The sequence below is a fragment of the Cladophialophora psammophila genome (genome assembly GCF_000585535.1).
Source record: "Cladophialophora psammophila CBS 110553 chromosome Unknown aczJe-supercont1.51, whole genome shotgun sequence".
Taxonomy (NCBI): domain Eukaryota; kingdom Fungi; phylum Ascomycota; class Eurotiomycetes; order Chaetothyriales; family Herpotrichiellaceae; genus Cladophialophora; species Cladophialophora psammophila.
In genome coordinates, this window is record NW_006912972.1 from 1 (window position 1) to 61,221 (window position 61,221).

Here is a 61,221-nt window from a genome sequence, read left to right on the forward strand (position 1 = left end):
ATATATAATGCTCGTGCTCTGCGCGCTCTGTGCGCTCTGTGCGCTCTGCTGGCAGAGCCCACAGGGCCGACAGAGCCAACAGGGCATATCACGTGGTTCAGCCTTGTTCCCTTGTGGATCCTTCCATCTGTCCAATGAATGTCCTGAGCCGCGCCTTCGCAGCCCGCGACCGGTCTCTTCCAAGGCTGTGTCTAACATAATTCTTCGGAAGAGAAAATTAAAGAGACTATAATTACGACTACTCGAACGTTTAATAAGAGTAAAGCGCGAGAGTCTAAAGCTAAATATAGTATAATAAGCTATAAGACCATTCTAAAACGATTAGAGAAAGAAAAGGACTATCCGATCACGAAGTAAGCTCGATTAGAATAATATATAGAAGAGATTCTTAAAGTTACTAATTAAGCTACGGAATAACCGAGGAAAAATTCGATAAGACGAATACGTTTTATAGAACTAAAAATTATCTACGATAGCGTTATCTAAGAAGTTTCGAAAAGTTAAGACACGATAATAAGAGATACGGAACCGAGTTCGGTTACATAACGTCAAAAAAGAAGAACGTATATATAGGAATAAGAGTAGCTCGTACCCCGTGAAAAGCTTTAGAAGATACTTAGGCGAATGTCCACGGAAGAAACGATAAGCTTAGTCAATAAGATTTTAAAATAGGAAATGGTCGGAACTACTATTTAGGATATATTGGCTAGGTCGAAAGAAGTACGACAGAAGCTATTCTTAAGAAAAATCTAGAAGTATAACGAAGATCGTTAAAAGCTTCTACACCGTAAGGCGCGAGTCTCTAAGGTACGGCTAAATAGTGAGAGTAGTTATTCTTAGACCATTAAGTTAACTCTTACTAAATATCCGTTTCTAGATATTAAGCTTCGCTATAAATATAAACGAGCATTAGTTAATAGCGAAGCGGAGATAAATTTAATCTCGAAGAATCTTATAATGGAAATCGAAATAGAAAATACGATTCGATCTACTTAAAGCGTTACTAGCCCCATTAGCTACGATGAAAGACGTAGACAGCGGTTCATTAGGTTAATTAATTCGTTAACGTTAACTATTACCGGTATGAATATTAAGACTTCTATTTATGTTGCACGGGTTATAGATCCTAATTATCGATTAATATTAAGGACCTCATTTCAGATTATAGCGCGAATACAGATGATACGAGACAACGATGAGAATTGCGTAATTACTCTCCGTTTATAGACGAATAGAGGTATCGTTTAGATTAAGGTAAGAAAAGAGAAAGTCGATAGAAATAAGAAAACCGCGGAAATAGTGAAATTATTATATAGCGGGTTAAACTAGTTAGCGGATAGAAATATAAAAGGTCTCTATTCGCCTCCTTAAAAGGTCTAATCTCTATAACGATAAGAAAAAGAGAGCTCTACTAGGAGGACGAAAATAAAGACTAGGAGAACGAAGGCGAAGACTAGAAGAACGAAGGCGAAGATAAAAGTTCGATATTAGTAGAAAGGAATATAATAGATAGAGATCTATTAGATTATATATTAAATCTAATTTATTAGTACGACGGAGAAGGTCTAGTGAACGAGACTACGGCTAGAGTTCGTCGAGTTATTATCTCGCCGGAACTTCGAGATAAGAAGAATAGCCGATAGCTAATTAGACTCTCGAGGCGGAGAGATTTCATTAGCTTAATTAATAACATAAGGAATAAGATAAGATATAGAAAAATTAAAGTAGTCTAAGGCTTAAGAGCTCGCGTAAATATACTCTATAAGCGTAAGATTAATAAAGTTCTTCCGGTAAATATATCTTAAACGGACGGAAGTACGCTAGATAAGTTAATCGACTAGAGAAAGAGAATAATAGCCAGGGAAAGAGCTATAAGGCTCTATTCGATGCCGTACCGCTATAGTTAGTGAATTATACCGCGGTTTATAACCTTTTAAAGAGAATTACGCTTAACGCTAACGCGACTAGAGTAGCTTTTAATCGGAGACGTTCTTTAGAAATTAGAAAAAGATATATTAGTGAAAGTATTATTTAATAGAGAAGAAGCACTTTCCTAGAAGTTCTTAGAGATTAGGAAAATCATTTAGAAAGTAGCACTATCTTAGATCATTCGAACTATTTTATATAAAGTATGGTAAGCTAAGAGTTTTTATATTCCTAAGGCTCTGGAGAAGAAGATAATTACGTTGGTAAAAGATCGAATTTAAAAAGGGATCTTTAAGCCGTATTATAGTCTCTATCGAAATCCTTTCTTTCTCGTGACTAAAAAAAAGGCTAGGGAGTATAGAATTATAAATATAGCTATAAACATTAATAGAGTAACCATTCGAGATACGAATCTACCGTCTTCGTCGAACGATTTCTCTAAAGAATTTACTAGAATGTATATTCTATCACTAATAGATTAGTTCTTTAGTTATAATTAAATAGAATTAACTATCGAATGTAGAGATATAACTACTTTTTAGACTTTATTAAGGTTAATACGATAGACTATCTTACCGCAAGAGACCACGAATTTAGTGGCCTAGTTTATAAGAATATTAAATAAGATTTTGGCGGCGTAAATCCCGGAGGCGGCGAGATCTTTTATTAACGACATCGCGATAAAAGAACTAAAGACGGACTATAGAGCTAAATAAGTAGTACTTAGGTTAAGAAAGTTTATATTGGAATACATCTAGAACCTCGATTAAATTTTATACGACGTTAAGAGGGTAGAAGTAACGGTTTTAGAAGAAAAGTTATAATTTTATATAGTAGGCATTAAAGTAGTTAGATATATCTACGATCGCGAAGAAAGATATCTTAATACTGCGAAGATCGAAAAGATTATAAAATAGTTAGTACCACGAAATACTACGGAGTTAAAGAGATTTTTAGATATTTATATCTACTATCGAATCTAAATTAAAGATTTTATATATAAGGTTACTATTTTTTATCGTTTATTAAAGAAAAGTACTAAATAACAATAAACATAAGTAGAAGATAATACTATGAACGTATTAAAGATTACGCTAACTATCGCGCCTACACTAGTAAATATTAATTATAAGGATAACGTAAGATTAATTATTCTTACTTTCGATACTAGTTTACTAGGTTAAGGAGCAGTGCTGATGCAGTGTGAACGTAGTTCTCGAAAACGTAGATATTCTATACGTTATGAGAGTAGTTTATGAATAAAAGTAGAGACTAAATATAACGCGGGAAAAAGAGAATACCGTGCTTTACTAAAGACATTAAAGAAGTTTAAGTCCTAGCTATACGGTGTGACCTTTTTAGTTGAAACTAATATAGTAACTCTCGCTACTTAATTGAACCGCTCGGTAACCGATTTACCTAGTGCCTTAGTAACGTAGTGACTTACTTAGATTCGGCTATTTAATTTCGAAGTTAGATATATCTCTAGGATTAAGAATATAATAGTAGACGCTCTGTTTAGACGGCCGGAAACTATAAGTGAGGCTGCTAAAGTAGAAAGAGAAGAAGACATCGATAAATAGATAACCGCGTAACTCTCTACGGTACGAGTTAGCCCGATAGTTCTAGATAAAACCTAAGGCTTATTTCTATACGGAAAACACCGGATTTTAAGACTAATAATAGGCTCTATCATTAAGATATAATATATACGGATCTACTCTATTCGATTAGAACTCGGAATATCTTAGTAAAGCACTATCGAAGAGAAGAAATAGTAGATATTATTACGAAAGAAAGAATATTCTAAGAAATTATAGTAAATTACGTACTATCTTTAAATCTTTCGACGACCTACCGGGATGAATAACGATAACTTTAAAAGAATAAAGCGAGAAGTACTAAAATACTTTATACGAAACGGTCACTTATTCCGAAGACCTAACACTATAAGATCTACGCGGCGAGTAGTGAATAAAAAAGAAATAAAGTAACGGATTTTAAAAGAACTATATAATGGAAGTGGATATAAAGAAGTTAAGACTACTTATCGACGTATTACGGATCGATACCATTAGAATAGTATATATACGATGGTGAAAGAATATAAAAAGACGTGTATAGAATATTAGTTCCGAGACTCACGGAGAATTAAAGAAGAGATGAAGCCTACTTACGTTAATAAAAGATAGAAGACTATTTATATAGATATAACGCCGATACTAAAATCACGGGGAAAAGCTTATCTAGTGAAGACTAGAAGTGCCTTCTCCGAATAAATAGAAGCGCGCGGGCTAGCTAAGAATAATAATATATTAGTGATAAAATTCCTCTAGGAAGATTTAATCTATCGTCATAGAATATTTAAAAAGCTAGTCGTTAATAGAGGGCCTAAAAATAAGAACTTAATAATTACTTTAATAAATAAATATAATATTAAAAGAGTAGTTACTTCTACGTATTATTCTTAGATAAATAGCTAAGTAGAAGTAAGTTATTAAGCTACTACGGACGCTCTTACGAAGACGTATAAGAGGCCGGACCGTAAAGACTAAATAGACTATTTATATACTGTATTATAGGCGGATCGGATAACTATTAAAGCTAGTACGGACTTTACTCTATATGAATTAGAGTATCTCGATCGACCGAAACTACCTATTGAACTGGATATTATCACTTAGAAACTAATGCTATAGAAAGAGGCCTATACCACTAAAGAACTTATGGAAATACGAGCGCGCGTACTTAAGAGACGTAAAGAGAATCTAAAAGAGGCGCGAGAACGTTTAAGACGGTAACGTAAGCGAGATAAGAAATATTTCGATAAACGTTATCGAATTCGAATAAAGAAGTTAAAAGAAGGAATACTAGTTCTAGTTTATAATATATTTAGTTTAATGAATATATTAAGCTCTAAGAAGCTCTCCTTCCGATGAATGAGCCCGTATCGAGTTTTATAGATAAATCCGACCTATAATAACTATATCTTATATAAATTAGATGGTGCGAAGCTTTATAGAATCTTTACTACTAATTAGCTAAAGCGTTTCTATCCGCGTAACTCGGATCGATTCGAATTAGTAAAGTTAAGTAATACGGTAATAAGAGTAGTAATCATCGAAGAAAATAATAGTAGCGATTCTATAAACGAGATTAAAGAAGAGCGAAGTGAATATATCGATAATCGAAATAGTTTCGGAGAATTAAGTAGTAAAGTCGTTAAAACTCGGACTAAGCGTCTATCTCGAAGAGCTCCGACTACTTATATAACTCCGCTAGTCTAGGTATTAGGCGGAGCTAGAGGGAATAATTAAGAACGGCTCCGAACTAACTTTATTATCGAGCTTTCTCTTTCTCCTAGAAGAATTAGTAGAGAAAGAGATTTCCGAGGGTCCCGCGGACTAAGACGTAGACGAAGAGAATAATCTAAAAAGAACTCACTAAGTAAATAGAGGCGGCTTTACTTATATGAGATAAGAAGGGAGGCGAGCTCTCTATAGCTATTCTTATATTCGCTTATCTTTCATTAAGTTTATTACTAGAGTTTTAGTTAATTAAGTTATTATTTAGAGTAGATTTAATATTTACGATTAGTGCTACTATAATAGAGAGAACGGTATAGTAACATCGGTAACTCTATTATAGTTTCTCTTATATTTTAATTTATTTAGTTTAATTTCTATAGAGTGAGTATTATTAACTGTCTACGCTCGCCTATTTACTTCTAGAATAGCTCTTGAGATATATAGGTAGGTAGTGAATAGAATGAAGATAAGAATTATAGAGAAAATAGCTTATGGTGTTTTAGTAATCTTTAGTATAGATTGGTTTATCTAGTTATATATTAAACCTAAAAATAGTTTCGCTAAGAGGCTAATAAGCTAGTGTAAACTTAAAAAGATATTTAGTGATAGCCTTACGATCCGTACGTTACGGCGAAGTATAGATATTGCGGCGCGTAAATCGAAATTCATAGTATAAATGAATACGATGATAGAATATAGTAATAGTAGCGATATAGAGTAATTTATTTACGGGAACTATAGATAAGCGAGCTAATTAATTAATTAAAGAGAAGAAAGTACCACCTAGACTATAAATAATACTAAAGGCGAGTGAGGAGTCGAGCGAATAAATACTAAGACGCCGCCACCGCGACTACCGAAGTATTTCTCACTTAGTTTATAGATAATACTTTATAAGTAAAAGAATAGATAAGAAGAAACTAAAACCGACGTAAATATATAGTAATGACGTTAGTATATAACGGAGTTCGTCACTTAACGAGTAGTAAGATTAATAGGCGGCTAAGTTAGCTCTCGACTATTTTTACTACCTCTTCTCTCTTGTCTTTACTCTATTTCGTTAAGTAATCACTTAATTCTCTCCGTTCCTAACGAATATTTAAAGAATATCTTTATTAACCTCGAAAAATAACGCTGTATCATTTTTATAGCTTCATTTAGTGTATTTTTCATTAAGAAAACCGAGCTTTAATTATTTATAAATAGTTTTAAGTAATATAAGTAATTAAGATACTCCGCGAAGATCTCGTCGCGTATAAGGGCTTACGCCTAATTCTACACCAATAACACCGTAATAATAAGTTCCGTAAACGCCTTAGCATATTACTTCGTTGCTAGATCCGTTCACACCAACGCCCTTAAATTAGCAGCAGTAAGTGACGATTCGGAGATAAGGCATCATTGAGGTTAGTCCGTGAGCAACCTAAGCTCCCTTATAAAGACCCAATGTAATGGTCGGAACGTAACTTATTCATAGTTTTAGAGACATTACTCTTAGTACGGCTATAGTATTAAATATTTAGATGTCGCATCCTCGTTATTTCTCGATTTAAAAACCACTACGGAAAATACTAGTATTATACCGTAAAGAAGGAATCGACGTAACCGAATAGATTAGATAAGTCATCTAAATAGTCGAAAGAATACAACAGTCAAATAAAAAGTTCGTGCTAAAAATCGCTAATTATATTAAAGGCGATTTAGAATTAGAGATAGTATTTAAAAATAAAGTAGTTAAGAATAAGAAGACTAAAAGATTTTAAGTATTAATTAAAGAAGCGATTAATAATCGAAATAAGTATAACGAAATTAAGAGAAGATTTATTAAAGGTGTTAATTATATTAGAAGCTAGAATATAGCTCTATTTCTAAAGGATACGAGCGGTAGAGATACGATTAGCCGAAAGTTTAGGTAATAAATAACCGAAGAATTTTAAGAAGGTATCGTGATATAGTGATTAAGTAATACAGCGTATACACTGAAGAAGCTCTAGTGTATAAGAATAGCGCCTAAGCTACGGGACGAGATACTCATAAATATATTACGTCGAATTAATCATTAAATGATGAAATGGCTGGCCGGTCTCACGGGTATAAAGTTTTCTTAGCTAGTATCGTAACGAATCGATATCTTTACGGTATAATTGAACCTAGACGATTTTAAAAACGTCATAAATAATTATGGATATTCATAAGTTATAGCTACGCGTTTAGAATATTATCTTTAATTAAAGAATGAGTTACACTAGCTAAATAGTGTAGAGCCACTAAATATATATAATTTAATTCTCACCGAGGGTCTCCTAGGAGTACCGATTAGCTAAATTAGTTAGGTCGAATAGAATCTCATTATAAGAAAGAAATTAACTATAAAACCGTCTACTAAGAAATTTATAAAGAAGAGGTCTAATAAGATACTAACGAAAGGCGAGACCGAGGATTAGTTAAAGAACTCTTAAGAATAAGCGATAAAATCTTCGTCTTTACCGACCGTACTTAAGAAATGGCCGGAAGAAGAGTAGAGATATTAGAAGCGAAATATCTTAGATTACTTTAAGAATAAGTCTATAATAGAAAAGCTTACTAAAATTAAAGAAAGAGAAGTCGCAATTAAGGAAGCGACTAAAAAGTAATTAAAAATTCGAAACGAATACATTAAAATAGTGATTTAGTCTAGAAAGAGACCGCGGTTAATACCGTTAGTTCTAAGAATATCTTCAAAGATAGAAGTGAGAGCTTCTAAGCGAATACACTTCTCGTCCACCGAATAAGCGTTCACGGAAGCTAAAGAAACTATTACTAATAGTAAATATCTCCGTGGAGAGTTTTAAGAGTTATCTTCGCTCTTCAATACGAGACTATATAAATAAAATCTATTAAGGAATTTTTTCAATGTGGAAAGACTAGTATAGAAGATTATTATAGACTAATCTAAGAGAGTTAGGTACAATACCGATAAAGGCACTTTAACGAAGCGATAAGTAGATAAAGTGGTTCAGTACGGATTTAAAGCTATTACACGAGTATTCTAAAGATTAATCGAAGCATTACCGACTAATATTAGTTCGAGGTAATCTCTTTAGTGTTACGCTACCCTCGAAGTAATTCGAATTATAGAAAGAGTAAAGACTAAAAAAGATACGTTAGAAATTTAGCGAATTCGAGACGCTTTAAAGAAATTTAAAGAGTATAGTCGCGAAGTAAAGAAATCTCTTCGCGATGAGAATTACTACTCGGGAGAATATATAATTAATAAGAAAAAATTAGAATATCTTTTACTTAGTGCGGATTATAACGATTAGTTATCTATAAATTACGTTATTAAAGGTATCGCGATCTATCGAAAGCACTAAGTGGAAGACGAATGGAATATAATCTACCTATATAACGTTCGAGAAACATTTACGTTTATAACTTAGCCGCGATCGTGGCGATAAGATAAGTTTACATGGAAGAAGCTAATTCCCTATCGAGAGATTAACCATTAGTGGTTAGTATACGTCGATTCCGATTCTCAAATCGTTTACGCCATGAATTCGATTAGGAAGCGCACGGTAAAAGACTCAATGATTTCGATCATTTTAGAGTATCTTAACTCTTAAGTTCGAGTAAAGCTCGAAGACGATAAATAGTTTATATTTCAGAATGTTAATGTCAATAAACAACTAAATGGCTATAATTACGGAATATTTATTATCTTTTAGACTAGAGCTCTTATAAAAAACGGTATTAAAGCTATTAAAGAAGTTAAAATCGACACTTCTCATTAAGTTCAACTTATTTAGGATATTCATTAAGCTATTATTAGGGATGAAAAGATACCATTATTATAACCGTCTCGCGCAGAAACTAGTGGGTGGTAGCCATTAAAGCCTATTGTAATGGCTACTCTAGATAAAAGTATTATTAATCTCATTAACTAAGAGAATACAAACCAAATATTATAGACTTATATCGACCTATATAGCGAAGAGAGAATAGATTTAGAATATAATAGTAATAACTCTTAAGATAGAATCTTAACGCTAAGAGTGAACCCTCTCTTTCCTCGCGTTGCTTAGTTAGTTGAGGGAGGATTCTAAGAGCGAACCCTAGAGTCACCGAGCAACATTGGTATAGAAATAGACTCGACTCTAAGATAGAGTGATTATTAAAGCGGAATATTAAGAGCGTCTTCGGTGTCCTTATATAGATCGAGTAGGTCTATTATACCTATTAGTGATGTTCCAGTTCGTGTTCTAGACCTAATAAGAGAGGAGAATCTATCCCCGTTGCGAGCTTCTTCTTATAGTGCTGCGGACCCGCCCCCTAGGTAATAATAGAATTAGATAATTCTTAAGTGTGCTATGTACTGTCGAACGAGGTCGTTCTATAGATGGGAGAGAAAGAAATGTAATAAGATAAGGTAGCTATATTGTGATAAGCTATACTGAGCTGATAAAGCGGTAGTAAGGTGAAAAAGTTATTTAGTTATATGTTAAACCTAAATGGGCTGGTAGAGAGAAGGTACGGAATAGTTTACAGTGCTGGTAGTGTGCTATTCATTTTTTATAGATTGAGCAGAGTATTATGAATTCCATGGCTTTTAGTGCCGTCTACCTAAATCCTAAGAGTGTTTTATCAGTCCTGTCCTGTTCCTCGATGCTGCCGCTGTGCTAGGTGTTCGTAGCCCTAGCCGCTACCTCTCTGGGTGGTGTTGGTGGTGTTGTTGTCAGTATCAACCAGAAACGCGTTCCCGATTCCCGATCTGCTGGATAGGCCTCTGTGCGTTGTTGCACGTGCACGCCAAACCCTGAAGTGCTCTGTTACAATACTAAATTTTTAGTGTATTCGAAGTTAATTAGAATACTAACTTCTTAGTCTTCTAATATATCTCTAAGAAATATAAATTTAGCGTTAGATCTTATAGCTATATTTAACTCGAAGTATCGGTTTCTTCTTTCTTCTTTAGTTCTAATTAGTCGTACGCTATCTTTATTAGTTTTTTAATATTAGCGTCTTTTAAAAGCGTACTTTCGATAATATAGATATCTCGGGTTCTTTTATCGTTCTAGTTTTTTAGTTAGTGAAGATAATTTATTTTTCTATTCTTTAGGTCGGATATCTCGTAGTCGTACGCTATATATCTTTTTATCGACTCTTTATAAGCTTATTATACTTTTACGATAGTTATATTTAGCTTTTCCGACTATAAGTAGTTAAGATACTATATATATAGATAAAGAATTAACCGTAAGAGATAAGTATAAACTATTCTATAGAGAAATAATCTCTAGATACTAATATTTAGTAAGGTTTCTATAAGTCGAGATACTCGAACCTCTTATTCTCTATAGATTCTTATAATCGCTTAAACTTTTATCTCTACTTTAGCTAAGATTTAATTTATTATAAGTTATACTTATATTTTCTCTTTAAGTAACTAAGCGATTATAGTAATCTCTTTAATATCGTCTTCCGTAAGGACTCGTAAGCGAATTTCTTTTACTAAAGTTATTTCTACTTCTCTTATTAGTTTCTACGTTTATTAAGTTCTTACTTTACTTCTCTTTATTACTTTCTAAAGAATCTATTCGAGATTCTTCTCTATAAGAGACTTTAATTCTTCGATGTACTAGACTTTTAATTCTTTATTAAAATTCGAATCTAAATTATTCTATAAGTTAGCTATATTATATTCTCTTAGTGTTTTTAAATCTACTTCCGAGATATAAACGTTCGAGATATTCGGATCGCCTTCTTAATGAGTATAAATTAAGTTCGAATAACTTCTCTTCTACGGGTATTCTTCATTTTAATAGATCCTTATACTAAAGATTATCTCGATCTGGGAAGAAGGGTTTCTTAGTTCGTATATCGTGTGACTATACTTTAGTAATGATAAGATATAATAGAGATCTAAATATATTCTTCTTACTTAGTATTTTATTTAAATATATATACGTATAAATATAATTATCGTTAATATCGCTTTCTCACTATTAATACTTTCTTCGATCGCTACTATTTCGTCTTTCGTTATATAGCTTCGGAAGTAATGAGATCGTTTAGTTTTCGGTAATTCACTATCTCTTTAATTTTAGATTTCTTTTTAGTAACTATAACTTATTTTTTCTTACTCTTATAGTCTTTTATATAATAATTTAGTTTATCGTAACTATAGTAAGTAAATTTTTTTCTTTTCTTAAAGTCGATTTTTTCTTTTTTATTTTCTTTTTTATTACGTCTTTTTTATACTTAGTCTAGATTTATAGATTATAGTTTATAATAGAGTTTATATCTTTTTTAAATATTAGCCCGCTAAGCTCTTACCGTATAAATTTTTTAAGTAATATTAAGATATTTATATTGTCGGTATTCTTTAGTATCGTTATCTTCTTTAATAGCCGTAGCTATTTATTTTTCTAGTAGCTTTTTCTCTAAATATCGAAGTTTTTATTTAATTTTCGATTTTAATTTTCTCGAAAGATAGAGATAGTAATATTATCTTATTAACTAAGCTCCGTATTTAGCGTTCTAAACTTAATTATATATTTCTAAACGAACTTAGTTTATTAGAGGCTCACTATCTTCTTTTAAGCTTTCTTTTCTTCGTTCTTTACTTTAAATATTAGTCTTACTATTTCCTTAAATTCCGTAAATATAGCGAAGAGAGCGATAGTTTTATTCTCTTTATTATCCGCTATATTCTTAATATAATCTTTAACGAAGAGTCTAAGTTAAGTCTTAGTATCTTCTTTAAAGTAGCTTTCTATAAAAAGTATTTTCTATAGGTTATTCTAGAAGTTAGTGAAGTTTATTAGAATATATAAATCTATATAGTGAATAAAAGATATAAGTTTAGATTCTACGTTATTAAAGGGCTTAGATGAATTACTAATCTTTTTCTTACTAATATTGATGTAGTAATGGTTATTATTCTTAAGGTACTTAATATTAGCCTCGGGGTGCTAGCGATAATAGATATAGTGTCGTTAATAAATAGTCGTACCGTTCGTTAAGTTAGTTCGTCGATGAGCGAAGTAGATCGATTCGGTCTTCCTTAACTACTTATATAGGTCGTTCTCTATAATAAGGGTGGTAGCTAAAGTATTAAGGTTCCTACTGGGGCCTAACTAGGTTAGGGTTCCTAGTAATAATCCTAATAGTATGAACTAGTTGTGAATTACGTAAGGTATAAGCAGTATTTATTATTAAAGAATAGAGTCTAATAGTTAATATGAATTAGCTACGAAAGGAGTGTAAGCTATTTAGGGGTAATGAGGGTATTTATATAATATCTATGCTCTGTGCGCTCTGTGCGCTCTATCAACAGGGCCGACAGAGCTAGCAGAGCATATCACGTGACTTAGCCTTGTTCTTCTGTGGATTCTTCTATCTGTCCAATGAGCGTGGTGAGCCGCGCCTTTGCAGCTCGTGACCGGTCTCTCCTAAGGCTGTGTCTAATACAGTTCTATCCTATTCCCCGATGCTGCCGCTGTACTAGGTATTCGTAGCTCTAGCCGCTACCCCTCTAAGTGGTGTTGGTGTGTTGTCTTGTCAGTATTAACCAGAAATGCGTTCTCGATTCCCGATCTACTGGACAGATCTCTGTGCGTTGTTACACGTGCACGCCGAACTCTGAAGTGCTCTGTTACAATATATATAATAATTATTAAAAATATAAAAAAAAATCTAAATAAGTATATCTATAAAGAATTAAATTTAGAGTAATTTATATATAGAAAGTTTTATATTTTAACTCATCGTTCGATAGTTATTTAAAGAACGGAGTGAATGTTAATCTAATATATAGACTATTCGGTTATTTTACGAAGATCACGAACGCTTTTCTACTCTAAAGCCACCTATTAGAGCTTAGACTCTTCTCGCGAAGGTGTTTTACGGAGTAAAACAGTAGGCCCTGCTCACTTAAGATAACTGAGTCGATGGGTCTGAGAACCAAGATAAAGAACTTATGTACGCATTTTTTAAGATGTCGGAAAACCTACCTTAGTTTTGGACTTTTACACTCCACTGTACTAGGCTAAGCCCGTATGCCCCTTTAGGTGGAAGTCTATCTGTTACCTGTCGATAAGCGACAACGTCTCGACTCCCATCGTCTCACTCTCAGTCTTGTGTTTTCCACTTCAACTAAATCTTGGCGAGCTGTTCGATCCGTCAATTCAACGACGCCTGCTAGGTGTGTACTGTCGGTCGCCGTTAGGATTAGCTGGCTCCATGACTATGCAAGGCCATAGAACTCGCAATACCAAGGTATGCATGCAATGTCACGCGCGCAAGGTAAGAGCTCCTCTCCCCAGACCAGGTGACAGAGATTACTGACTCGACTGGATCAGGTTAAATGCGACTTACAAGATCACACCGATGGGACATGTCAGAATTGCCAAAGGGCTAACGTCATGTGCAGGTAGGTTTGATTCTATGTGCGTGAAATGAGCGCGGCCATTCTGAGCAGAATGAACAATCAATAGACCTCGCGTGGGAGTTCGGCAACGCAACATGCGGTCCCACCGGGCCAGTGCCACGAGCACACAATCGGCAGAGCGCTCAGAACTACCACCGTCTGCATCGCCGGGGTCTGTGGGCTATCTAGGAGAGGAGAGCATGATGCTTCAGAACCCCAGCGCGCTCCAGTTCGACGACGAGACCGAGGCAGAGACGGCCGAATTCTACGCAAAGACGCTGCTGTCCACCGGCGCAGTAGCCTTACCCTCACAGATGCTGGTCGCTGCATTGACCGACGCTTACTTTGAACACATTCATGTCCACCAGCCCCTTGTTGACCGCACAGACTTTGAGCGTTTTCAGTCGCCTCTGCTGGTGCACAGTGTCTGCATGCTTGCAAGTGCTTATGGCCACCGACGAGGAGGAATAAGCCAGCTGAGTGCGGCCAAGAAGTACTACCTGAAAGCAAAATTGCTCTTGGCTACGGAGCATGAACGAAATAAATTAGTGGTTCTCAAGGCGCTCTGTCTGATGACATGTCGAAGCATGACCGAGCCGACCGTGATTTGCCTAGACAGCCTCTGGCATTGGCTGGGGGCAGCATCGCGCTATGCAATCCACATGGGTCTTCACAAAGAAGCAACCTACAACGGCAACCAAGATGCTGGAATCCGTCGAAGGATGTGGTGGCATCTCTTCGTAAGGATGAGCCCTAACACTGTGTACTCCTGACTTTCGGTCCGCCTCGGCGCTGACATTTCTCCCAGAATCAGGACAAGCTGGTCTCCTTCTGTTATGGACGGCCGCTGATGATCCATATGCATGATACCGACGTTCAGCCGCTGTCACAAAGCGACTTTCCCGAAGAACATCCTGACAACAACATCTTCATCGAGAGGACCAAAGTTTGCATGATTTTTGGTCAACTCGCCGAGGGACGATACAATCCCAACTTGAGCTATGGAGATATCGTGCCTATTGGACAAGCCTTTGAAACGTGGGTCTGCGAGTTGCCTGCCGAATTGACACTGCAACACACAGACTTAAAACCCTATCGTCGAGTAGTTTCCGAGTTGCATATTTTATATTACGCCTGCTTATTGATCTACCAACTATCCTTGATGAAAGTGGAACCGGCCTCGAGCTCAGTCAGGGCTACGTTCGAAGAGTGCGTCCAGACGGCGTCACACATGATCCGTGTTTTCGAAGAGATCCAGTGCAGAAACGACGTTTTGTATGTGGCACCGATCAACGCTTGGTTTTGTTACCTTGCCGGAGTGGTGCAAATTCGCGCTCGCGCCACCTTTTCCGGCCAAGGAGGTGGGTTTGATGACAACCTCGCCATTGTTAGGACAGTCTTGCAGGAGCTGTCCGCAACTGTTCCAAGTTCCGCCTTGGTCCTTAGCAACCTCAAACGCGCGGAACTTTCTGGCGGAACTCTGCCTGGGCAATATTCTGCCCATTCTGTCAACCCATCCGCTGACGGGTTAGCCAATTCTGAAGCGAACAACGAAGAAAACATCACAACCGAATCTCTCGCAGGTCCCGACGGTCGCCGAAATACTTCGAATATTTTGAGTGGTCTCGGTGAAGGGATGGACAGCAGTTCTCTCTTTTTGCCCGGGAGTCTCATTGCCGATGGCAACGTGACTTTTGACTTTGGTGACGTTTTCGTTAACCAAATATTTCAGTACCAGTGATTTTCCGGTTGAAATTGACGATGCAGAAGGAAGGATCCGCTCCAAAGCACAACATGTCTCGCTTGTGTCATGCATGGTTCGACTTCACTTGTTTAAGACCGGGCTCGAAAGTTCTGATCGCTAAGCCTCCAACCAGTGACTCCCGAGTACCGAGCGGGTATTAGCCGGTAGCCGCCTCGATTCGCCAACTCTGCGCACTCTCCGAGACCCGGCCAAACACCTGCGCCGCAACGACGCTTCTGTTCTCATTAGGCGTGGATATGAAAAGACTCCCCTGGAGCGAGCTCACCGCGTGGCTCTACCGAGCCACCTACTCTGTAATTTCAACCTTGGGTCCCGACCCACAGCACCCTGGTTATGTACGTTTTCAACTCTGACAGTCGACGCTGGAAGAACAGTCGTCAAAATTTGAACCATCAAAAGATGACCAAATCGCCAAACATATCGATCTATTGATATTTTACCGCCACACCACACATCACTCATTACTTCAGATCTAATCAAGTTAGCGACAAAGTACTGGAACTAGGCTCCTCGAGACAACCTTCACCCATGGCCACCATGCGTGCAGTCGATATCAGAGGCGAGACCGGGCCCGTCTCGGCCTTGTTCATCAATTCCCAAACAGCCATGCCCAAGCCCACGCACAATCAGGCCCTGGTGAGAATCAAAGCATTTGGTCTCAACCGCATGGACCTCCTCCAGCGTGAGGGCAAGTACCCGGTACCGCCTCAAGCTCCCAAGACCATGGGCGTCGAGTTCTCAGGCATCATTGACTCGTTCGGTTCTCCCTCTTCCACTCTAAGCTTCCGCGTCGGAGACGAGGTCTTTGGTCTAGCTTATGGTGGCGCATACGCCGAGTATATCGCCGTTAGCACGTCTATGCTCATTCACAAACCCAAAGAACTCAGCTGGGAGCAGGCTGCCGGGGTTCCTGAGGCCTGGATTACTGCCATCCAAGCGCTCTACCTGGTCGGTGAGTATCAAGCAGGCCAGAGCGTCATCTGGCATGCTGGGGCGAGTGGCGTTAGTATTGCCGGAATTCAACTGTCGAAGGCTGCCGGAGCGTCTGCTGTCTATGTCACCGCAAGTACGCAAGTCAAGATTCAATTCTGCAAGTCTATCGGTGCGACGGAGGGGTTTAATTATACAGAGGGCGACTGGGCGGACGCGTTGCTTGGTCACTCTGGTGGGAAGGGGACAGACTTGATCGTGGATTTTGTCGGTGCGGACTATTTCAAGAAGAACTTGAAAGCGGCGGCAAGAGATGCCCACATCGTCAACTTGGGTTGGCTGAGTGGAACAGTCGTGAAGGGTGACGTCGATATCAGTCCCTTTCTAAGCAAGAGATTGAGGTTCGAGGGGAGCAGTTTACGGAGTCGCGATGAGGAATACCAAAAGAAACTGCGGGACTTGCTGGTCGAGCATGCGTTGCCTAGGCTTGTGGACGGGAGGTTCAAAATCTTCATCGACAAGGTCTTTGAGATGGAGGAGATCCAAAAGGCGCATGAGGTGTTGGAGTCAAACCAGACCATGGGCAAACTCATATGTAGAGTGCATTGATGTGCTGCCAGTCGCTGAATGTGCTGTACAAGGGGAGGCCCGTTGGACTAGAGAGACATTCTACAGGACTTTTTCGTTCGAATAACATGTGTTTCTCAGTCTGATCGCCACCTAAAGTTGAAGCCCTCGTCGAAATAATAATCTCTTGCGCACCCACCATAGTTCCTGGTTGTTGAGGTGTAGATCTTTCGGGAATGCCACTGTATTCTAACTCGACAAATATAACCAGATGATCCCGGCTACTGTCGAGCCGTCACCATGACCATCGACGATGGATGGAAGGAGAACCAGCCACAGACAACATCATTGCTCCATCCTTTCCATCAGTCTCCTCACGATACGGGATCAACTCACTCCTCTTCCGCCATCGACATCGAACGCTGCGCCAGTGATGTAGGTTGCTTCGTCCGAGGCGAGGAAACAAGTCATGTTCGCCACGTCTTCCGGTTTGCAAACACGACCCAGCGGTATCGAACCCAAGATCTTTTCGCGATGGTCCGAATCCGAGCTGTCGGGGTCTCCAAGCACCTTGGATAGCCTGGCCTTTTCGTTAGACTTGGGAACGGACAAACTGGCTACGTTTTGCAAGAGTCTTTCTTACATGGCTGTCTCCCCTATCGAAGGCCGAATGCAATTATACCGAATGTTATCAGAGGCGTACTCTGCCGCAAGACCTTTCGTCGTCTGATTGAGAAGACCTCGGTCAGCCATGAATGAAGTAAGTTGGAATGTTCAAGTTACTACCCACAGCTGTCACGGCGCCTTTGCTGGCCGCGTACCATACAAAGTACGGACGAGGTCGCGGTTCACTGGTGCTGCTCAGGTTGATGAACAGGCCGGGGCGCTTCCTCTCCTTCCACCACGGCACAATGGCTTTGGTGCTCAAGTACAGTGCCTTCACGTTGACCTTGAACACAAAGTCGAATTGCTCCTCGGGGACCTCGTGCGACGGTGCTGCGTCGTGGATCACCCCTGCACAATTCACCACGACGTCAAGACGGTCATCGAAGAGACTGCGCGCCGTGGAGAGAATCTGGCGCCACGATGACTCGAGGGTAATGTCTGCTGTACAGGCGTGGCAGGCGCCGGGCGGGCATAATCTGACCGTCTGCTCAGCTTCAGCTCCATTCAAGTCTACCGCCAGGACGCGAGCGCCTTCACGGACGAGTTTCAGCACAATCTATCGACGGCCGGCCTGGTCAGTCGATGTAGCAGAGTCATCATGGGAAATCTGTTCTGTACCTACTCCACGACCAAATCCAGCACCGCCCCCCGTCACAATGATGATCTTTCCATTAAGCCGGCTCATTTCGTCAAGGGGTTTGTTTGATCATTTGTCTGGTCTGGGGGAGTTTCGCCATTCAGCTGCTTGGTTGCAATATGCTGATACCTACCTTAAAGAACTGAAATACCTGTGTTAGTCCCGGCTTCACTCGAATTGATTCTGGCACGGAACTGATGGGCGATCAGGAAATAGGGGGCTGGGCATCTTCTCCGCCCCATTCAAAGCCACCTTCACCTACCCAGATTAGTCCTACATCCAGTACGCAAGCTGCACACTTGAGAACCGAGTGCCGAAAGCCGTGGAAGTTGACCACCAAGAGAACCTTGCTTGTGATGTGCTAGAGGAACTACTGCCACTCCTATTAGTTCGTGCGTAATCTTTGTCCGAGCAAGGCAAAATCCACCTAAAACCGGGGAATGGAGGCTGGTGAGGCTTCCCGCGGGCGCGGGGAGCGGGGTTTAGGATTGACTGGCCATGCACCTATCTTGGAAACCGAGATCACATTCCCATGGTCTCGACATCTGTGTAAGTCAGAGTTCTCGGTGCGGTCGAGGCTACTATGGTTGTGCGCAACAGCGAGCCATACATATTCGCTACTATTGTGCTGAAAGAGCCAGTTGCAAAACAAATCCAGACCGGAGAAAGCTGGGGAATCGGCGAGGAACACCGTACATCCTTTTGTGCATGGATCCTAGCGTTATGAATGCGTTATTCACCCTCCCCTCCTCTGCAACGACCGAGAGCAAATCATCTGGCTTTCCTATCTCATCCAGGTACCTAGAAAATATACCGAAACTGCGGGTTCTGCGTGCCAGACAGGTCAGATCGTTCATACCTCGACGTGCTCAACTGTTGGAGCATGCATGTCGTGCGCGCAGGAGGACCACTTACGGTTTTGTCAGTCAAGTCATCCTCGTAAGCATGGTCAAAAGCCTCAAGTGTGCCGGTCTCATCTCTCTTGCGGTTGTCCCTGATACAGACAAATCGGTACAACATGGACAAGGCCACCACGGCGATCGACGTACCAACCACCGCCGCCAACCCTGGTGCATAAATTGGTGCGTCCTGACTTCTGAACGTAAGAGGTGCCACAAAGTTACCTGCCAAAGTCCCAGTCAGCATCCGGACCAGCGCAGTGCTTCCGTTCTCTCTTGTCCTGTAAAAGCTTCTTACCAATGCAATAGGCAACGAAAATCCCCGACGAAGCCAAAGATCGCTTAGTATAGCCCGCTGTGTTGGCGATCTGAAGTCCCAATTGAATTACGTATCCGGCAGCAAAGCAGGGAAGGATCACTACCCCAAACATCAAGCCCCCAATGGCGTGTCTCGGGAGAGCCCAGAGCAGGACTGCGGCGAGGACAGTAACTAGTTCAGATGCCGCCACGAGATATGTCCTTATGCCCGTATACTTGTAGGCAAGGTATGGAATGAGCAATTCGGCGGTACCACTTGAGACGAAAGGTAAGCTTGAAGCATCATCGACGGTCCCGGGAGCTCAACTTACGTAAAAAACCCAACGGGGACCACCAAGAGCAGAGAGTTGAGTGTGTTGAATCCGAATCCGGAGATAATCAAAGGGGTGAATGTCGAAACCGGAGCGTTGGCAAACATGGCCAACAGTGTCATCAAGAACATGATCCAGAATTTGAGGTCGAACAGCAGTTCAATCATTTGTTCTTTTTTGAAATGTGTGTTGCGGACTCCCGAGTTATTCGATTGCAGCCGACTCACAGCAATGAAATGCTCGCGCTCGGTGAATCCTTTCGCGCGGATCGGATCAGGAGGGAGGTAATAGTAGACCACCACTGACCAGAGAATGGTGATGGAACCGGCAAAGAGATACATGTAGCGCCACGGGGACAGGGCACCCTGGACATGCCCGAACCCGTAGTTAATCAGAGGAGAGAAAATAGACACGTAGCCGCATGCACAGTACCAGACACTATTCCAGAGTCAGTCTTGTTCGATTCAGCGCTGAAATTAGACGGGTGAACCCAAAAAAGACAACTCACCCCATCCGCAGGGCTTGCTCATTCTTTTTATAGAACTGACCCACGACCAACATGAACATCGGACTGACCCCTGACTCGATGAAACCGAGGAAGAATCTCTGTGTGTAGAGTCCTTGCCAGTTGTGACATGCCGGCGTGCAGATTAGACAGATTCCCCAAGCTAAGATAATGCCCGCGGCCACTCTTTCGATGGGGAAGCGCTGAGCCATGACAATGGCCGGGTAGGCACCGACAATGAAGCCCAGGTAGAAGATGGACGACGCGAAGGAGAACCGGTTGCCCACAGTGAGCTCAAGGTCGGTGCGCAAACCAAACAGTGCGGCTTGCGAGATCATGGCTTTGTCGTAGTATTGCAGGCCGTAGCAAATGACGAGGATCGGGAGGAGGCGACGATCGATCTTTCTCCTGACCCGCTGCTCTTCTTCGTCGTCCCATGTCTGCGGGCCAGTGTAGTTTACCAGGACCGTCATCGCCTCGTCATGGTGGCGTTTGTCGACAGCGATGACGGCCTTTGATTCTGTTTTCTCCACCAACTCCTCCAGATGGATGGAATTTTCCTTGATCAAGGATGCCATACTGATGCCCAGAGTCGACGGGGTTCCAGCGACGATGCAAAGGGAGGCTCAAGAAACTCAGCAGGTTACAGGTGCAGCTATGGACACGCCGAGAAGCATCCGCATTATGGCTACCACATCATGGCGAGGAAGAGTAGCCGGCTATAAATACTGAAATTAATTGCGGCGGAAGTGGTACTGGAAGTAGTCTGACAATTCTCGTCAAAAGTCTGGAGACGCGGGGGGGAGGGCATCCCGTAATCCATCCATCCACACCCCATGGCCAATGGAGGAGCCGGCAGTCGGTAGTCGGGAGAGACGATAGAGGCGGTCTCCAATGGATTGACGTGGTTGGACATACTGTATGGAGTACGGAGGTACTCCGTCCTCCATACACAAGAACTACCAATTAACACCCCGTCGACTCCAGCTGGACCTCTCGCAGCCACATCATTCTGAATGAATTGTCCTTCCCGCTTGTGGAGGGTGTGGTGTTAGACACAGCCTTGGAGACGATAGGGCACGTGCTGTCGCGGTGCGACTCAGAACAGTTATTGAACATATGGGGGGATCCACAGAAGAACAAGGCTGGAACACGTGATATGCCCTGTTAGCCCTGTAAATAGAGCCCCACAGAGCGCCAGCATTATATATATCATTCGCTATCCTAGATTGCTTACACTTCCTCGTAGCTAACTCATGTTATCTACTCAATATTCTACTCTTAATCATACTGCTCATATACCCTGCAACCCCCTTACCTAGTTTAATACCAACACAAGGACCTGTGACTGAGAGACCTAACTCATTTAGGTAACCAAGGAAGTAGCTCTGACATGTGGGCACTGGATCCGTCCTGAAGCACTGCCGACTACCGAGGCCACATCTCCAAACCATAATGAGCGAGGCTCGCTTCTCTTGTTCTCCGAATCTGTTGGTCGCCTAACTAGAGCAATTGGAACCTACCCCTCTTAGTAGTGTGTTCGTCCAGGCCGGGCCTACCCTCCCTCCTCCGCCGACTCTCGGCATAAGATTCAGCCGCTCAACCCAGATTCTTATCACGGACCGCTTCGTCTTCCTTCTCGCCCTGCCATATAATCGGAGGCCGAGGCCGAGGCGGACTGGACCTCCTCGTAGGGACGACGCGGAACTAAGCATTCTTAACATCACTTGTTTCGAGTCCATCCGATCAAGGATTCCATCGATGAAAACAAACCACGCGACCGACATTTAACCTTCTATCCTATCTGACGTGTCCTGTTTCGAGCATTCTCTGGAAGACCTCGTACCATGCCGGCCGTAACCTTCCCACGGGAGAGAGGAATGATGGTCATATGGGGAGAGGTTCAAGACAAGTCAATCAACGAAGAGGACCTCAATGAATGGTGGACCTATGAGCACCTCCCGGAGCGTCTCGCGATACCGGGATTTCGACGAGCTCGTCGCTACTACTCCGTGGAGAATGCCAAATCGCAATACTTGGTCTGCTACGAAGTCTCCTCTCTGGAAATCTTCACCTCACCCCCGTACATGGACGCCCTGAACAACCCAACGTCTGGCACCCAGACATACATGCCCTCGATGGCGTCAATGAATCGTCTGGTATGTCGCGTGGTACAGTCTTGTTCGCGGCCCGAGTTTGGCGAATGCTCTGGGTTGGGCACAGGGGCCACGTTGGTGCTTATTACATTCCAGCCTCCCGCGTCGAACAACCTGAGGGACGAGCTCGGCAGATGGATTGCAGAAACCATATGGCCTAGTCTCTCAAGCCACCAGAGTCTACTGGCCATTCACCTTCTCCGATACGATAGTTACGCTTCGCAGTCAGGAAGCTCAACTAAGTCATATGAGAAGGTTAGCTTTCAATCTGCAGCGACGGGCGCCAGTCCGGAGAGATGGGTCATCCTAGTCGAGTTGGCCGAATCCATAGCGGCCCCGTTTGCCAAACATCGGATCCTGACTCACAGCATCGTCCATCAGCTGAAGAGATTCGCAGGCGAGATTGAGTCACAGGCATTTGGACTCATTTGTGCGTTGAGCGAATAGTGAATCGTGAATAGTGTACTCGGTACAATCTAGAGGTATAAAGGTCTAAGGAGAAGGTTCCTATCCTAGATCATAGTAGACTACAATAGATCACAATAGTCTAACATGATCTAGTTAGAATGCTATTTATCTTTCTTTGATATGGCTATAGTTGTTTGATAGCATTTTATCGCTGTAGCCAATTAGAGGTGAGGAGTAGAAATGGAGGGTGAGTAGGAAGGAGCGAGTGCGAGGCAAGATGAATTTTGTTTAAAAAGCGCGAGATCGGTGAATGGTTTAGATGTTCAGCTAGACCTATATATTAGACACAGCCTTAAGAGCCTCTCGGGAACCATAGAGGCAGATTAAATAAGGAACTTAGCCGAGGACCGGGAAGATTTAATAAAGATTATCTTAGTTCTCAGACCCATCGGCTTAGTTGTCATAAGTAGGTAGGGCCTACTGTTTTACTTCGCAAAACACCTTCGCGAGAAGGGTCTAAGCTCCAATACGTAGTTTTAGAGTAAAAACGCGTTCGCGTCCTCATAAAATACGTAAATAGTTTAATATTCATTACTTTTCTTTATCTCCTTAGATGACTATAACGTTTATAAAAAAGTTTTATATATATAAAAGAATCTCTTTACGATACTCTCTCTAATATACTTTTTTAATTTTTAAATAAGACTCTATTAAATAAGATCTCGTTAAAAATAACTATTTTTAATAAGTATATTATTATCTTCTTTCATTATTAAAAGTCTTAAAAAATTATTTACTTAATAATATTAGTATTAATTAATAAAGAAATAAAAGCTTACTTACTTACGCTAGTTTAAAGTAATAAAGAAAAAAATTAAGAGTTCTACGTTTAATTTTTTATCTATATAACTTTCCGCGATTAATAACGATTTATTTATTTATTAAGTAAATTTAGTTAGTAATTCGAATACTTAAGTATAAATATTATAGATTATTATAAAACTATACTTATTTACTTCGAGAGAATATTAGACTAAAATACTTTTATCGCTAATCGAAGATAAGCGAAAAATAATATAATAGAGTATTTTAGAGTTCGGCGTATATGTATAATAACGTATAAAGGCCTATCTAGTAGATCGGGAATTAAGAACGCGTTTCTAGTTAATACTAATAAAATATCACTAATATCATCTAGAGAGATAGCGACTAAAGCTATAAATATTTAGTATAGTGATAGTATCGAGAAATAGAATAGAACTAATAAAATATTTAGGAATTAAATAGACGGCGCTAAAAAGTTATAGAATTTATAATACTTTACTTAAACTATAATAAATGATACACTATTAATACTATAAACTATTTCGTATCTCTCTCTCTACTAGTCTATTTAAATTTAATATATAACTATATAACTTTTTCTCTTTATCACCGCTTTACTAACTTAGTATAGTATAGTTATCTTATCTTATTATAATATATATTCGTAAATATTATTTTAATATTTAGTTAATACTCTCTATATATTTATTTATTTATAAATAAAATAATATAATTTATACTTCGTAATTAATAATTTTATTAATATCTTTTAAAATTTAGATATAAAGAGCTTATCTCTATTTATAATAATTTCTTATAGTATTTCGTAATTAGTAAATATAGTTCGTAGAAATTTATATATAAATTTCTCTATCGTTAACTTCTTTAAATAAAATTTAAAATAAGAGAATTTTATTAATCTATCGTATATTATAAATAAACTATAATAAATTACTTTTATAAGAAATTCTTTAGACTTTAATAGTTTCGTAATAAAATCGAACGTTATTAATATCTATACTCTCTTAGAGATTTATAAAGATTATAAAAGTTCGTAGAGTTTATTATCGATAAATTTTTCCGCGCGACTCTAAGTATTACGAATTCGGCTAAACATTGAAAGAACGGACGCCTAATACATCGAAGAATAATTAGGCCACTAGCTAAGAGATACGACTTAGAAAGTACATTCTTATTACTAGTACACTTCCCGTATAGGAGGCGCACTCTTTCCTCTCTTATACTTTAAGTCGTATATAGTATCGACTATATACTATAGAGATAACTTATATATACGCTTATCGTTAGACTCTATCTACTTACTAAGGAATTCCTAACATTCTTAAAGTATTAACTCTAAGTCGATCGAAGTAAGCGATAAGCGTAAGATACGTAGAATATTTATCGACGAGAGAATAATTACTTACTCTCGGTCGAAGAATATATCTACGGGTTAGTCGTCGAGCTAAACTATACTGAGTAACTTACGCGAAGAAGAGCGAGAAGTAAATACGACTTCTAAGCGAGACGTAGTTAACTCTCTTAATATACTTAATGACGAAGATGAACGAATATACCGACGATATTAAGAATTATAGCGAAGACTCGTACGATATCGCCTTAAATAAGAAAACGAAGCTATACTCGTAGAGCTAAAAGGTAAAGAGTTAACGCGATATATAAAGATCGTAGACACTACGCTACCGACTCATAAGTGATTAGTAAATAAAAGCTTAGAAAATAACGAAGAATTAATATTAAATAAGATTATTAAGCTAGGGACGTCTTTATTCTTTAATAAAAAATCTATAGCGAAACTATAAAAATATAGCGTCGAATAGAAACTATAATTTAGTGCTCTTTCTAAAGTCGTAAAGAACGAATACGCTTAGCGTATACGATACGTAGCGATATTTTTAATGAATCGCGCCGCGAACGTATAAGCTAGAGATAAATTTAGCTTTAAACGATAATTTAATTATATTATTATCTATCTAAAGAATATTATTACGGATTCTTCGGTGCGAAAAGAAGAAATACTTACGAAGCTTACGACTATTAAGTAAGACTTAAGTTAATCGATACGAGAACTACTTTAGAAGATTAAAGATATCGAAGAGAATATTTTAACGATAATAGAGAATAAGCGGAAGATATAGGCGCTACTTAATATCTTATCGTCTACGATTCGCGCTAAAGTAATATATAAATATAAAAAGATTACTTTCCGCGAATAAATTTTAACTTCGGCTTCGGAAAGAAAAGGCTCGAATAACTTCTTATCTTCTCGTAAACGAATCGTATACGGCTCGTACGAAAGACCGTCTATGAGTAAAGAGTTTAGAGAAGACGAAGAAAGACTTTATAGCTAAGCGGAAGAAGTTCGTTAGCTCTTACTATAATTATAGAAAGTAAGAATATAAGAAAGCGAAGTGTCGATAACTAAAGTGTAATTAAGGCGCGGGCGCTTCGTATATTAATGATAAAAATAAATCGAAAAACTAAGTCTTAGTTTACTTAGTATCGCCGTAGCGCTAAAGTTCTTTAAAGATATAGACGCGAATAATTAGCTTAAGACGCCGCGATTACTTATCTTAAAGATCTAAATCGATACGCTATATAAATCGTAGATAATACGTACGCTACTTAATAGCGAAGCGTAAGTGAACTTTATCTCTTAGCTTCTTATTATAGAAATAGAGATAAAGTCTATAGTTATTAAGTATCGCGTAAAAATAATAGCTAAGTATATTATTAGAGTATATAGTTAGTATCGTCTAGATACGTATACTACTAATATACGAGGCGAACGTAGAAAGCGTATATATAACTATATCGTAACAAATATCTAGGGTTATAATACGATCCTAGACTATCTATAGCTAGTAAAGATTAATTTTAATATCGATTAGAATTTAAATACGTAGAGCTATAAAAGTGATAAACGTTAGCGAGTTATACGCGTATCGTTATATAAATTAATAAAAGATACGGCTATCGATAGAAGTACTATCGGTATAATAACGATAATTTTCTTAGGAGCTATTAGTATACGGAGCGCTAGCGTAATACTCGCGAATATAGTAAAAGACGAAGAATCTCTACTAGATATATTTAGTGATTTCGTTAAAATATATTATAAGCTTAGTAAAGACTTAGCTAAGAAGAGAATAATAATTAAATACTTAATCTTAATTATAGACGGCGAGACCGTACTTTATAAGCTTATTTATCTATTAAGCGTAAGGGAACTATAAGTTCTACGCGAGTATATCGACACTAGCCTAGCGAAAGAATGAATTAAGATAAGTAAATCGTCGGCGGATACTTCGATCCTATTTATAGTAAAGAAGAATAGTAATCTACGACTATATATCGACTACCGTACGCTAAATAAAGTAATAAGAAAGAATCGCTATTTATTATCGCTTATTTCTAAGATTCTTAATCGCTTAAGCGGCGCTAAGATATATATAAAGTTAAATCTTAGAGACGTCTATTATCGTATATCTATAGCGGAAGAGAATCGCTAGAAGACTACGTTTCGTACGCGCTATAGATACTTTAAGTATAATGTTATACTCTTTAAATTAATTAATACTTTAGCGTCGTTTTAGGTCTATATTAACGAGGCATTAAGAGAGCTACTAAATAATATATACGTCGTATTTATAAACGATATACTTATCTATAGCCGGAATAAAGAGAAGTATACGAGGTACGTACGACTCGTACTTAAGAGACTACGATAGTATAGATTATATATTAAACTATCTAAATATAAGTTCTACGCTAAGAAAGTTAACTTCCTTAGATTTCGCGTAGAAGTCGTAGATATATCGGTGAATTCTAATAAAGTATAAGTTATAACGAAGTAATCTATTCTAAAATTGTACTAAGAGATTTAAATCTTTCTAGATTTTACTAACTTTTATCGAGGATTTATTTATAAATATTCGGCGATAATAGTATCTATTATAAATCTTCTTACGAATATAATAACGAATAAGAAAATAGATTCTTTTATATAAACTTCCGAGACTAATTATACGTTTCGTACGCTAAAAGAGCGCTTTACGTAAATATCTATACTTACGCACTTTAACTCGAAGAAATAATTTCGTATCGAGATGAATATATCGAGCTAAACGATTAGAGATATATTAATATAAGTATATAAGTCGTCTAGCGGTCGTACGCTATAGAGATTAGTGACGTTCTTCTCGCGGAAGATAACTTCTACGAAAAGAAACTATTATACGGGCGACGGCGAAATATTAGCTATCGTATATACTTTTAAGAAGTAATATTATTATCTTAAGGTATTTACGAGTGTGGAATATCGCCCTCTAAAGGTTTATATTAAACCTTTAGTCACGTGATTAAATACGAAGTTTAAGTTCGTATTTAGACCCAGAGTCTATGAAATCACGTAACTAGTGCGATATTAATTCCGCACTCTATTAAATGATTAGTCGTGCTTACTAATATTGATTTGAAATCAACATTTTAAGGGTCTTAACTGTAGACACTTATTGTCTATATAAAGACCTTTACCCTCCCTAAGTAAATAGTTATCTTTAAGTTCTTTAATAGTCACTTACCTACCTATAAGGTTTACGATCTAAATGAGCCTTACTATCTATATATTAGATAGTTCTCTAAGTTCTCCGAACAACGAGTAATACGATAGTATTAACCGACTATAAGACGTTATAAACTTTTATAATTAGAAAGGTCTTAAATAGACGCTAAATATAGTGGGCCGAGATACTAGTCGTATATAACTTCCGTATATAATAAAGGCGAGATAAAAATAATTTAGTTAATAAGCTATCCCGCCGTTTAGATTATATAGAGAAGAGAGACGTCTTTAATAAGAATATTCTAACTAGTCTCTTATAAAAGAGAATCGAGGTTAGCGATGGTGAATCGTATACTAAGTATATATAAGTTAACGGCGAGATCGTCGTTAATGTATTAATACTGTAATAGAGCACTTCAGGGTTTAGCGTACACGTGTAATAACGCATAGAGGCCTGTCCAGTAGATCGGGAATTAAGAACGCGTTTCTAGTTGATACTAACAAGACAACACCACCAACACCACCTAGAGGGGCAGCGGCTAGGGCTATAAACACCTAGCACAGCGGGAGCATCGACGGATAGAATAGGACTGATAAAAAACACTTAGGAATTAGGTAGACGGCGCTAAAAACCATGGAATTCATGATACTCTGCTTAATCTGTAATGAATGGTACACTGCCAGCACTGTAAACTGTTCTGCACCCCCCTCTCTGCCAGCCCATTTAGGTTTAATATGTAACTAGATAACTTTTTCACTCTGCCACCGCTTTATCAGCCTAGCATAGCCCATTACAGTACAGCCACCTCGCCTTATTATAATACGGGTATAGATTTAGAGTAGTAGAAACTCTATTGAAAGCGTATATAATATCGTAACGCTATTTAATACTAAAGCTCTAAATATTAAGCTATACGAAGATAAGTAGTAGTCGATTAGCGTACGCTAACGTAGCGACGAGCTCACTACTCGTATAAAGGAGCTCTAAGTACTAAATAAATAGTGCACGGAGGCTTAGCAGTTAACGACGTCCGAGAACCGAATCATATATAGTGTATTTAAGAGAACCTAGAGCGTTAATAGTGCGGGTCTCGTGCGATAAGACGGCGTAGTATATATATCTCGTAATTCTACCACTCGTTAAGAGATTATAAGAGTAAACTATAATAACCCGTAGTAAAGAGAATATTTCGAACGTCGACGTATAATTAATACTATTATACGACACTATTAGTGGCCGTAGATAAGGCGCGATATAGACGTATATATTACTATCTATGATATTTATTAGAGAATAAAGGTCTCACGATATAAGCTCTACGGATAGCTTAAGTCTCTATTATAGCTAAAAGAGCCGTAGTAGAATATCTCGATGAACTTCATCGTAGATCTTTCGCCGTCGTTATATAAGCGAGACGTATACGATTCGATACTAGTTATTATAAATAGATACTTGAAAATAGTGAATTTAATATTATATCGTAGTACGATAAACGCCTAAGGTCTAGGCCGAGTAATACTAAAAAAGATAATTACTAAGTATAGAGCACCGAGATTAATCGTTAGTGATAGAGGTTCAACGTTTACGTTAGTCTATTAGGGAACTCTCTACTTATACCTTACGACTCGTAAACTCTTCTTAATCGTCTTTTATTTATAGACTAATAAATAGACGGAGCGAACTAATTAAACCTTAAAGTACTATCTTCGCTGCTACGTTAACTATTAATAGTTAAATTAGACTAAATTATTAGTTAGCGCTAAGTACGTAATGAATATTATATCGAATACTACTACGGGAGAAGTACCGTTTAGTATTATATATAGATTCTCGCCGGAGATACGTATAAATATCGTAGATAAGGAGTAAAAGAAAGACTCCGGGAATATAGCCGCGAGAAAGAGAGCCGAAGTCTTAGCGAAATTACTTAGTATAGTGAGCGAGATATACGTAATAGCTAAGCGTAACGCTAACCGAGTAGCTAAGAACTATAATAAGTAACGAAAGACTATAGAGTTCGCAATTAAATTATAAGTTCTTCTTATAACTAAGTATATTCGTACGCTACGCGTAAGTAAGAAGCTTACGGATTAATTTCTAGACTCTTTCGAGATTACTAAAAGAATTAATATAAATACTTATCGACTTAATCTACTAAGAAAATATAGTCGGCTTTACTATATCTTTTATATCTCTTTATTATAAGCGTATCGCGCGCGACCTAAAGTCGCTCTATCGCCGCTTATAGATATTAAGAATAAGAAAAAATAAAAGGTTAAGAAAGTACTTAAGAAACGTTAATTTCGAGATAAGACTTAATTCTACGTAAGATAAAAAGAGTTCTCGAAGATACACGATTTCTAGGAGCTAAAAGAGTACTTAGAGAACGTATAGCGCGAAATCGAACGATTTAGAGTAAGTATAAGGAAAGAAAGAAGATAGAAGTGATTATCTAATTTCCGTAAGCGAGGCGTATTACGCTCGTAAGCGCTCACTAATATAGCACTATTTAATTACTCTAGGAGAGCTACGATTCTATACTATTTCTCGTAGCGATACGTTAGCGTATCGTAGAGAAATCTACGGCGGTAATCGTAATCTTTAGAGCCTAAGCTCTTTCTAATCTTCTAATTATAAAGGACTATAAGCGGTACGTATACGACTCGTACGCGGCCTAAGGATAATACTAATCCGTATCTCATCTAACTACTTAATGATACGCGTCGGTTAATTAGCGCTCTCTTTCTTCTTATCGTCGTCGTTCTTCTCTAAGAACGAGACACTAAAGATCTTATTACCTCACTTATAGAGCTCGAAGTTCTATTACTATTATTAATATATAATATATAAAAGAGAAGTATACTTATATATTAACGAAGTATATTAACGTTAATACGAATCGCCTTAAGAAGTAGATCTATCTAGATCGTAGGCGATACGTTTACTACTCTAAAGCTATCTAGAGTAGCGTTAACTACGCGTACGTCGCTAATAATAAAGAGATCGAGGGCGAGGCGAACGGCGGCGAACGGCGCGGGCGACGGCCGTTTATATCTCGCGCGATAGAACGTCGGCGAGGCCTCGGACCTCTATAGATACCGAGGCGCCGAGGCCGCCGCGATCGTAGACCTTATTAGCGACGAGTAGCTTTTAGATACGGCGTAAATAAGAAGTAGAAACCTTATAGAGAGTTAATATAATAATAGTCGAAAGATAGCGAAATATATAGAAATATAATTTATAGCGTTACTATAATTATTAAAGAAGTAGCGGGAGTAACGCGTATCACCCGTAAGCGTCTCGTAAATAAGCGCTTCGCTCGAAGTAAGTTTACCTCTACCGTCGCCGCTATATAGGCGGCGTAAGTAGCGACGGTAAAGTAAGCTTAGCGCCTCTAGACGAGAGTTCTTACGGGTCTTCTTACGAGAACGAGAAGACGACGAGAAGCGGCGAGCTAATAGACGGTTAGTATACTATACGTAGTATAATAGCGAAGATATATATAACGTTTACCTTTATTAAAGAGACGACGTTTATTATCGAAGTCACTAGTAATAGCGTTAGAGCCGGAAGCAGAGAAAGTAATAAAGGTAACGATAGTAGATGACATTAAAAGCGATTAATATACGATAAGTATATATAACGTATAAGACTCACTAATAAAGAGCTTAAATAGAGTAAATTAAAAAATAAAAATTTAATAGCGCGAATTAACTATAACACAACGCATTAGTATAAATAGAACGTATATAAATAGTAAATAAAAAGCGCTTATAGAGAAAACGAATTAAGTAGTTTAAGGAAAGAAAAGATCGAGAATCGATAATTACAACGAAATACTTATACTATAGAAGAAGTAAATATACTAAACTAGAGCGAGGTTACTAGCTATGGGCATTAACTCGTACGGCGGTGAGATAGCCTCTTTACAGCACGTACACTCAACTAAAGGAAGTTCTCCCGTTCGTAACTTAATTAATTATTCTATAAATAATAGTCCCCGAGGACTATATAAGAAGAACCTTAGTTTAGCGTCGACGCCCTAGCTAATTATAAAGCTATTCTCTACTTTAAACTTCTTCTATTATATCTCTCTTATTATCGCTCGCTTTCTTAACGACCTCGCTTAAAACTTAACTATAACCTTCGTTTATTCTCTTAGAAATATTAACTCTTCTTTATACTCTTTAAACGCTCTATAAAGTTATTTAATTATCTTTTATTTAACTCCTTCGAACTCGAGCCCTTTAACGCCCCTAGACCTTCACTACGCTTCGATTTCCGTATAACTATCTTATAGATTTCTAAGACGATGACGAAACGATCCTCGATATCGACTTAAATATTAGATAAGATAATTTATAAGCGAATCGTCTCATAAGTTTTCGTATTAATAATCGCTAAAGAATTCTTAATTATTTAGAGCTTATAGCTACTAATATTCTATTAAAGATTAAATTTTAGCCGTATTTTCCGAGGTAAAATACTAAAAACGCTATTTCTTAATTATCGAACGAAGAAATTAAGTACTATCTTAGTCGTATTTAATCTATCTTATATAGAATTAATAACTAAGTATAACTATATTATTTCATCGGCTATAAAGATTAGTTAATAATACTCTTTATCTATTAAGTTATCGTTAAAGATAATAAGTCGTCTTATATTATCGTGTTAAGGTTCCTACTGGGGCCTAACTAGGTTAGGGTTCCTAGTAACAATCCTAATAGTATGAACTGGTTAGAGAGAACACAAGGTATGAGGAGTTACCTATCACTAAGAACTATAAGTTCAATAGTTAATATGAGTTAGCTACGAAGAGAGTGTAACTATCCCGGGGGAGGGCGTTACTGTATACTTATATGGGCCTTCCGAATGAGGCAATGTAGAATGGTATGTTAGTATATTAGTATGCTCTAGTCCAACATATCAATAGACCAGCTCTTTCCTATTCTAGACGTCACGTAATCCCTTTCAGCCTTGCTCCTTAAGGCTGCCTTATTCGGTTGAGCTTCCTTCCTTATTCATTCCACGTTCTGTCCGCGGGCCTTTAAGGCTGTGTCTAATATATCGTTAATATTTCTTTAGGCTTTAAATTTCACCGGTTCGTTTACGTTCCTACATTAATTAATCTAGAAAAGAAATACGACGTCTAAGATAACGGTATATCTTATATATAATTCTTTCCGACTTACTATAATTTCCGTATTAATGAAAGACTCACTAACTTATTCGTTATATCTAAAGCTTAGTAAAGCGCTCCGAAGAGTACTACTTAAGACATCGATAGCTCTATAGTCGAAATAGCTAAATAAAACTTAGTAATTTATAGTTCTAAACTTTTCTTCTTATTACTTTATTAATTATTCGAGATTCTTCATAAAATCTTTATAAGGCGCGGCGATTCTTTCTAATTCTTCCAAATATAAGGCGATCTCTTTCTTAGCTATATATAGATAGACGAATATATATCGTCTAAATATATATTTAATAAGTAAGCTTAATACGTTAATTATTTTTTTAGCTTCGAATTCATAATATTATTATATATCTTTATGACTAACTAAGAGTAAATTCTTTTCGTAATTCATTTATCTTATATACTTTTAAATTATTAACTACGCGAATACGATAAAGCTTCTAGAATTCGAAATTAAATTTAATAAGTTATCGAACGTATCTCTTCCGAGAGAGTATAGTGATAGAACGACTTCGAAAGAGCTAATAATACGTATTTCTTAGTTTATAAGTTACTACTTAATCTCGATTTCGTAAAAAAGCTTAGAAATTCTCGACTTCTTTACACTTAGATTATAACTAAGACTTAGAGCTACGAAGTTTAAACTAAGAATTACTATTTATAGTCTTAATCTCTTTATAACGTCTAAGATATTAATTAAATTATTTCTTATTTAATTTATTTATTCTTAACTTCTAAGAATAGAGCGTTCTTCTTTTAGTTTCGTAAACTATATTAAACTTCTTCGTTTTATATTCGCTAAACTAAACCGTGTCGAAAGAATACTTTACTATAGTCGTATAGAGATTAAAGTAATAAGAGTAAACGTAGTAAAGGTCGCCGAAGTAGAAGTTTAGTCGTCTTAAATAGTTCGCGTATTTAAATATCTTACGAAAGTATTAAAAGAATCGATAAGATTAACGAAATTCGTAGCTCGAAATATAGAGAGATTACCAATATTAGAATAAGTAATGAGTTAATGAACTACTAAGTCTAAATTATTCTTAGTAATTAAACTTTACGTAGTAAATAATATCATTAGCTTAAATCTTTCTTCGAATATAATTAGATTATTATAGTTTATAAAAAGAGCGCTTATCTAGTATAGTCTAGTCGCTTCTATAAATTCGTACCGACTAAGTATATTTAATTACTCGAAACGATTATACTTAGCGATTTACTTATTATCGTTAGATATTTTATCGTCGAGAACGATCTAAACGTTCCTCGTAACTAAATATAACGAGATATTATAGTGTCGATTCTATTAAATTCGAATAAGATGAGCTATTATTTTATATAAGACGACTTATAGTAGCCGAAGAGATATTACGTTATATTAAAGTAGATATTTCCGAGCGAATTAATACTAATTTAAGAGTATAATTATATCTTCTTCGTATAAAATAATTAATTCGTTAAAGAATTCTATTAACGTTTAAATAAAAAGCTTTACGAATTCTTCGCGCGAAATAAGAACGTCTCTCTCTCTATATTTATAATTAAAGAGACTTATATTATTTATTCGGCCGTATTTAGAAAGTAACTTATTACGTATCTCTACGCGATAATTTCGTCTATTATTAAACTCTTTCTTTCTAACGTATAGACCAAAGTATTTTTAATACTCTATACGAATATTTAGAAGATCTTTAGTAAGATCGTAGACTTATTAAACTATAAAGTCGCGAATTTCTTCTATTTATCGATATTTTAATTTAAGAGAGCTATAGAAGTCTTTAACTTAATTCGTATTATTCTAGTTTATAGTAACTATAGCTTCTTTAAGTATAACTTCTCTAATATAATCTAGATATTTAATAGTAAGAATAGATTAGTTTTCGACGATTTTAATATTAAATACTTAATATTTAATATTTTTATTAATAGCGACTATAGAAGTAAAATTTAAATAAATTATTAAAGATCTTAATAAAAGTAATCTAAAATTTCTAAATATCTTAATAACGTAGTAAATTTTTAAGATAAGAAATTAAGAGAAAGAAAAGAAAAGAAAAAAATAATTCGGTTCGAACTATAGTTATCGAAATACTAAACTTAATTATTAGATACAGCCTTAGAAGGGACCGATCGTAAGCTGCATAAGAGCGGCTCACTACGTTCATTAGCTACATAGAAGGGTCCGCGAGAGAGCAAGGCTAAGTTACGTAACATACTCTACTAGCTTTATTAGCCCTATAGGCTCTACTAATAGAGCGTACAGAGCGTATAGAGCGCACAGAGTATAGGTATTATATATACACCCTTATTATCTCTAGATAGCTTATATTCTCTTCGTAGCTAACTTATATTATCTATTGAACTATATAGTTCTTAGTAATAAGTGACTATTTATACTTTATATTCTTTCTAATTAGTTTATACTATTTAAATTATTACTAGTGTAATAGAGCACTTTAAGATTTGGCGTGCACGTGTAACAACGCATAGAGGCCTATCCAGTAGATCGGGAATCGAGAACGCGTTTCTAGTTAATACCGATAAGACAACACCACCAACACCACCCAGAGGGGCAGCGGCTAGGGCTATAAATATCTAGTATAGCGGGAGCATCGACGGATAGAACAGAACTAATAAAAAACACTTAGGAATTAGATAGACGGCGCTAAAAACTATGGAATTCATAATACTCTACTCAATCTATAATAAATGATATACTACTAGCACTATAAACTATTCTATATTCCCCTCTCTACCAGCCTATTTAAATTTAATATATAACTAGATAACTTTTTCACTCTATCACCGCTCTATTAGCCCAGCACAGCCTATTATAGCATAGTTACCTCGCCTTATTATATTTCTCTCTCTTTTATTTATAGAACGACCTCGTCCGATAGTATATAGTATACTTAAGAATTATTTAACTCTATTATTATTTAGAGAGGAGGTTCGTAGTACTATAAGAAGAAGCTCGCAACGGAAGTAGATTCTTCTCTCTTATTAGATTTAGAATACGAACTAAAATATTATTAATAGGTATAATAGATCTACTTAGTCTATATAAGAATATCGAAGTCGCTCTTAATATTCCGCTTTAATAATCACTCTATCTTAAGATCGAGTCTATTTTTATACTAATATTACTTAATGATTTTAAGATTCGCTCTTAGAATTCTTTCTTAACTAACTAAGTAACGTAAGAGAAGAGAGAATTTACTCTTCGCGTTAAGATTTTATTTTAAGGGTTATTACTATTATATTCTAAATCTATTCTCTTTTCGCTATATAAGTCGATATAAGTCTATAATATTTAGTTCGTATTCTCTTAGTTAATGAGATTAATAATACTTTCATCTAGAGTAGTTATTATAATAGACTTTAATAACTACTACTTACTAATTTCTACGCGAGACGACTATAATAATAGTATCTTTTTATTTTTAATAATAGCTTAATGAATATTTTAAATAAGTTAAACTTAATGAGAAGTATCGATTTTAACTTCTTTAATAGCTTTAATATCGTTTTCTATAAGAGCTCTAATCTAAAAGATAATAAATATTTCGTAATTATAGTTATTTAGTTATTTATTAATATTAACATTCTAAAATATAAACTATTTACCGTCTTCGAGCTTTACTCGAACTTAAGAGTTAAGATACTCTAAAATAATTAAAATCATTAAGTCTTTTATCGTACGTTTTCTAATCGAATTTATAGTATAAACGATTCGAGAATCGGGATCGACGTATATTAATTACTAATAATTAATCTCTTAATAGAGAATTAGCTTTTTCTATATAAATTTATCTTATCGCTACGATCGCGGCTAAATTATAAACGTAAATATCTCTTAAACGTTATATAAATAGATTATATTCTATTTATCTTCTACTTAGTGCTTTCGATAGGCCGCGATATCTTTAATAACGTAATCTATAGATAATTAATCGTTATAATCCGTACTAAATAAAAGATATTTTAATTCTTTCTTATCGATTATATATTCTCTCGAGTAGTAATTCTCGCCGTAAAGAGATTTCTTTACTTTACGACTATACTCTTTAAATTTCTTTAAAGCGTCTTAAATTCGCTAAATTTCTAACGTATCTTTTTTAGTTTTTACTCTTTCTATAATTCGAATTACTTTAAGAGTAACGTAATACTAAAGAGATTATCTTAAACTAATATTAGTCGGTAATACTTCGATTAATCTTTAGAATACTCGTATAATAGCTTTAAATCCGTACTAAACTATCTTATTCGCTTATCGTTTCGTTAAAGTATTTCTACCGATATTATATCTAACTCTCTTAGACTAGTCTATAATAATCTTCTATATTAGTCTTTTTATATTAAAAGAATTTCTTAATAAATTTTATTTATATAGTCTCGTATTAAAGAGCGAAAATAACTCTTAAAACTCTTTACGAAGATATTTACTATTGGAAATAGTTTCTTTAGCTTCTATAAACGCTTACTTAATGAATAAGAAGTATATTCGCTTAGAAGCTTTTATTTCTATCTCTAAAGATATTCTTAGAATTAACGGTATTAACCGCGGTTTCTTTTTAAGCTAAATTATTATTTTAATATATTTATTTCGAATTTCTAATTACTTTTTAGTCGCTTTCTTAATTACGACTTCTCTTTCTTTAATTTTAGTAAGCTTTTTTATTATAGACTTATTCTTAAAGTAATCTAAGATATTTCGCTTTTAATATCTCTATTCTTCTTTCGATTATCTCTTAGATACGGTCGATAAAGACGAAAATTTTATCGCTTATCTTTAGAAGTTCTTTAACTAATTTTCGATCTCGTCTTTTATTAGTATCTTACTAGATCTCTTCTCTATAAATTTCTTAATAAACGATTTTATAGTTAATTTCTTTTCTATAATAAAATTCTATTCGACTTAACTAATTTAGCTAATCGATATTTCTAGAAGACCCTTAATAAGAATTAAATTATATATATTTAGTGACTCTATACTATTTAGTTAGTGTAATCTATTCTTTAACTAAAGATAATATTTTAAACGCGTAGCTATAACTTATAAATATTCATAATTATTTATAGCGTTTCTAAAATCGTCTAGATTCGATTATATCGTAAAGATATTAATTCGTTACGGTGCTAGCTAAGAAAACTTTATACCCGTAAGACTAGCTAGCCGTTTCATCATTTAATAATTAATTCGACGTAATATATTTATAGATATCTCGTCCCGTAGCTTAGACGTCATTCTTATACACTAGAGCTTCTTTAGTGTATACGCTATATTACTTAGTTACTATATTATAATACCTTTCTAAAATTCTTCGATTATTTATTATCTAAACTTTCGACTAATCGTATCTCTACCGCTTATATTCTTTAGAAATAAAGCTATATTCTAGCTTCTAATATAATTAATATCTTTAATAAATCTTCTTTTAATTTCATTATACTTATTTTAGTTATTAATCGCTTCTTTAATTAATACTTAAAATCTTTTAATCTTCTTATTCTTAATTACTTCGTTTTTAAATATTATCTCTAATTCTAGATCGTCTTTAATATAATTAGCGATTTCTAATACGAACTTTTCACTTAACTATTATATTCTTTCGACTATTTAGATAGCTTATTTAACTTATTTAGTTACGTCGATTCCTTCTTTACGATATAATATTAATATTTTCTATAGTGATTTTTAAATTAAGAAATAACGAAGATATAATATCTAAATATTTAATACTATAGCCGTACTAAAAGTAATATCTCTAAAACTATAAATAAGTTACGTTCCGACTATTATATTAGATCTTTATAAGAAAGCTTAGATTATCTATAGACTAATATTAATAATATTTTATCTTCGAATCGTTACTTACTATTACTAATTTAAGAGCGTTAATATAAACGAATCTAGTAACGAAGTAATATACTAAAACGTTTACGAAACTTATTATTACGGTGTTATTAGTGTAAAATTAGACGTAAGTCCTTATACGCGACGAGATCTTCGCGGAGTATCTTAATTACTTATATTACTTAAAACTATTTATAAATAATTAAAGCTCGGTTTTCTTAATAAAAAATATATTAAATAAAGCTATAAAATAGTATAGCGTTATTTTTTAAGATTAATAAAGATATTCTTTAAATATTCGTTAGAAATAAAGAGAATTAAGTGATTACTTAATGAAATAAAGTAAAGACGAGAGAGAAGAGATAGTAGAAATAGTCGAGAGCTAACTTAGTCGTTTATTAATCTCATTACTTATTAGATGACGAACTTCGTTATATACTAACGTCACTATTATATATTTACGTCGATTTTAATTTCTTCTTATCTATTCTTTCACTTATAAAGTATTATCTACGAACTAAGTAAGAAATACTTTAGTAGTCGCGGTGACGACGTCTTAGTATTTATTCGCTTAACTTCTTACTTATCTTTAATATTATTTATAGTCTAAATAATATTTTCTTCTCTTTAATTAATTAATTAACTCGCTTATTAGTAGTTCCCGTAAATAAATTACTTTATATCGCTATCGTTACTATATTCTATTATCGTATTTATTTATACTATAAATCTTAATTTACGCGCCGTAATATCTATATTTCGTCGTAACGTACGAACCGTAAGATTATCACTAAGTATCTTTTTAAGTTTACATTAGTTTAGTAGTCTCTTAGCGAAATTATTTTTAGATTTAATATATAACTAAATAAACTAGTCTATACTAAAGACTATTAAAATACTATAAATTATTTTCTCTATAATTCTTATCTTTATTCTATTTATTATCTATATATCTTAAAAATTATTCTAAAAGTAAATAAACGAGCGCGGATAATTAATAATACTTATCTTATAGAAATTAAACTAAATAAATTAAAGTATAAGAGAAACTATAATAAAATTATCGATATTACTATATTATTCTCTTTATTATAGTAGTATTAACCGTAAATATTAAATCTACTCTAAATAATAACTTAATTAACTAAAACTTTAATAATAGACTTAATAAAAGGTAAGCGAACGTAAGAATAGTTATAAAGAACTTATCTCTCTTTCTATCTTATATAAGTAACGTCGTCTCTATTTACTTAGCGAATTCTTTTTAAATTATTCTCTTCGTCTATATCTTAGTCCGCGAAACCCTCGGAAATCTCTTTCTCTACTAATTCTTCTAGAAGAAAGAGAAAGCTCGATAATAAAGTTAGTTCGGAGCTATTCTTAATTACTCTCTTTATCTTCGCCTAATATCTAAACTAGCGAAATTATAAGAGTAATCGAAGTTCTTCGAGATAAGCGTTTAGCTCGAGTTTTAACGACTTTACTACTTAATTCCTCGAAACTATTTCGATTATCGATATCTTCACTTCGCTCTTCTTTAATCTAATTTATAGAATCGCTACTATTATTCTCTTCTATAATTATTACTCTTATTACCGCATTACTTAACTTTATTAACTCGAATCGATCCGGGTTACGCGAATAGAAACGCTTTAGCCGATTAATAGTAAAGGTTTTATAAAGCTTCGTACTATTTAATTTATATAGAATATAGTTATTATAAGTCGAATTTATCTATAAAACTTAATATAAGCTTATTCACCGGAAGAAGAGCTTCTTAGAGCTTAATATATTTATTAAATTAAATATATTATAAATTAGAACTAGTATTTCTTCTTTTAACTTCTCTATTTAGATTTAATAACGATTATCGAAATATTTCTTATCTCGCTTACGTTATCGTCTTAAACGTTCTCGCGCCTCTTTTAGATTCTCTTTACGTTTTTTAAGTGCGTGCGCTCGTATTCTCATAAGTTCTTTAGTGATATAAATCTCTTTCTATAGTATTAGTCTCTAAGTAATAATATTTAGTTTAATAAGTAGTTTCGGCCGATCGAGATATTTTAATTCGTATAGAGTAAAGTCTATATTAGTTTTAATAATTATTTAATCCGTCTATAATATAGTATATAAATAGTTTATTTAATCTTTATAATCTAGCCTCTTATACGTCTTCGTAAGAGCTTCCGCGATAGCTCGATAACTTACTTCTACTTAGCTATTTATCTAAGAATAATACGTAGAAGTAATTACTCTTTTAATATTATATTTATTTATTAAAATAATTATTAAATTCTTATTTTTAGACTCTTTATTAACGATTAGCTTTCTAAATATTCTATAACGATAGATTAAATCTTTTTAAAGAAATTTTACTACTAATATACTATTATTCTTAGTTAGCTTACGCGCTTCTACTTATTCGGAGAAGATACTTCTTATCTTTACTAAATAAGCTTTTCTTCGTAATTTTAGTATCGACGTTATATCTATATAAATAATCTTCTATCTTTTATTAACGTAAGTAAGCTTTATCTTCTCTTTAATTCTTCGCGAGTCTCGAAACTAATATTCTATATACGTCTTTTTATATTCTTTTACTATCGTATATATATTATTTTAATAGTATCGATTTATAATATGTTAATAAGTAATCTTAACTTCTTTATATTTACTTTTATTATATAGTTCTTTTAAGATTCGTTACTTTATTTCTTTCTTATTTACTACTTACCGCGTAAATCTTATAGTATTAGATCTTCGGAATAAATAATCGTTTTATATAAAGTATTTTAATACTTCTCGCTTTATTCTTTTAAAGTTATCGTTATTTATCTCAGTGAGTCGTCGAAAGATTTAAAGATAATACGTAATTTACTATAATTTCTTAGAATATTCTTTCTTTTATAACGATATCTACTATTTCTTCTCTTCGATAGTACTTTACTAAGATATTTTAGATTTTAATCGAATAGAATAAATTTATACGTATTATATCTTAATAATAGAGTCTATTATTAATTTTAAAACTTAGTGTTTTCCGTATAGAAGTAAGTCTTAGATTTTATTTAAAATTATTAAGCTAACTCGTATCGTAAAGAGTTACGCGGTTATCTATTTATCGATATCTTCTTCTCTTTTTACTTTAGTAGTCTCTTTTATAGTTTCCGGCCGTCTAAATAGAGCGTTTACTACTATATTCTTAATTCTAGAAACGTATTTTACTTCGAAATTAAATAATCGAATCTAAGTAAGTTATTATATTACTAAGATACTAGATAAATCGATTACCGAGCGATTTAATTAAGTAGCGAGAGTTACTATATTAGTTTTAACTAAAAAGATTACACCGTATAGCTAGAACTTAAACTTCTTTAATATCTTTAATAAAGTACGGTATTCTCTTTTTCTCGCGTTATATTTAGTCTTTACTTTTATTTATAGATTACTTTTATAACGTATAGAATATCTACGTTTTTGAGAATTATATTTATACTATATTAGTACTACTTCTTAATTTAGTAAACTAATATCGAAAGTAAGAATAATTAATTCTACGTTATTCTTATAATTAATACTTATTAGTATAGACGCGATAGTTAGTATAATCTTTAATACGTTTATAATATTATCTTCTACTTATATTTATTATTATTTAGTATCTTTCTTTAATAATCGATAAAAAATAGTAATCTTATATATAAAATCTTTAATCTAGATTCGATAATAAATATAAATATTTAAAAATCTCTTTAACTTCGTAATATTCCGTAATATTAGCTATTTTATAATCTTTTTAATCTTCGTAGTATTAGAATATCTTTCTTCGCGATCGTAGATATATTTAATTACTTTAATACTTACTATATAGAATTATAACTTCTCTTTTAAAACCGTTACTTCTACTCTCTTAACGTCGTATAAAACTTAATTAAGATTCTAGATATATTTTAAAATAAACTTTCTTAATTTAGATATTACTTATTTAACTCTATAGTTCGTCTTTAGTTCTTTTATCGCGATATCGTTAATAAAAGATCTCGCTATCTTCGAGATTTACGCCGCTAAAATTTTATTCAATATTTTTATAAATTAAGTCATCGAATTCGTAGCTCTTTACGATAAGATAGTCTATCGTATTAACTCTAATAAAGTCTAAAAAGTAGTTATATCTCTATATTCGATAGTTAATTCTACTTAATTATAACTAAAGAACTAATCTATTAGTGATAGAATATATATTTTAGTAAATTCTTTAAAGAAATCGTTCGACGAAGATAGTAAATTCGTATCTTAAATAATTACTTTATTAATATTTATAGTAATATTTATAATTCTATACTTCTTAGTCTTTTTCTTAGCTACGAGAAAGAAAGAATTTTAATAAAAGCTATAATATAGCTTAAAGATTCTCTTTTAAATTTAATCTTTTATTAACGTAATTATCTTCTTCTCTAGAGTCTTAGAAATATAAAAACTCTTAGCTTACTATACTTTATATAAAATAATTTAAATAATCTAAGATAATATTATTTTCTAAATAATTTTTCTAATCTCTAAGAACTTTTAAAAAAGTATTTCTTCTTTATTAAATAATACTTCTACTAATATATTCTTTTTTAATCTTTAAAAAATATCTTCGATTAAAAGCTACTTTAGTCGCGCTAACGTTAAGCGTAATTCTCTTTAAAAGATTATAAATCGCGGTATAATTTACTAACTATAGCGATACGATATCGAATAGAGCTCTATTATAATAAGGTAAGGTGGCTATGCTGTGATGGGCTATACTGGGCTAGTAGAGCGGTGGTAAGGTGAAAAAGTTATTTAGTTATATGTTAAATCTAAATGGGCTAGTAGAGAGAAGATACGGAATAGTTTACAGTGCTGGCAGTGTACTATTCATTTTTTATAGATTGAGTAGAGTATTATGAATTCCATGGCTTTTGGTGCCGTCTATCTAAATCCTAAGAGTGTTTTATTAGTTCTGTTCTGTTTCTCGATGCTACCGCTGTACTAGATGTTCGTAGCCCTAGCCGCTACCTCTCTAAGTAGTGTTAGTAGTGTTGTTGTTAGTATTAACTAGAAACGCGTTCTCGATTCCCGATCTACTGGATAGGCCTCTATGCGTTGTTGTACGTATACGCTAAACCCTAAAATACTCTATTATAGTTGGCGACCGCGGGAAGATGATTTATTCATCGAAGATTTAAGCTCTTTACGATAATATCTTAATAAGATACTACATTAAGAATTACTAGAGTTAATACTAAAGAGTAAAGAACACGACTAAATAAAAGTTCGAGATTAACGACTAAAATTTACGTAGGCATCGGTTTAACTCTAAAAGACGGTAAGGCTACTCATAAGGATAGAGTTCGCTAATTATTTAGGAAATCTTTTCTACGAAAGAGTTTAGAACCGAAATATTAAGGAGAATTTAAGATAAATAGCTCTTTTAAGAAGTAGATTAATTAGTCGCGGATAGAATACTATAGTGAAGATATTTTCGAAGGAAAGATACTCGATTAGTAGAACGAGACGTTATAATATTATAGCGTATAAAGTCTAACGCGAAACTCGAAGAGAAAGAAGACTATCTCTCTAAGATCTAAGAGTTCTTTTAGGCGAGCCGTCGAAAAAGTATATTCACCGAAGAACTAAGATATAAGAAGTAAGAAAATAGATACGCGGAATAACGAAGAAAAGAAGTAGAGAGATACGGAATACGAATAAGTTTTAAGATAGAGGAATATTTTAATAGAGAATTCGGTATAGAGCTATAATAGTAATTCTAGACTATTACGGTTAAATAGGTAAAGAAGATATTATCGACGGCTAGCTATTATTACGTCGAATATAGTTTTTCTAGCTAATTAATATTCGAGGTGCGAATTTAGTCGGCGCTATAGAGGTTACTCGCGTAATATTAGAGCTAATTAAAAAGGTCGGTCCTCTCGTATACGAAGATCACTTATAGATCGGAAAGATTACGAACTAAGCATTAAAGGGCGAGATCTATCCGATTATTAGATTAAGTTCCGAGAAGAAGGCGCCTTGCTAGGAGCGTAGCTAGTTTACTTATTAATTTAGCTACTACTTAAAGGAATCGGGAGTGTACGCGAGCTTCTAGACTAGTTCTTTCGAAGTATAGAAGCGATGGTATCGGAGTAATCTAGAATATCGAGGTTTCGGGGACTAGCTATAAGCACTTCTTTAGCGTCTTTCGCTATATTCTTATCTTTTTCTAGAGATTCTTTATAGTCGTCTTCGTTGAAACTAATATAGATAATAACGACACCGGATTCGACGATAATAGCGTAGAATAGAAATGAGCTAATTATATTAAAGATACCGTAGAGAAGTAAGAAGAATTTCGAATATTTATTCTTTAAAGGCGTAAATACTACGGTATTCTTAGAGAATTTCGAGTATTTATTCTTATATAATCGATAGTTAGAAGAAGATCGTATTAAAGCGATTATTCGTTTTTATAATCGTTTCTATATAGTAATTATTCGTAATCTATCTAAATATAAACTACGAGATTAGAAAGATATTAAGCGGGAGATACTAAAGAAATGAGAGGACGAAGATAAAGATTAGCTAGTGTTAACTCTTTTCTATTTATAATCGCTTAAGAATAAAAAGCGAGAGAGTAAGAAAGATATATATATTTATCTACGCGAATTTAAAAGAACTAATGATACCTTACTTAAAGAAGAGAAAGTAATCTCTATTTAATTAGATAAATAATTATTAGAAGAGTTATCGAAGCGAGATCGTAATAAAATTATCTTAGATCTAGGTATCGATTATAAAGATACTAAAATAATTAAGTACGATAAGATTTATAAAAAGACTATAGATCGCTCGTAAGCTCACTATAATACTAATCGTTTTATAGACTCTTTAGAAGATTAGACTTTAAATAATCTAATGAAAGAACGTAAAGAAAAGTTCTCGATATTAAGATAGAAAAAGAGAAGTATAAAAGATAAGAAAAAGAATAAGAAAACTAAGAAAACGACTAATGAAGTATCTTCTCGGACTTCTTAGGTTGAATAAGGAATAGTGTTTCTCTCTATTAAGCCATTATTAGCGGAATATATTAATGAACTATTTAATCGTTTTTAAAGTGCGATAGTACTAGAAATAAGAGGCTTAAAGAAATAAATATAAGTAGTGATAGAGGTAATTAGTATCTTAGTGAACGTAACGATAGTGAATTTAGATTTATCTAGTTATATATTAAATTTAAATCTAGAGCTAAGATCGAGGATATTCGCGATCGGAAGACCTAGCTATAGGGAAGATTAACGTAATATAGTTTATTACTTTTATAGCGAGGTTAGATATATATAGTCTCGCTATTCGTATCTAAAGAAATATCTATGAGCTAGATAGATTTATTTTAACTTAAGAAATTATATTATAATGAGGCCTAAAGTACCGGGAAAAGATATTAAAGAAATTCGTTTTCTATAATTAAAGACTAAATTAAATTATCTTAGAGATATCTTTTATAATCTAAAAGAGCTAATAAAGAGTCTACGTGTCTCTTATCTTAGAGTAGATCTATATAGAGACTTAACCGTAATTAATAATTCTTCGGAAGAGAAAATTAGAGAGACTATAATTACGGCTACTCGAACGTTTAATAAGAGTAAAGCGCGAGAGTCTAAAGCTAAATATAGTATAGTAGATTATAAGACTATTTTAAAACGATTAGAGAAAGAAAAGAACTATCCGATTACGAAGTAAGCTCGATTAGAATAATATATAGAAGAGATTCTTAAAGCTACTAATTAAGTTACGGAATAACCGAGGAAAAATTCGATAAGACGGATATATTTTATAGAATTAGAAATTATCTATAATAACGTTATCTAAGAAGTTTCGAAAAGTTAAGATACGATAATAAGAGATACGGAATTAAGTTCGGTTATATAACGTTAGAAAAGAAGGACGTATATATAGAAATAAGAGTAGCTCGTATCTCGTAAAAAGCTTTAGAAGACACTTAGACGAATATTTACGGAAGAAACGATAAGCTTAGTTAATAAGATTTTAAAATAGAAAATAGTCGAAACTATTATTTAGAATATATTAGCTAGGTCGAAAGAAGTACGATAGAAGCTATTCTTAAGAAAAATCTAGAAGTATAACGAAGATCGTTAGAAGCTTTTATATCGTAAGGCGCGGATCTCTAAGATACGGCTAAATAATAAGAGTAGTTATTCTTAGATCACTAAGTTAGCTTTTACTAAATGTTCGTTTCTAAATGTTAAGCTTCGCTATAAATATAAACGAGTATTGATTAATAGCGGAGCGAAGGTAAATTTAATCTCGAAGAATCTTATAATGGAAATCGAAATGGAAAATACGATTCGATCTACTTAAAGCGTTATTGATCTTATTAGCTACGATGGGAGACGTAGATAGCGGTTCATTAGATTAATTAATTCGTTAACGTTAACTATTGTCGATATAAATATTAAGACTTCTATTTATATTGTACGGGTTATGAATTCTAGTTATCGATTAATATTAGAGACCTTATTCTAGATTACAGCGCGAATATAGATAATACGAGATAACGATGAGAATTACGTGATTATTCTCCGTTTATAGACGAATAGAGATATCGTTTAGATTAAGGTAAGAGAAGAGAAAGTCGATGAGAATAAGAAAACCGCGGGAATAGTGAAATTATTATATAGCGGATTAAACTAGTTGGCGAATAGAAATATAAAAGGCCTTTATTCGTCTCCTTAAAAGGCTTAACCTCTATAACGATAAGGAAAAGAGAGCTCTACTAAGAGGACGAAGACGAAGACTAGAAGAACGAAGGCGAAGACTAAGAGAATGAAGACGAAGACTAGGAGAACGAAGGCGAAGATAAAAGTTCGATATTAGTAGAAAGAGATATAATGAGTAGAGATCTATTAGATTATATATTAAATCTAATTTATTAATACGACGAAGAGGGTCTAGTAGACGAGACTACGACTAGAGTTCGTCGGGTTATTATCTCGTCGAAACTTCGAGATAAGGAGAATAGTCGATAGTTAATTAGGCTCTTAAGGCGAAGAGATTTTATTAGCTTAATTAATAATATAAGAAATAAGATAAGATATAGAAAAATTAAAGTAGTCTAAGGCTTAAGAGCTTACGTAAATACGCTCTATAAGCGTAAGGCTAATAAGATTCTTTCGGTGAATATATTTTAAACGGACGGAAGTACGCTAGATGAGTTAATCAACTAAAGAAAGAGAGTAATAGCTAGGGAAAGAGCTATAGAGCTCTATTCGATGCCGTACCGCTATAGTTAGTGAATTATACCGCGGTTTATAACCTTTTAAAGAGAATTACGCTTAACGCTAACGCGACTAAAGTAGCTTTTAATCGGAGACATTCTTTAGAAATTAGAAAAGAATATATTAATGAAAGTATTATTTAATAGAGAAGAAGTACTTTTCTAGAAGTTCTTAGAGATTAGAAAAATTATTTAGAAAGTAATATTATCTTAGATTATTCGAACTATTTTATATAAAGTATAATAAACTAAGAGTTTTTATATTTCTAAGGCCCTAAAGAAAAAGATAATTATATTAGTAAAAGATTAAATTTAAAAAGGAATCTTTAAGCCGTATCATAGTCTCTATCGAAATTCTTTTTTTCTCATAACTAAAAAAAAGACTAGAGAGTATAGAATTATAAATATAGCTATAAATATTAATAAGATAACTATTTAAGATACGAATCTACCGTCTTCGTCGAACGATTTCTTTAAAGAATTTACTAAAATATATATTTTATCACTAATAGATTAGTTCTCTAGTTATAATTAAGTAGAATTAGCTATCGAATATAGAGATATAACTACTTTTTAGACTTTATTAGAGTTAATACGATAGACTATCTTACCGTAAGGAGCTACGAATTCGATGATCTAGTTTATAAGAATATCGAATAAGGTTTTGGCGGCGTAAATCTCGGAGACGACGAGATCTTTTATTAATGACATCGCGGTGAAAGAACTAAAGACGAACTATAGAGCTAAATAAGTAGTATCTAGATTAAGAAAGTTTATATTAGAATATATCTAGAACCTTAATTAAGTTTTATGCGACGTTAAGAGAGTAGAAGTAACGGTTTTAGAAGAAAAGTTATAATTCTATATAGTAAGTATTAAAGTAGTTAAATATATCTACGATCGCGAAGAAAGATATTCTAATACTGCGAAGATTAAAAAGATTATAAAATAGTTAGTACCACGGAATACTACGAAGTTAAAGAGATTTTTAGGTATTTATATCTACTATCGAATCTAGATTAAAGGTTTTATATATAAGGTTACTATTTTTTATCGTTTATTAAAGAAAGATACTAAATGATAATGAATATAAGTAGAAGATAATATTATGAATGTATTAAAGATTACGCTAACTACCGCGCCTATACTAGTAAGTATTAACTATAAGGATAACGTAGAATTAATTATTCTTACTTTCGATGCTAATTTACTAGGTTAGAGAGTAGTGCTAATATAGTGTAAACGTAGTTCTCGAAAACGTAGATATTCTATACGTTATAAGAGTAATTTATAAATAAAAGTAGAGACTAGATATAACGCGGAAAAAAGAGAATACCGTGCTTTACTAAAGATATTAAAGAAGTTTAAGTTCTAGCTATACGATGTGATCTTTTTAATTAAAACTAATATAGTAACTCTCGCTACTTAATTAAATCGCTCGGTAACCGATCTATCTAGTATCTTAGTAACGTAGTGACTTACTTAGATTTAGCTATTTAATTTCGAAGTTAAATATATCTCTAGAATTAAGAATGTAGTAATAGACGCTCTATTTAAACGGCCGGAAACTATAAATGAGACTACTAAAGTAGAAAGAGAAGAAGATATCGATAAATAGGTAACCGCGTAACTCTTTACGGTATAAGTTAGCCCGATAGTTCTAAATAAAATCTAAGGCTTACTTCTATACGGAAAACACTAGATTTTAGAACTAATAATAGACTCTATTATTAAGATATAATATATATAGATCTACTCTATTCGGTTAGAACTCGGAATATTTTAGTAAAATACTACTAAAGAGAAGAAATAGTAAATATTATTACGAAAGAAAGAATATTCTAAGAAATTATAGTAAATTACGCACTATCTTTAAATCTTTCGACGACTTACCGAGATAAATAACGATAACTTTAAAAGAATGAAGCGAGAAGTATTGAAATACTTTATACGAAACGATTACTTATTCCGAAAATCTAACACTATAAGATCTACGCGGCGAATAATGAATAAAGAAGAAATAAAGTAATAGATTTTAAAAGAACTATATAATAGAAGTGAGTATAAAGAAGTTAAGGCTACTTATCGACGTATTACGGATCGATATTATTAAGATAGTATATATACGATGGTAAAAGAATATAAAAAGACGTATATAAAATATTAGTTCCGAGACTCGCGAAGAATTAAAGAGGAGATAAAGCTTACTTACGTTAATAAAAGATGAGAGACTATTTATATAAATATAACGCCGATATTAAAATCATAGAGAAAAGCTTATCTAGTGAAGACTAGAAGTGTCTTCTTCGAATGAGTGAAAGCGCGCGGACTAACTAAGAATAATAGTATATTAGTAGTAAAATTCCTCTAAGAAGATCTAATTTATCGCTATAGAATATTTAGAAAGCTAGTCGTTAATAAAGAGCCTAAAAATAAGAACTTAATAATTATTTTAATAAATAAATATAATATTAAAAGAGTAGTTACTTCTACGTATTATTCTTAGATAAATAACTAAGTGAAAGTAAGTCATTAAGCTACTACGAACGCTCTTACGAAGACGTATAAGAGGCCGGACCGTAAAGACTAAATAGACTATTTATATACTATATTATAAGCGGATCGAATAATTATTAAAGCTAATACGAACTTTACTCTATACGAATTAAAGTATCTCGATCGGTCGAAACTACTTATTAAACTAAATGTTACTACTTAGAGACTAATACTATAAGAAGAGACCTATACCATTAAAGAACTTATAGAAATACGAGTGCGCGCACTTAAGAGACGTAAAGAGAATTTAGAAGAGACGCGAGAACGTTTAAGGCGGTAACGTAAGCGAGATAAGAAATATTTCGATAAACGTTATTAAATTTGAATAGAGAAGTTAAAAGAAGAAATACTAGTTCTAATTTATAATACGTTTAATTTAATGAATATATTAAGCTCTAAGAAGCTCTCCTTCCGGTAAATAAGCTTATATTGAGTTTTATAGATAAATCCGATCTATAATAATTATATCTTATATAAATTAGATAATGCGAAGCTTTATGAAATATTTATTACTAATCGGCTAAAGCGTTTCTATTCGCGTGACCCGGATCGATTTAAGTTAGTAAAGTTAAGTAATACGGTGATAAGAGTAGTAATCATCGAAGAGAATAATAGTAGCGATTCTATAAACGAGATTAAAGAAGAGCGAAGTGAATATATCGATAATCGAAATAGTTCCGAGAAATTAAGTAGTAAAGTCGTTAAAACTCGGGCTAAGCGCCTACCTCGAAGGACTCCGACTACTTATATAACTTCGCTAGTCTAGGTATTAAACGAAGCTAAAGAGAATAATTAAGGACGGCTCTAGACTAACTTTATTATCGAGCTTTCTCTTTCTTCTAAAAGAATTAATAGAGAAAGAGATTTTCGAGGGTCTCGCGGACTAGGACGTAAACGAAGAGAATAATTTAAAAAGGACTCGCTAAGTAAATAGAGGCGACTTTACTTATATAAGATGAAAAGAAAGGCGAGCTCTCTATAGCTATTCTTATATTCGCTTATCTTTTATTAAGTCTATTACTAAAGTTTTAGTTAATTAAATTATTATTTAAAATAGATTTAATATTTACGGTTAGTACTACTATAATAGAGAGAACGGTATAGTAACACCGGTAACTCTATTATAGTTTCTCTTATATTTTAATTTATTTAGTTTAATTTCTATAGAGTGAGTATTATTAACTATCTACGCTTACTTATTTACTTTTAGAATAACTCTTAAGATATATAGATAGATAGTGAATAGAATAAAGATAAGAATTATAGAGAGAATAGCTTATAATATTTTAATAGTCTTTAGTATAGATTAGTTTATTTAGTTATATATTAAATTTAAAAATAGTTTCGCTAAGAGACTAATAGACTAGTGTAAACTTAAAAAGATACTTAGTGATAGTCTTACGGTCCGTACGTTACGGCGAAGTATAGATATTACGGCGCGTAAATTAAGATTTATAGTATAAATAAATACGATAATAGAATATAGTAATAATAACGATATAGAGTGATTTATTTACGGGAACTACGAATAAGCGAGCTAATTAATTAATTAAAGAGAAGAAAGTACCATCTAAACTATAAATAATACTAAAGGCGAGTAAGGAGTCGAGTAAATGAATACTAAGACACCGCCACCGCGATCATCGAAGTATTTCTTACTTAGTTCGTAGATAGTACTTTATAAGTGAAAGAATAGATAAGAAGAAACTAAAACCGACGTAAATATATAGTAGTAACGTTAGTATATAACGAAGTTCGTTATCTAACGAGTAATGAAGTTAATAGACGGCTAAGTTAGCTCTCGACTATTTCTACTATCTCTTTTCTCTCGTCTTTACTCTATTTCGTTAAGTAATTATTTAATTCTCTTCGTTTTTAACGAATATTTAAAGAATATCTTTATTAACCTCGAAAAATAACGCTATACTATTTTTATAGCTTTATTTAGTATATTTTTCATTAAGAAAACCGAGCTTTAATTATTTATAAATAGTTTTAAGTAATATAAGTAATTAAGACACTCCGCGAAGATCTCGTTACGTGTAAGAGCTTACGCCTAATTCTATACTAATAATATCGCAATAGTAAGTTCCGTAAACGCCTTAATATATTACTTCGTTACTAGATTCGTTTATATTAACGCCCTTAAATTAGTAATAGTAAGTGGTGATTCGGAGATAAGATATTATTAATATTAGCCCGTAAGTAATCTAAGCTCCCTTATAAAGATCTAATATAATAGTCGGAACGTAACTTATTTATGGTTTTAGAGATATTGCTCTTAGTACGGCTATAGTATTAAATATTTAGATATCGTATTCTCGTTATTTCTCGATTTAAAAATTATTACGGAAAATATTAATATTATATCGTAAAGAAGAAATCGACGTAACCGAATAAATTAGATAAGCTATCTAAATAGTCGAAAGAATATAATAGTTAAGTGAAAAGTTCGTACTAAAAATCGCTAATTATATTAAAGGCGATTTAGAATTAAAGATAGTATTTAAAAATAAAGTGGTTAAGAATAAGAAGATTAAAAGATTTTAAGTATTAATTAAAGAAGCGATTAATAATCGAAATAAGTATAACGAAATTAAGAGAAGATTCATTAAAGATGTTAATTATACTAGAAGTTAGAATATAATTTTATTTTTAAAGAATACGAGCGATAAAGATACGATTAATCGGAAGTTTAGATAATGAATAATCGAAGAATTTTAGAAAAGTATCGTAATATAGTGGTTAGATAATATAGCGTATACACTAAAGGAGCTCTAGTATATAAGAATAGCGCCTAAGCTACGGGACGAGATATCTATAAATGTGTTACGTCGAATTAATTATTAAATAATGAAATAACTAGCCGGTTTCACGGGTGTAAAGTTTTCTTAGCTAGTATCGTAACGAATTAATATCTTTACGATATAGTCGAATCTAGACGATTTTAGAAACGCTATGAATAATTATAGGTATCTATAAGTTATAGCTACGCGTTTAGAATATTATCTTCAGTTAAAGAATAAATTATACTAACTAAATAGTGTAGAGCCACTAAATGTATATAATTTAATTTTCACCGAGGGTCTCTTAAGGATACCGATTAACTAAATTAATTAGATCGAATAGAATCTTATTATGGGAAAGAAACTAACTATAAAATCATCTACTAAGAAATTTATAGAGAAGAGATTTAATAAAATACTAGCGAAAGACGAGACCGAAAATTAGTTAAAGAATTTCTAAGAATAAGCGATAAAATCTTCGTCTTTATCGACCGTACTTAAGAAATGGCCGGAAGAAAAGTAAAGATATTAAAAGCGAAATATTCTAGATTGCTTTAAGAATAAGTCTATAATGGAAAAACTTACTAAAATTAAAGAAAGAGAAGTCGTAATTAAGGAAGCGGCTAAAAAGTAATTAGAAATTCGAAACGAATATATTAAAATAGTAATTTAGTTTAGAAAGAGACCGCGGTTAATACCGTTAGTTCTAAGAATATCTTTAAAGATAGAAGTGAGAGCTTCTAAGCGAATATACTTCTCGTTTATCGAATAAGCGTTTACGGAAGCTAAAGAAACTATTACTAATAGTAAATATCTTCGTAAAGAGTTTTAAGAGTTATCTTCGTTCTTTAATACGAAACTATATAAATAAAACTTATTAAGAAATTCTTCTAATATAGAAAGACTAGTATAAGAGATTATTATGAACTAATCTAAGAGAGTTAGATATAATATCGGTAAAGATACTTTAACGAAACGGTAAGCGAATAAAGTAGTTTAGTACGGATTTAAAGCTATTATACGAGTATTCTAAAGATTAATCGAAGTATTACCGACTAATATTAATTCGAGATAATCTCTTTAGTGTTACGCTGCTCTCGAAGTAATTCGAATTATGAAAAGAGTGGAGACTAAAAAAGATACGTTAGAAATTTAGTAAATTCGAGACGCTTTAAAGAAATTTAAAGAGTATAGTCGCGGAGTAAAGAAATCTCTTCGCGGCGGGAATTACTACTCGGGAGAATGTATAATTAATAAGAAAGAATTGAAATATCTTTTACTTAGTACGGATTATAACGATTAGTTATTTATAAATTACGTTATTAGAGATATCGCGGTCTATCGAAAGCACTAAGTGAAAGACGGATAGAATATAATCTATCTATATAACGTTCGAGGAATATTTACGTTTATAATCTAGCCGCGATCGTAGCGATAAGATAAGTTTATATGGAAGAAGCTAATTCTCTATTAAGAGATTAATTATTAATGATTAATATACGTCGATTTCGATTCTCGAATCGTTTACGTTATAGATTCGATTAGGAAGCGCACGGTAAAAGACTTAATGATTTCGATTATTTTGAAGTATCTTAACTCTTAAGTTCGAGTAAAGCTCGAAGACGGTAGATAGTTTATATTTTAGAATATTAATGTTAATAAATAACTAAATAGCTATAATTACGGAATATTTATTATCTTTTAGACTAAAGCTCTTATGGAAAACGGTATTAAAGCTATTAAAGAAGTTAAAATCGATACTTCTCATCGAGTTCAACTTATTTAGAATATTTATTAAGCTATTATTAGGGATGAAAAGATACTATTATTATAGTCGTCTTACGTAGAAATTAGTGAGTAGTAGTTATTAAAGTCTATTATAATAGTTACTTTAGATAAAAGTGTTATTAATCTTATTAACTAAGAGAATACAAACTAAATATTATAGGCTTATATCGACTTATATAGCGAAGAGAGAATAGATTTAGAATATAATAGTAATAACTCTTAGAATAAAACCTTAACACTAAGAGTGAATTCTCTCTTCTTTCGCATTACTTAGTTAATTAAGAAAGAATTCTAAGAGCGAACCCTAGAGCCACTAAGTAATATTAGTATAGAAATAGACTCGACTCTAAGATAGAGTGATTATTAAAGCGGAATATTAAGAGCGTCTTCGGTATTCTTATATAGACTAAGTAGATTTATTATATCTACTAATAGTATTCTAGTTCGTATTCTAGATCTAATAAGAGAGAAGAATCTACTCTCGTTATAAGCTTCTTCTTATAGTGCTACGGACCTACTCTCTAGATAATAATAGAGTTAGATAATTCTTAAGTATACTATATGCTGTCGAACGAGGTCGTTCTATGAATAGGAGAGAGAGAGATATAATAAGATAAGGTAACTATACTATAATGGGCTATACTAGGCTAATAGAGCGGTAGTAAGGTGAAAAAGTTATTTAGTTATATATTAAATCTAAATGAGCTAGTAGAGAGAAGGTACGAAATAGTTTATAGTGCTAGTAGTGTACTATTTATTTTTTATAGATTGAGTAGAGTATTATGAATTTCATGGCTTTTAGTACCGTCTATCTAAATTCTAAGAGTGTTTTATTAGTTCTGTTCTGTTTCTCGATGCTGCCGCTGTGCTAGATGTTCGTAGCCCTAGCCGCTGCCTCTCTGGGTAGTGTTGGTGGTGTTGTTGTTAGTATTAACTAGAAACGCGTTCTCGATTCCCGATCTACTGGACAGGCCTCTGTGCGTTGTTGCACGTGCACGCTAAACCCTAAAGTGCTCTGTTACACTATAGCTCTTTCTCTAGTTATTATTCTCTTTCTTTAGTCGATTAACTTACCTAGTGTACTTCCGTCCGTTTAAGACGTATTCACCGAAAGAATCTTATTAGCCTTACGTTTATAGAGCGTATTTACGCGAGCTCTTAAGCCTTAGACTACTTTAATTTTTCTATATCTTATCTTATTTCTTATATTATTAATTAAGTTAATAAAATCTCTTCGCCTCGAGAGCTTAATTAGTTATCGACTATTCTTTTTATCTCGAAGTTTCGGCGAAAAAATAACTCGATGAACTCTAGTCGTAGTCTCGTCTACTAGATTCTCTTCATTATATTAATTAATTAGATTTAATATATAATTTAATAAATCTCTACTTATTATATATCTTTCTACTAACGCCGAACTCTTATCTTCGTCTTCGTTCTTTTAGTCTTCGTCTTCGTTCTTTTAGTCTTCGTCTTCGTTCTTTTAGTCTTCGTCTTCGTTCTTTTAGTCTTCGTCTTCGTTCTTCTAGTCTTCGTCTTCGTTCTTTTAGTAGAGCTCTCTTTTTCTTATAGTTATAGAGATTAAGCCTTTTAAGAAAGGGAATAGAGATCTCTTATCTTTCTATTCGTTAATTAATTTAATTCGTTATATAATAATTTCATTATTTTTACGGTTTTCTTATTCTTATCGACTTTCTCTTCTCTTATCTTAATCTAAACGATACTCTTATCCGTCTATAAACGGAGAGTAATTACGTAATTCCTATCGTTATCTCGTATTATCTATATTTACGCTATAATTTAGAATAAAGTTCTTAATATTAATCGATAACTAGAATTTATAACTCGTATAATATAAATAGAAGTCTTAATATTTATATTGATAATAGTTAACGTTAACGAATTAATTAATCTAATAAATCGCTATCTACGTCTTTCATCGTAACTAATAAAGTTAATAACGCTTTAAGTAAGTCGAATTATATTTTTTATTTCGATTTTCATTATAAAATCCTTCGAAATTAAATTTATCTTCGCTTCGCTATTAACTAATACTCGTTTATATTTATAGCGAAGCTTAATATCTAAAAATAAATATTTAGTAAGAGTTAACTTAGTGATTTAAGAATGACTACTCTCACTATTTAGTCGTATCTTAGAGATTCGCGCCTTACGATATAGAAGCTTCTAATAATCTTCGTTATACTTTTAGATTTTTCTTAAGAATAGCTTTTATTATACTTCTTTCGATCTAGCTAATATATTCTAAATAGTAGTTTCGATTATTTTTTATTTTAAAATCTTATTAACTAAGCTTATCGTTTCTTTCGTAAATATTTATCTAAGTATCTTCTAAAGCTTTTTATAAGGTACGAGCTACTCTTATTTCTATATATACGTTCTTCTTTTCTAATATTATATAATCGAACTTTATTTCGTATCTTTTATTATCGTATTTTAACTTTCTAAAACTTCTTAAATAATATCGTCGTAGATAATCTCTAGTTCTATAAAACGCGTCCGTCTTATCGGGTTTTTTCTCGATTATTCCGTAGCTTAATTAGTAGCTTTAAGAATCTCTTTTATATATTATTCTACTTAAGTTTATTTCGTAATCGAATAGTTCTTTTCTTTCTCTAATCGTTTTAAAATAATCTTATAGTCTATTATATTATATTTAGCTTTAGACTCTCGCGCTTTACTCTTATTAAACGTTCGAGTAGCCGTAATTATAGTCTCTCTAATTTTCTCTTCCGAAGAATTATTAATTACGGTTAAGTCTCTATATAGATCTATCCTTAGATAAGAAACGCGTAGATTCTTTACTAACTCTTCTAAATTATAAAAGATATCTCTAAGATAATTTAATTTAGTCTTTAATTATAGAAAACAAATTTCTTTAATATCTTTTCCCGGTACTTTAGGTCTTATTATAATATAATTTCTCGAGTTAAAATAAATTTATTTAGCTTATAGATATTCTTCTAAATACGAATAGCGAGGTTATACATATTTAACCTCGCTATAAAAGTAATAAATTACATTACGTCGATCTTCTCTATAGCTGAGTCTTTCGGTCGCGAATACTCTTAATCTTAGCTTTAGATTTAGATTTAATATATAATTAGATAAATCTAAATTTACTATCGTTACGTTTACTAAGATACTAATTATCTCTATTACTACTTATATTTATTTTTTTAAATCTCTTATTTCTAGTATTATTATACTTTAGAAATAATTAAATAGTTTATTAATATATTCCGCTAATAATGGCTTAGTAAAGAAAAGCACTATTCTTTATTCAATCTAAGAAGTCCGAGAAGACGCTTCATTAACCGTTTTCTTAGTTTTCTTATTCTTTTTCTTATCTTTTATACTTCTCTTTTTCTACTTTAATATTAAGAACTTTTCTTTACGTTCTTTCACTAAATTATTTAAAGTCTAATCTTCTAAAGAGTTAGTAAAACGATTAGTATTATAGTAAGCTTACGAGCGATTTATAGCCTTCTTATAGATCTTATCGTACTTAATTATTTTAATATCTCTATAATCGATATTTAGATCTAAGATAATTTTATTACGATCTCGCTTTAGTAACTCTTTTAGTAACTATTTATCTAATTAAATAGAGATTACTTTCTCTTCTTTAAGTAAAACATCGTTAGTTCTTTTAAATTCGCGTAAATAAATACGTATATTTTTCTTACTCTCTCGCTTTTTATTCTTAAGCGATTATAAATAAAAAAGAGTTAATATTAACTAATCTTTATCTTCGTTCTCTTACTTCTTTAGTATCTTTCGCTTAATATCTTTTTAATCTCGTAGTTTATATTTAGATAAATTACGAATAATTACTATATAGGAACGGTTATAAAAACGAATAATCGCTTTAATACGATCTTCTTTTAACTATCGATTATATAGAGATAAATACTCGAAATTCTTTAAGAATACCGTAGTATTTACGCCTTTAAAGAATAAATATTCGAAATTCTTCTTACTTCCCTACGGTATCTTTAATGTAATTAACTTATTTCTATTCTACGCTATTATCATTAGATCCGGTGTCGTTATTATCTATATTAGTTTTAACGAGAACGACTATAAAGAATCTCTCGAAGAAAATAAGAATATAGCGAAAGACGTAGAAGAAGTGCTCGTAGCTAGTTCCCGAAACCTCGATATTCTAGATTACTCCGATATTATCGCTTTTATACTTCGAAAGAATTAGTTTAGAAACTCTCGAACACCCTTAATTCCTTTAAGTAGTAGCTAAATTAATAAGTAAACTAGCTACGCTCTTAGTAGAGCGCCTTCTTCTCGAAACTTAATTCAATAGTTAAATAGATCTCGTCCTTTAATACTTAGTTCGTAATCTTTCCGATCTACAAGTAATCTCTATATACGAGAGGACCGATCTTTTTAATTAGCTTTAATATTACGCGAGTAACCTCTATAGCGTCGACTAAGTTCGTACCTCGAATACTAATTAGCTAGGAGAACTATATTCGACGTAATAATAGCTAGCCGTCGATAATATCTTCTTTATTTATTTAATCGTAATAGTCTAGAATTATTATTATAGCTCTATATCGAATTCTCTATTATAATATTTCTTTATCTTAAAACTTATTCGTATTCTATGTCTTCTTACTTTCTCTCTTCTTTATTCTATATATCTTTCTTCGTCGATGAGTATATTTTTTCGACGGCTTATTTAGAAGAATTTCTTCTAGGTCTTAGAGAGATAGTCTTCTTTCTCTTCGAGTTCCGCGTTAGACTTTATACGCTATAATATTATAATATCTCGTTCTACTAATTAAGTATCTTTTCTTCGAAAATATCTCTACTATAGTATTTTATTCGCGATTAATTAATTTACTTCTTTAAGAAACCGTTTATCTTAAATCTTTCTTAATATTTCAGTCTTAAACTCTTTCGTAGAAAAGATTTTCTAAATAATTAGCGAACTCTATCTCTATAAGTAGTCTCACCGTCTTTTAGAGTTAAACCGATGTCTACGCGAATTTTAGTCGTTAATCTCGAATTTCTATTTAGTGGTATTCTCTATTCTTTAGTATTAACTTTAATAATTCTTAATATAGTATCTTATTAAGATATAGTCGTAAAGAGCTCGAATCTTCGATAAATAGATTATCTTCCCGCGGTCGCTAACTATAATAGAGTACTTTAGGATTTAGCGTATATATATAATAACGTATAGAGACTTATTCAGTAGATCGGGAATTAAGAACGTATTTTTAGTTAATACCGATAAGATAACACTACTAACATTACCTAGAGGGGCAGCGGCTAGGGCTATAAATACCTAGCATAGCGGAAGTATCGACGAATAGGATAGAACTAATAAAAAACACTTAGAAATTAGATAGACGGCGCTAAAAACCATGGAATTTATAATACTTGTTAAAGATCCTACTGGGGCCTAACTGGGTTAGGGTTCCTAGTAACAATCTGAATAGTATGAACTGGTTGGG

The 61,221-nt window shown here is 33.4% G+C and overlaps 5 protein-coding genes across 5 annotated transcripts; 3 read left to right on the plus strand and 2 right to left on the minus strand.

Moving 5' to 3' along the window:
• Window positions 1-13,736: 13,736 nt before the first annotated feature.
• On the plus strand, window positions 13,737-15,382 carry A1O5_13391 (uncharacterized protein; the record flags this gene model as incomplete). The annotated part of the gene is made up of 2 exons (XM_007753957.1): window positions 13,737-14,381; window positions 14,450-15,382. The coding sequence occupies 2 exons, from the start codon at window positions 13,737-13,739 to the stop codon at window positions 15,380-15,382; spliced, it is 1,578 nt and encodes a 525-aa protein (XP_007752147.1).
• Window positions 15,383-15,934: 552 nt separating this feature from the next.
• Window positions 15,935-16,945, plus strand: A1O5_13392 (NADPH2:quinone reductase; the record flags this gene model as incomplete). Its single annotated transcript, XM_007753958.1, has 1 exon — window positions 15,935-16,945. The coding sequence occupies one exon, from the start codon at window positions 15,935-15,937 to the stop codon at window positions 16,943-16,945; it is 1,011 nt and encodes a 336-aa protein (XP_007752148.1).
• Window positions 16,946-17,290: 345 nt separating this feature from the next.
• Window positions 17,291-18,254, minus strand: A1O5_13393 (uncharacterized protein; the record flags this gene model as incomplete). Its single annotated transcript, XM_007753959.1, has 4 exons — window positions 17,291-17,483; window positions 17,547-17,629; window positions 17,694-18,125; window positions 18,192-18,254. The coding sequence occupies 4 exons, from the start codon at window positions 18,252-18,254 to the stop codon at window positions 17,291-17,293; spliced, it is 771 nt and encodes a 256-aa protein (XP_007752149.1).
• A 753-nt stretch (window positions 18,255-19,007) lies between these two features.
• A1O5_13394 (uncharacterized protein) lies at window positions 19,008-20,817 on the minus strand (the record flags this gene model as incomplete). The annotated part of the gene is made up of 5 exons (XM_007753960.1): window positions 19,008-19,034; window positions 19,122-19,330; window positions 19,404-19,678; window positions 19,735-20,172; window positions 20,243-20,817. 5 exons carry the CDS (start codon window positions 20,815-20,817, stop codon window positions 19,008-19,010), a joined length of 1,524 nt encoding a protein of 507 aa, XP_007752150.1.
• Window positions 20,818-22,086: 1,269 nt separating this feature from the next.
• Window positions 22,087-22,842, plus strand: A1O5_13395 (uncharacterized protein; the record flags this gene model as incomplete). Its single annotated transcript, XM_007753961.1, has 1 exon — window positions 22,087-22,842. The coding sequence occupies one exon, from the start codon at window positions 22,087-22,089 to the stop codon at window positions 22,840-22,842; it is 756 nt and encodes a 251-aa protein (XP_007752151.1).
• Between the last annotated feature and the right edge of the window lie 38,379 nt (window positions 22,843-61,221).